At 40.0% G+C, this 72,089-nt stretch overlaps 4 protein-coding genes and 1 non-coding gene across 6 annotated transcripts; 1 reads left to right on the top strand and 4 right to left on the bottom strand.

The window, feature by feature from the left end:
• Positions 1–37,036: 37,036 nt before the first annotated feature.
• On the bottom strand, positions 37,037–37,164 carry LOC147861233 (U6atac minor spliceosomal RNA). Its single transcript, XR_015530192.1, has one exon. It is a non-coding gene; the product is annotated as a U6atac minor spliceosomal RNA (small nuclear RNA).
• A 5,159-nt stretch (positions 37,165–42,323) lies between these two features.
• LOC147861232 (uncharacterized) lies at positions 42,324–44,079 on the bottom strand. The gene has a single exon (XM_087323912.1). The coding sequence runs from the start codon at positions 43,732–43,734 to the stop codon at positions 42,775–42,777; it is 960 nt and encodes a 319-aa protein (XP_087180038.1). The 5' UTR covers positions 43,735–44,079; the 3' UTR covers positions 42,324–42,774.
• Positions 44,080–51,485: 7,406 nt separating this feature from the next.
• Positions 51,486–54,233, bottom strand: LOC147861231 (thylakoid lumenal P17.1 protein). The gene is made up of 4 exons (XM_087323255.1): positions 53,880–54,233; positions 53,053–53,089; positions 51,917–52,000; positions 51,486–51,810 (listed from the first exon to the last, which is right to left on the bottom strand). Exons 1-4 carry the CDS (start codon positions 54,153–54,155, stop codon positions 51,758–51,760), a joined length of 450 nt encoding a protein of 149 aa, XP_087179381.1. The 5' UTR covers positions 54,156–54,233; the 3' UTR covers positions 51,486–51,757.
• A 1,516-nt stretch (positions 54,234–55,749) lies between these two features.
• On the bottom strand, positions 55,750–59,738 carry LOC147861230 (uncharacterized). Of its 2 annotated transcripts, none has more exons than XM_087323990.1 (7): positions 59,600–59,738; positions 58,477–58,582; positions 57,779–58,286; positions 57,532–57,609; positions 57,053–57,232; positions 56,736–56,941; positions 55,750–56,269 (listed from the first exon to the last, which is right to left on the bottom strand). In XM_087323990.1, the coding sequence occupies exons 1-7, from the start codon at positions 59,643–59,645 to the stop codon at positions 56,050–56,052; spliced, it is 1,344 nt and encodes a 447-aa protein (XP_087180116.1). In that variant the 5' UTR covers positions 59,646–59,738; the 3' UTR covers positions 55,750–56,049. The 2 variants fall into 2 exon arrangements, with proteins under 2 accessions (XP_087180116.1, XP_087180117.1); XM_087323991.1 differs by having other exon boundaries at positions 58,477–58,689; positions 59,600–59,688.
• Positions 59,739–66,818: 7,080 nt separating this feature from the next.
• LOC147861229 (uncharacterized) lies at positions 66,819–68,516 on the top strand. Its single transcript, XM_087324020.1, has one exon. The coding sequence runs from the start codon at positions 66,860–66,862 to the stop codon at positions 68,348–68,350; it is 1,491 nt and encodes a 496-aa protein (XP_087180146.1). The 5' UTR covers positions 66,819–66,859; the 3' UTR covers positions 68,351–68,516.
• Positions 68,517–72,089: the final 3,573 nt, after the last annotated feature.

Genomic DNA, 72,089 nt, shown 5'->3' with positions numbered 1-72,089 from the left:
CAGCTTCGGACTATGCCGAGATGTGCTTTCATCGCTCAGCGGCTATGATGGCCCACTCAGCCGTGTCGTAATTGGGTTGTCTTCTAACATCTGTGTGAGCCGATCCTCGGCTTCTATTTCTGTTTCATTGTCATCTGCGTCGAGCAGGGTTGGAGTCGAAGTATCCACTTGTGCGTACTAGGATACATATTCGTCGAAGACTACGTCTCAACTTATTCGAACCTTATGGGTAGATGGGTTATAGCATTTGTACCCCTTCTGTTCGCGTGAGTATCCTACCAGGATACATTTCTCAGACTTTGGGTCAAGCTTTTGCCGCATATCGTCGGGAATATGTACATAGGCGATAGAATCGAAAATGCGGAAATGTGACCTCTTTTCGAAGAATTTCTCATGCGGAGTTATATCGTGTACTCCCGAGGTTGTACATATGTTCATGAGATATACGGCCGTATTTGCCGCTTCTGCCCAATATGATTTCGGCAGGTTCTTCTCATTCATCATGGCGATTTTTACACTCTGCTACGCCGTTTTGCTGAGGCGTGTGTCGACACGAGACCTCTCGTCAGATTCCTTCTTTTCGGAGATATGCTGAAAATTCATCCGAAAAATATTCTTTGCCTCCATCTGATCGAAGACAACGTATATGCCGACCCATAGTTTTATCGACTTCGGCCTTGAATGTCTGGAAGTGCCTGAACACTTCAGTCTTCGGCTTCATCGGATATATCCAGGTGTTCCTGGAGAAGTCGTCGATGAACGTGACATAGTATCGGCATCCACCGAATGTTGTTGTCTGGGGTGGTCCCCACGCATCTGAATGTACGACATCCAGGATCCCTTTGCTCACATTCCACTCATTAGGGAATGGGTGACGGTGTTTCTTTCCGAACTGACATGCTTCGTATACGCCTGTAATCTCCTTTGCCGGAATGTTCGGGAGTCCGATTACGACTCCTTTCGATTGCACATTTTGTAGCTTCTGGAGATTAATGTGACCGATTCTCTTGTGCCACAGTTTTAAGTCGGTTTCGACTTTCTGGCCCTTTGTGTACATGGCCGACTTTACCTCGCTCGATTCGAGGATGAACATACGGCCTTCTCGTCGGCCATGAGCGACAACTTGATCGCCTTTTTCGATGAAGCATCTGTCATTATTGAAGCGTACTTGCATTCCTTGTTCGACAATCTAGCCGACTGAGACCAGGTTTTTCGTGATGGTGGGGACATGCACCACATTCTTGAGGTAGGTCTGTTTGTCGTCGTTTCTGAATGGGACGTTCCCGATATGCTGTATGGGGTGAGTCGTGTCATCTCCTGTTTCGACATATCCGGGACATTCGGGCTTCCGAAGTTCCCGAAACCAATCTTCATGGGATGTCATGCGATTTGATGCTCCTGAACTGACAAACCATACGTTGTTCAGAGTGGAAGCTGTAGTTGACACAAGTGTGCACATGGAGTGCGCTTCGTGCTTCATTATGAACATTCCGCAGCGGTTGCCATAGTCGGAGTTCTTGATGTAATTTGTTAGTTGTTGGCCTTGCTCACGCTTCTTCTTCCGACACTCCTCTTTGTAGTGGCCAGGTTTTCCGCAGTACTCGCACTCAACTGGGTTCCCATGGTTTCTTGGTCTGGCGTGATGACCGAACTATCTGGGGCCGTTTCTGTCCGCTTGCCATTGGTGGGAGTTACGATGTTGATTGTGTCGACCTTGGCCATATTGGCCTCTCCTGCCGTGACCGTTTCCTCTTCCTCCATCGAAGTTTGAATATAGCATCTATCCTTCGTGTGATTTGTTCCTTTGACGCACGTGGTTCTCGTTGACCAACAATAACGATTGGAGATCAAAAAAGAAGGGAGGATTCTCTCTCGTGAGAACGACCGATCTTATTGCGCCAAATCGTGGTGCTAAGCCACCGAGGCATATCTGCACCATTTCTTCATCGTCAATGCTAACATTGATCGATCCAAGGGCATCACACAAATCATTAATCTTTAAGGTGTAGTTGCTGATTGACATGTCCCTTTCTTGAAGATTGTTCAGCTCCTGTCGAAGTTGGAGCTTTCGTGTTGTCGTATTGGCTGCGAAAATCTTCTTGAGGTTTTCCCACGCCTGCTTCGGCGTTTTTGCCTGTCGAATGTAGCCAAGCATATGATCATGAACGCATGATGCAAGGCAATACAACACACAGCTTGCGGCCTACTCCCAAACGGGATAGTCGGCGTGTGTTGGGTTGGGGTGTGATTCGTGAGCTCCTTCGATGTAGCTCCAGTAGCCTTGTCCGACAAGATATTGATGCATCTTGTATTCCCAAGATGCAAAGTTTGTTCTGTTGATCGTCTCGGTAGGAAGGGCACTTCCCATTTGAGTATTCATCGGTGATTTCTTCTCTGTCGATGGGCCAGTTTTGTTGATTGTCCGCATGCAGCACAACACAGTCGAAAATGCTTGATCAGGCAACCACTCGCTCTGATAATATGTAAAGAAATGAGGAGGCAAGAGTGGTTGCAATGCAGCGGAAGATGAGTGTGTGTGTGTGTGTCTCAAGACAGAGTGAGAGAGAGTGAGAGAGCGAGAGCTCTTAAGAAAGAGATAGAAAAATTGTATATTGACCAAAATTACATCTGAAAGCATAAGACATCCAACAACAACTAAGCTGAAAGGGGTTGGTTTAAATACCAACTGAACTAGGGCAAAGGCCCTTTCTACTATTTACAAAACTAGCCTGATATGTCCATGAGCTAGTGTGAAACCTATCTATGGGAAGTTGAGTTTGATTCTCAACAACATGGTATTAGAGCGCAAGGGTTGAAGTCCTTTGTAGCCGACAGAAAAGCTTGTGACAGAGACATAGTTGAGTTGGTATTCTTGGCTTTCGGGAAAGGTAAGACAACAACATGGACAGAGGAATGGGAAGCTCGCTACCGACTAAGAAGCTCAACATGAGCAACTACGCATCTTGGTCGTACAAGATGCACTAGTACCTGCTTGGTCATGGCTATTGGAGTTATGTTGAAGGAGATAATGATACAACACCCGAATCGACACACATGGATTTTTCGTCTTGGGAACAGGCGGCAAGTAGAGTTCTCTACTGCTTTGCGTCCTGTGCGAGCGACTAGCTATTGAGCCATATTCGGGATGCCAAGACACCAAAGGACGCATGGGCGAATATCAAAAAGACTTTTGCCGTTAGCACCACAGCCAGGAAGCTTCAACTCAAGTAGGAGTTGAGCAATGTTTGACAACAAGATATGTCGGTGGCGGATTACACCTCCAAGATCAAAGAAATATGAGACTCTCTCGCCTCCGTCAACGTGAACGTCGAGGAAGATGACATGGTGCAGGTTTGTCTTGGTGGGTTAGCGTCAAAGTTCGGAGCGTTCCTTACGGCGGTCTGTACGAGGGAGAATACGCCTACGTTCTTTGAGCTTCAGTCAATGTTGCTCGTGGAGGAAAATCACGCGGGTGCATCGACGAGTACGCACGCTGATGGAAAGATGTTGTTCACGGAGGGAGATAGGCCCCGTGGTCGTGGTGGATGAGGCGGATCAACGCATAATGGAGGAGGCCGAAAAGAGCTGAATGGACGACATAATCGAAATGTCGAGAACAATTCCGAACTCTCAGGAAGCAAGGGGAGTCATGGCGGCACCAGAATCCAGCAAGATAAGGCCGCAACAGAATGCTGGTAGTGTGGGAAGAAAGGCCACAGGGATAGCGAGTGCTGGAAGAAACAAGCCGATTCAGACAAAGCCAGACCAAATAGGAGAGACGCAGGAAGGCGTCAAAAGTCACACTACGCTGAGGACTCCGAACAAGCTGGAAATGGATCGCGCCCTGCCTTCGTAATGAAGCACAAGGCCAATTCAATGGCCCTGAACACCTCGAAATCGAGCGACGTGTGGTATGTTGATTCTGAAGCGTCAAATCATATGACAAGTCACGAGGAATGGTTCTCATACTTGGAGAAGTCGAAAAAGCAAGGGGTAGTCGAAACGGGAGATGACACCCCGCATACCATCGAACATGTCGGTGAAGTTCCCCTCAGCCATGTCGGACAGAAAGGGAAACTTTTGAATGTGCTACACGTCCCGACAATAATGAAAAACCTAGTGTTGGTCAGACTGATCCTTGACCAAGGGATGCAGGTTCGATTCACACATCTAGGGTGCTTCATAGAAGAGGAAGGCAAAGTAATCGCACAAGGGCGCCGTGAAGGGAGGATGTTTATCCTCGAAACCAACAATGTGGGCACCACTATGTTTGTGAAAGGGTAGAAGGTCGAGTTGGACATCAACCTGTGGCATAAGCAGTTCGGCCATATTAACTTCCCGTGGGTTCGTGAAATGTGGACAAAGAACATTGTGTTCGGCTTGCTGAAAGTTCGAGGCCAGAATGGCCAAGTCTGTGAAGCTTGCCAAATGGGAAAACAACACCAACTTCCATTCCCCAATGAGCGTAATCGTAGTCAAAATCCGCTAGATTTGATCCATTCGGATGTGTGGGTCCGGCACAGAACGTGAGTCTCGGTGGAAGTCATTACTTTGCAAACTTTATCGACGACTTCAAGAGTTCGGTGGAAGTCGAAAGCGCAATGGAAGCATTCCAAGAGTTCGAGCGTCGTTTTGCTCAACTCTTGGAGTGGGATCGGAGATCAGTGGGGGCAAACAAAGTCCTCCTATTTTTTAAGATGGTCCATCGGGAGGAAAGGATGGACATTTTATTCGAGCTCGAAGATGATCATGAAGCACACGGCCTCACCGACGATTGGTGAGGGCGAATTCATCGAAATTTGCAAGTACTTAAGCTCTCTTACAAAGGATGAATCATGGTCAAAAGAAGACTTCAACCGAATTAGGAAGAAGGCCTACAAGTTCTTCCTCAAAGAAGGACATCTATAGAAGTTTCCAAAGAGGGAGAATGGAACTCCACTATGAGTGATGTGCAAGAAACAAGATCAACAAACACTAATTGTTGAATTTCATGATAGTGTGTAGGCAGGTCATCGAGGTATATGGGCAACTTTTGCAAAGCTCAAGGACAAGTATTGGTGGCCGGGTGTTTACAAAGATGTAGCAAGCTATGTTGAAAAATCTGTGCAATGCCAATTATACTCGAATGTTCAAAAGAGGGATGAACTTCATGTGACATAACCATTATTTATGCACTATAAGTATGCCAATGGGATTGTGGCAAATGAGATACCTCGTGCTAGCAAGAGAGGATCTCACCAACCAAGTAGAAGGTCGGGCACTAAGGAATAAAACAACTTTGGCGGTTTGCAAGTTTCTCCTTGAAGATGTTATTTGTTGATATGGATGTGTCGGCAAAATAGTAGCCGATAGAGGAGAATTCGATTTAAATGAAGCTAAAGAGTTTTTCTAAAGGATAGGCGTCAAATTATCACTCACCATGGCATACAACCCGGAGGCAAATGGAAAGGTGGAGTGGGGACATAGCCTGATTATAAAAGCTCTAGCAAAGGCTTGCGATGGGAAGAAGATGGACTGGCCACGATTATAACCATATGCATTGTGGGCCAATAGAACTACACATAGCACGACTGCTAGATATATGCAGGCCGAGCTCATATTAGGGCAAAAACCAATAATGCCTATCAAGTAAAGTATTACCTCATGGACTACTTTGCCATGGCAAGAGGAGATGAGTCGAGAAGACTTGCTAGCTACAACGATCCAACAATTAGAACCGCAGAAGCACGATGTGGACTATGACGAGACCTTCACGCCTGTCCCGAAGATGACTACCATGTGTGTTCTACTAGCTGTAGTTGCGGCAAAGGGGTGGCACTTACATCAGATGGATGTAAAGAACGCGTTCCTACAAGGTGATCTTGAGGAACAGGTGTACATGGTACAACCCCCCGGATTTCTATCCGAACGAAACACTTCGGCAGTTTGCCGACTGAAGAAGTCACTCTATGGACTTAAGCAAGCCCTGCGAGCCTGGAATGCGAAGATTACGCAACAGTTGCATAGGATGGGGTTTACGACGTCAAAATCGGACTCTTCACTATTTGTTCAGCAAGGTCAATATGGACCGGTTAGCCTTCTACTATATGTTCATGATTTAGTCATCGTCGGTGCCGACCTGGACGAAATCCGTCGTGTAAAGTCTCAGCTTGCGACAACATTAGAAATGAAGGATCTTGGAGACCTTCATTACTTCCTCGGGATCGAAGTGATGCGCGCCCCCGAAGGCATATTGATCAGTCAGCATCATTATGCGCTGAATATGCTCTTCAATCGATTCTTTTGGTCGAAGAAAATCACATTCAACAAAGGAACAATGTGTCTGATGGTCAGATGCTCTATTCCAGATCAAATGAGGGAAGAGGATTCGGTCGTGGAAATAGAGGTCGACTCGGACAAGGCCGACACAGTCGACTGACGCAAGAGCGCAACTCCCACCAATGGCAAGATGATAGGAACAATTCCAAGGACTTTGGTAGAAGGGGGAGTCATCCTACTAGACCAAGCAATCGTAACAACCCAATCGAATGCAGGCACTGTGGAAAACTCGGCCACTACGAAGAGGGGTGCCGAAAGAAGAAACGAGACTCGGCTTCGACCAGCCGGCAACTCACGAATTACGCTACGAATTCTGATTATGATGGCCCTAGCGGAATGTTCGTAATGAGACATGAAGCATGTTTGATGACGGCATAGGCTCTGACTAGCACCTCTTCTTCAGACAGTGTATGGTTTGTCGACTCGGGAGCATCCAATCATATGACGTCCCATGAAGATTGGTTTCGAGAATTACGAAAGCCTGATCGGCCCAGTTTCGGGAACGATGGCAACCAAACCTACCTCAAATAATTCTTGCATGTTCCAACCATCACGAAAAATCTGGTCTCGGTCAGCCAGATTGTAGAACAAGGCATGTAAGTGCGGTTTAACAATGAAGGGTGCTTCATTGAAAAAGACGCTCGACCTATAACCCATGGTCGTCGAGAAGGCCGAATGTTCATCCCAGAATCAAAAGAGGTGAAATCGGCTATGTTCGCAAAAGGCCTCAAAGTTGAAAAAGACTTGAAACTATGGCACAAGAGAATCAGCCCAGTACATGGTACAACCCCCCGGATTTCTATCTGAACGAAACACTTCGGCAATTTGCCGACTGAAGAAGTCACTCTATGGCCTTAAGCAAACCCCGCGAGCCTGGAACTCGAAGATTACGCAACAGTTGCGTAGGTCAATATGGACCGGTTAGCCTTCTACTGTATGTTCATGATTTAGTTATCATTGGTGCCGACCTGGACGAAATCCGCCGTGTAAAGTCTCAGCTTGCGGCATCATTCGAAATGAAGGATCTTGGTGACCTTCATTACTTCCTCGAGATCGAAGTGATCCGCGCCCCCGAAGGCATATTGATCAACCAGCGTCATTACGCGTTGAATATGCTCTTCATGTTCGGGATGGCCAACTATAAGCCCATCTCGACCCCTCTGGCTAGAAACGCAAAGCTTCGCCGAGATTCAGGAAAGCCATGCAACGTCACCTCGACATGCCGAACTTCAGGGGGAGACAGGAACAAGAGAGTGAAAGGAACAAAGGTGATCATCGCGGTGGAAGTGATCGTGAGTCAAAGTCAAATGAAGAATTCAATTTCGGGCCGGCTGAAGAAGTCGATGAAGAGAGCAAGGGCCGTAATCGTAGGGAAGAGTCGAGGATAGCCGAATCAGTGGGAGGTAAGGCCAAGACCAAGACGTGGTCTGACATTGTCAAAGGCCTAAAGACTAAAGACGAATTGGAGACAACCAATTCGGATGTAAGTGGAATTGAATCGGAAGAGAACACCTTTGCATTCACAAGTGGAAGGATTGCGCATTCCACTTATAGATTCCTTTTATAATCTTGCGATTTTAGACAATTTCCAAAAACTTGATACACCAGTATCACATGTTTTAAATAGCATGTAAATTTTGCTAATTTTTTGAGATTTAACAAATTTCAAAATGATAATTTCTAAAATTGAATAGTTTAGGGATAAATGTTTAAATGTTGATGGTTTGCAGATATGAAATGTAGTTAACTTAAAGAAAATCACAATTATGGTCAACTCAAGGCACAAGTTAAGATTAATGGTTTCACCATCTTGAGAAGATTAAGGTTACATCTATTGTTAGACTTGAAAATGTTTTAAGTATAAAAGGTAATATTGCAATCCTTAATGTCATCATCTATAAATTAGTGCTCATTAACATCCATAAATTCACAACTCAAGAAATGTAGACAATATTCATAAACAATTTTGATAAATCCACAACTCCTAAAATGTAGACGATATTCATAAACTGTCAAACTTTAGATGTGAACATTAATATATCAATTTGAACATAACACATAGTTATCAGGGTATCTACAATGTTATAATCTCCTTCCTTATAAGAATTCCCCTTCAAATTTTGTGAAGTAAATGGCATTTGCAAAGTTCAATTACCATCAACACAATTATTAATGGTTTTCTTCTAATAAATGAAGCACACATTTACCATAAGGTATCTTGTTGTGCAACATACATCTTTAAAAAACCTCTTTTATTTGAAAAACAACAAGAGTTTTAAACATGAACACGATATGTTGTATTGAAGTAAAAAATAGAGTTTTCATCATAACTCTATACAATATATTGAATTCATGTTCAAAGTTTTTTTACCAGATTTAAATAATAATAATAATAATAAATTAAGATTGAGTTCATAGAAAAACCAGATTTTTCATCACAATTCAATACAATGTATCGAGTTCATGTTTAAAGTAATTTTTTCTAATTTTTAAAAAAACATTTTCAATTTGTTTCAATTTTTTTTAATTTTTTTTAATTTTTTTTGTTTTTTTCAATTTTTTTTATTTTTTTATATTTTTTATGGAAAAATTAATAATTTTAAACATGAACTCGATACATTGTATCGACTTGTGATAAAAACTCTGGTTTTTTCATCACTTATTAAAGCTCAAAAACAAATTTCTAACACAAAGATGAAATTAGTACTAAGAGAGAAATATTAGTACTAAGAAGAATTTAAGGTGTAGAACACTTGAGAAAAGAAGAGAGAGAGAGAGTGAGACAGAGAGAGGGACTGAGAGGAAATGATGATGACAGCGATATACTGTGTGACAAGAATATACAAGGAACGCTCGATATAATAAAAATGAAAATAATATTCTATATATTACAATGTATGGTCTAATGGTCAAGAGCTCGACCCATGTAGCATAAGGTCATGGGTTCGAGTTCCCATGTTTCGGTGAGGCCACTCTCGGTAGTCGTGTCCTCTAGAAGCACTCCAAGATCCTTCCGGTCCCGGACGTCTACGGCTCATAAGAACATGATAACTTTGTCCGGTACGAGGATAGCTTGATCTCTCGCAGAAAACCTCCCGAACCGACTTTCAAATGCCGAAAACACATCGAGGACCTTCATCCCCTTGTCCGGTGTTTCTACCCAATCCTCTCCGCGTTACCTTGGAGGAGTCCTCGATAGCGAACGTGGTCTTTAGCGCCTCTTCAAACGCTTCCCACGTCGGATTTTGTTGTCGTAGCCCGTGGATACTTGCTTGAAGCCCGTCGGTAGCTACCCGGTTGAAGGATGTCACTTGCAGTCCTTCCAAAATCCCGCATCGTATCATTTCCGCCTTGTAGTCCGGAAGATAGTGCGATACCTCCTTTCCGTTGAATTTCCTGATCCGTTGCACGAGCCGCTCTACTGCCGCCGCTATCTCCGACATCGCGCGTTGTTCTTGAAGCATCCGCTCAAACATCATCCTCATGTTGTTAGCCTCCGGTTGATTTTCCATCTCCTTGCCACCCGTGTTCACGTCGGGTTCACCACTTGTGTCGTGCCTTTCGGCTCCGGATCGTTGCGTGAGTCGGGTGGGAACCGCTGGGATTTTGGACTAGGAGGAAAGAAAATTCTAAGGCAATTAAGAATATGAAATATATTCTAAGAAAGAAAGATATGAAAAACTCGTGAATCCTACGAGTATAGTGTATTAGTGAGTACACAAATTAAGAGAGAAAAATAGTTAGCAAACTCGTGGATCCCACGATTATATTATATTAATCAACCCTTGTAAAATAATCAACAACCTCTATACATCTCTCTCTTCCTTATATAGTGTTGGAAGAGTCTAAGTTTATCACATGCAAGCATCATGCTTTTCCTATCTTTAGTTTTCATGCACACTGCATGTGCATGATTAGCTTTCTATCTCATCTTTTCTTTTTAACTCGAGTGTCTATGCATGAATAACTTTTTGTACCATGCATGTCTAGAAATTTTACATGGGATAAAGTTTAGTATAACTTTAAAATTCATAATACGCTAGTATAATGATAAGGCTTAACATTATTAACATGAAGGTGCAAGGTTCAAATCTTGCCCTATGCATGTAATATATAATTTTATACTTTCTTCTATTCACAAATATGTCTCTTCATCTGGTGAGAGACTCTCGACGGCCTTCTTCATCCGGCTCTTTCCGGTTCTGCTTCATCCGGTTCTCGCCGGTTTTCTTTATCCGGTTCTTACCGGATCCTCCTTACCGGCCCTCTTCGTCCGTTTCTCACCAACTCTCACCGGCCTTCTTCATCCGGCTCTTGCCGGTCTCTTTACCGGTATCGGTCCTCACCGGTTCTTCCTTCCAGTTCTCACTGGGTACTCCATATCCTATCCGGAGAAACCAAAAATGTAATTTTTCATGTAGTGTGCGAATTACACTACGACAACGTTAAATACGTTTTCTTAATATGTTAAATACTTATAAAATACATATTTTACGTATAGTACGTTAAATACTTCTAGAATTTGAAAATTATTTACCTTTCTAAAAAATATCTATAATATTGTAAAAAACATCTATGTTTACACAATTTTGTGATGTACAATATAGTTCTACATCCTAAAATGCATATAAGACATTTGAACATTTCACATCCTAAAATACTTGTAGTAATATGGATGTCGACATTCCCTTATTCTATAAATCAGTGTAAGTGTGTATCATGATGTTCTACTTCAAATTGTAATTATTTACAATTATGGCTTCATAGATTGAGGAATCGTCTACGATTTTCACACTTATGATAGGTTTCTCTTTTCTTCGTTTTCTTCTTCTTCTTCTTCTATCTTTTGCGATTATCACACTCAAGACAGGTTTATGTCTTCTTTTCTCTCTTCTTCATCTTCTTCATCGTCGTCTCCTCTGTTCTTCTTTCTTCCTTCCTTTGGCCTCTTTTTCATTAAAATCTTTTTTTTCTTTTGCTTTTTGTTAGGGTTTTACTTACATTTTCTTTATAAATACGTATTATACCTATTTTTTTATAAATACGTTAAATACCGTATTGGACAAACGTACATGATATTTGACTGAAAAACATTGAGGTATAGTATGTACTATACAAATGATGAGGTACTATACGTATTTAAACGTTAAATACGAGTACGTAAACAACCATGGTCAGACCTTCTTGATGAAACATCCTTCGTTTTTGAAACGAACTTGCATGCCTTACTCAAAGATTTGGCCGACCGAGACCAAATTCTTTGTTATTATTGGCACATGCAAGACATTCTTGATGCAATTGTTTCGGTCGTCATTGTCGAATGGAACATTGTCGATGTGTTGAATGGGATGTGTGGTGTCGTCTCCCATCTCTATGACGCCAGGTTGATCCGGCGTTCTTAAGTCATGAAACCACTCTTGGTGTGACGTCATATGATGTGAGGCACCAGAGTTGACGAACCACACGTCTTCCGAGTTAGAGGTGTTTATGGAGTGAGGGGTTGTCATAGAGTTCGCTCTATGTCTTATTACGAATAGCCCACCATAGTCATAGTATTCAGAGTAGATGGCATAACTTGTCAATTGTCAACTTGTCGAAGCCGACTCACTTCTCTTCTTTCGACTCTCCTCTTCGCAGTGGCCGATTTTGCGGCAATAGTTGCAAGTAGCGAGCCATTTGCCGACCTTGTTCGGCATGGAAGCTCCCCCTTTTTCCGAAGGTTCCTCGATGGCTTCCATCTTGTTGTCCAACGTTTGAGTTCCCTTCGTGAGATGGGTCGAATCAACCTCTTCTACTGCCTCAACCTCATCCTCGGCCACCATCCGAATTCGAGAAGAACATTTAACATGTTCACGTTCACAAGTTGAAGGATCGTGCATTCCACTTATAGATTCCTTATATAATCTTGCGATTTTAGGCAATTTTTAGAAACTTGATACACTAGTATCACATGTTTTAAATAACATGTAAAATTTTTGCTATTTTTTTGAGATTTAACAAGTTTCAAAATGATCATTTCTAAAATTGATATTTTTTTCAATAAATGTTTAAACATTAATGGTGTGCAGATATGAAATGTAGTGAACTTAAAGAAATCACAATGGTTAACTCAAGGCACAAGTTAAGATTAATGGTTTCACCATCTTGAGGAGATGTAGGTTCCAGAAGTGGAAGTTACATCTATTGTTAAACTTGAAATTTTTTTAAGTATAAGAGGTAACATTGTAATCCTTAATGCAATTATCTATCAATTTAGTGCTCATTAACATCCATAAATTCACAAGTCAAGAAATGTATACAATATTCATAAACAATTTTGATAAATCCATAACTCCTAAAATGTAAACGATATTCATAAACTGTCAAAACTGCCAAACTTAGATGTAAACATTAATATATCAATTTGAACATATCACATAGTTATCAAGGTATCCACAATGCTCTCCTCTTCTTCATTTTGAAAACTCCCCTACAAAATTTGTGAAATAATGGCATTTGCAAGGTTCAATTACCATCAACACAATTATTAATGGGTTTTTGTTAATCAAGGAAGCACATGTTCACTATAAGGTATCTTGTTGTGCAACATACTCCTTTACAGTATCGATATGCATCTTTTATTCTTGTAAAAACAAAGATTTTAGTACAATTCGAGTTCATGTAAACCCTAAACCTCATTTATTTGAAAAGAAAGTAGATTTCTAAACATCAACTCGATATATTGTATCGAGTTGATGTAAAAAATAGAGTTTTCATCACAATTCCATACAATGTATGAAATTCATGTTCAAAGTTTTTTTCCCGAATTTAAAAAAATAAAAAACGAGCTTGCGTTGATTAAAAAAACCAGTTTTCGAGTTCATGTTTAAAGTTTTTTTTTTCAATTTTTTTTTGTTTTTTTTTTTATTTTTTTAATTATTTTATTTTATATATATATATATTGGAAAAAATAAATTTTAAACATGAATTCGATATATTGTATCGACCTGTAATAAAAACTCTAGTTTTTTTATTACTTCAAGTTCAAAAAAAGATTCACAGAAAAAAACAAAAAAAACCAAAATAAATAGAAAATAAATCTTTTTTTTATTAAAACCCCCAAAAAAACTTTAAACATAAACTTGATACATTGTATGAGGTTCATGTCAAAAAGTCAGCTTTTTGACATGAACTCAATATAATGTATCGAGTTGGTCTTGAAAACTCTGTTTTTCAACAAGAACTCAATACAATGTATTGAGTTTGTGTCAAAAGGTTGACTTTTTAACATGAATTCAATACAATGTATCGAGTTCGTGTTAGAAAATAGAGTATTCAACACGAACTCGATACAATGTTTGTGTTGAAAACATTTCAACACAAACACGATACATTGTATGGAGTTCATGTTGAAAAGTCAACTTTTCAACACGAACTCGGTCGTATTGAAAAACAAAGTTTTCAAGACCAACTCGATATATTGTATCAAGTTCGTGTCATAAAGCTCACTTTTTGGCATGAACTGGATATCATGTATGGAGTTCATGTTTAAAGTTTTTTTCAGAGTTTTTTTTTTTTAATAGATTTTTTTTCTAGTTTTTTATGAATTTTTGAATTTTTTTTTGAGCTTGAAGTGATGAAAAAACTAGAGTTTTCATCACAAGTCAATACAATGTATCGAATTCCTATTTAAATTTTCCTATTCCAAAAACATCAAAAAAATTTGAAAACAAATTTGACAAAAATAAAAACAAATTACCTTAAACATGAACTCGATATGTTGCATTGAATTGTGATGAAAAGTCTCGTTTTTTCATCAACTCAAGCTCAATTTTTGTGTTTTTTTATTTTTTAAACCTAGGAAAAAAAACTTTGAACATGAATTTCATACATTGTATGGAATTGTGATGAAAACTCTGTTTTTTACATCAACTCAATACAATATATCGAGTCCATGTTTTGAAATCTTCTTTATTTTCAAATAAAAGAGATTTAGGGTTTACATGAACTCGAATTGTTCTAAAATCTCTGTTTTACAAGAGTAAATGATGCATCTCGATAATGTAAAGAAGTATGTTGCACAACAAGATACTTTATGGTGAACATGTGCTTCCTTGATTAACAAAAAACCATTAATAATTGTGTTGATGGTAATTGAACCTTGCAAATGCCATTTACTTCACAAATTTTGAAGGGGAGTCCTCAAAATGAAGAAGAGGAGAACATTGTGGATACCTTGATAACTATGTGATATGTTCAAATTGATATATTAATGTTTACATCTAAGTTTGGCAGTTTTGACAGTCTATGAATATCGTCTACATTTTAGGAGTTATGGATTTATCAAAATTGTTTATGAATATTGTATACATTTCTTGACTTGTGAATGTATGAATGTTAATGAGCACTAAATTTATAGATAATGTTACCTCTTATACTTAAAATATTTTCAAGTCTAACAATAGTGTAACTTCCACTTCTTATACTTAAAACATTTTCAAGTCTAACAATAGTGTAACTTCCACTTCTGGAACCTATATCTTCTCAAGATAGTGAAACCATTAATCTTAACTTGTGCCTTGAGTTAACCATTGTGATTTCCTTTAAGTTAATTACATTTCATATTTGCACACCATCAACGTTTAAACATTTATTCAAAAACTATTCAATTTTAGAAATGATCATTTTGAAACTTGTTAAATCTCAAAAAAATAGCAAAAATTTTACATGTTATTTAAAACATGTGATACTAGTGTATCAAGTTTCTAAAAATTGCCTAAAATCGCAAGATTATAAAAGGAATCTATAAGTGGAATGTGCGATCCTTCCACTTGTGAACGCGAACGTGTTTACAAGCTCTACATTTGCAGTTCGAAGCCCAATTTTCTCATCTCTCTATTACACCCAATTTTCTCACCTCTCTATACTTCATACATATCTCTTAATTCACTAGATGCCACCGTGGAATGTAGGGGTTGAACCCATGACCTCCTAGTCTCGATTGGGGGTAACCTTACCAACTCAGTTAAACCCTAAACCCTAATTCTTAGTTGAATGTGGAAGACTCACTTGGCGGAGTTGTTGGTCTTGCTTGACCTCAAGAATGTCTTGAGTTCCATCAATCTCTTGAACATGTAAAAACCCAAACGTTGTTAAAAACCTGTTTAGTTGAGAAAGAGATAATAGTTGTGAGGGTTTGTGAAATGATAGAGCCCATAAATTGCACTTATCTCTAGATTTGGTGGGGGATAGATGTTTATCAAACATTTGTAACCTTTGTATCAGGTTATTTTTTGCTCATACATCGTAGGAGGTGAGCACCAATAATCTTTCATCTAGAAAATGAAGAAAACATGAATTAAGATTACTTTTCATTTTATGTTTTTACAAACTCAAACTCCAAACTAAATTTACACTTACAAAATGGGCCTTAAAGCCTTTTATGCCGCCTCTTCCCAAATGGGAAGCATGGTCCATGCGTATATGAACCGTGACAGCTTCATATTTTATAACACAAATTCATAATTTGACTTAGTGATACAATATACTAACATATAATATAAAAGAGACTCACACAACTAACATAATAAATATTTGAGGAGACATACCTTTTGTTGTGGGGATTGTACATTTAACCACACCTCTTTACAAAAATTGTGCCTAAATGACCTTGCCCATAGACAATGGCCTCGTGATGTTTGGTCCCAATTTTGAAACCCTCCTGTTAGAAAAGTGAAACTTATGTTAGATTGACCCTAATTAATTTTTTTATATTATGCAAAATACATATTCGAATTTAAGATATCGAACATCATCTCCACCTCCTCATATATTGCCATTGATCGTCATGGTGCATGTCCCCTTACCGAGGATGGACGCATCACATTCGAGCCCTTGAGATCAAATGCAAGATCCCCTATTGACTTAGGTGTAGCAAAATCAAAATTGTACTATAGAGGCCTAAAGATATCAACCTAGGTAGAGAGTGAATGAACAATATGGGAAATGTCACTTTAAATGTGACTCTAATTGTTTTGGCCAAAAGTTGGTACATCATAGATTGCCTTCACCCTTCCGTCAATGGTCTATCGAGCATGTGGGAAGTGTAGTGAAGTCTCTTGTTGTTTAAGGAGAAATTTTTGTCTTTTGCATGAGATTCCATGGTAGATTGTGTTTAGAGTTTGTTTCAGTAGTTAATTTAAGCATTAGTAGCTCGAAAATGATTTACACTCACTGTTTCTTGTCTTGCCCACAAAAGGGTAAACACTAGTACATCCCCACACATCAATCCCAAGATGGTTTGTAAGAACACCCAAGTAAGAAGAAAGATTCCAGTACGGATACTGTTGAGCGACAAGCTCAACCGGATTCGGATCGGCTGAATAAACCTGAGTTGGATCACCATCCAGAAGGATGAGCCGGATCGGTGACCCGGCGAGCAAGTGAGCCGGTGAGCTGGGGAGCCGGTTGGCCAGATCCATCAGTAACCAGAAGCCTAGTAGCAACTAGACTACTACGGAGTTAATAGTCTCGTAGTTAGTGCCAGACGCTCGAGTGAGCATTGAAGTACGTGGTACTTCTGTCAGTCCTCTCAGGACTTGTATAAATAGTGATGTTGATCACGTTTCATGTATAGAGAACTATTATTGTTTTGTAAGAGATTTGAACATTCTGCTCTCTCTCTCTCTCTCTCCCTCTCTCTCTCCCGAGTACTCTCTATATTCTGTGTACTATTCTCTCTCTCTCTCTCTCTCTACTGCTACGCAGCCAAGCTATTGTCTTACGCTTCCGCTCATACGCTTTCACATGGTATCAGAGCACGAGGGTTGAAGACCTCTACAGATGGCATTTGCTTTCGCAAGACAAACCCTCTAGGTTGTGAGAACAAAACAATAGACAAAAAGAAAAAATATGGACAGAGGTATGGCGAGTTCACTTCCTATAAAGAAGCTCGACCGGAGCAACTACACATCCTGGTCATACAAAATGCACCAGTACCTATTGGGGCATGGGTATTGGAGTTTCATGGAAGGAACGAATGAGGTAGCACCAGAGCTTGGACACAAGGACTTCTCGGTATGGGAGCAAGGAGCGAGCCAAGTATTATACTGCCTCGCGTCCTGTGTGCATGACCAGATGCTCGACTACATCTGGGATGCAAAGACGCCGAAGGAGGCCTGGGAAAACCTGCGTAAGATTATTGCCACAAGTACCACAGCCCGTAAGTTGCAACTCCGGCAAGAGCTGAACAACATCCGACAAAAAGATATGTCGGTTACGGACTACACCACCAAAATAAAGGAGATTTGTGATGCGCTTGGGTCCATCAACGTGACGGTGGACGAAGATGAAATGGTACAAATCTGCCTTGGTGGTCTAGCGCAAAGGTACGGGCCAATCCAGACAGCAATCTACACCAGGGAGAAACCACCGAACTTCTTTGACTTGCAATCGATGCTGATGGTCAAAGAAAACCACGCGAGTGGGTCCAGGACCACTCAATCGGACAGTCGGATGTTGTACACGGAGGCAGATAGGCCCCATGGGCATAGGGGACGAGGTGGGTCGGCACGCACTGGAGGCGGCAAGCAAGAGCAAGAAAGAAGGCATAGAGAATGGGCTGACAACAGTTCCAAGACTTCCACAAGCAGGGGGAGTCAAGGCGGTGCCGGAGGCCGGCAAGACAAATCCACCACGGAATGCTAGTACTATGGCAAAAAGGGCCACAGAGAAAGTGAGTGCTAGAAGAAGCGTGCCGATTCAAAAAGATCTGCATCCGGCAAAACCGGTCGGGAGAACCGACAAAGCTCGCACTACACACAAGGATCGAAAGGATCCGGAACCGGGAAGACCGGTAAGGGGCTAGCCTTGGTGATGAAGCACGAGGAAAATTCGATGAAGAAGACCACTTCCAAATCGGAGGAAGTATGGTATGTTGATTCCGGTGCGTCAAATCACATGACGAGCCACAAAGAGTGGTTCTCCTTCCTGGAGAAACCGGAACAACCAAGAGTTGTCGAAACCGGAGACGACACTCCTCACCCAATCGTGCATATCGGAGAAGTCCCTTTGAGCCACGTCGGACAGAGGGGGAAGCTGATGAACGTATTACACATTCCGACTATCATGAAGAACCTGGTGTCGGTTGGACAGATTGTCGACCAGGGGATGCAGGTACGGTTTACGCACCTCAGGTGCTTCATCGAGGAAGAAGGCCAAATCATTGCGTAAGGGTGCAGAGATGGGAGGATGTTCATCCTCAACACCAATGACATCGGCACCGCGTTGTTCACCAAAGGACAGAAGATTGAATCGGATATTGATCTCTGGCACAAGCGGATCGGCCACGTCAATTACCGGCGGCTTCAAGACTTGCAAACGAAACAAGTTGTTTTCGGTTTGCCGAAGTTTAGTGGCCGGAAGGCCCATGTATGTGAAGTCTGCCAGCTCAGGAAGCAACAATGGCTTCCATTCCCCACCGAACGAAACCGTGTCCGTAACAAGCTCGACCTTATTCATTCAGAAGTATGGGGACTAGCACAGAACGTGAGTCTTGGTGGGAGTCGATATTTCGTCTCCTTCATCGATGACTACAGCCGACACACATGGATCTACCTCATTGAGCAGAAGAGCGAAGTCTTCGAGTGTTTCTAGAACCTGCAAAGCTTGGTTGAACGGGAAACGAAGAGGAAGATCAAGTGCCTGCGGTCGGATGGCGGAAAAGAATATTTTTCCGGCCAATTCAACAGTTATCTGCAGCAAACAGGAATTCGGTGAGAGTTCAGCTGCAGATACACACCAGAACAGAACAGTGTAGCCAAGAGGAAGAACCGGTCGCTTATCGACGCGGCAAGGGCGATGCTGGAGGAGAAGAGCAATGCCCAAATTCTACTGGGCGGAGGCAGTCCGGACGGTCGTCTATATCCAAAACCGGATCAATGACAAGGTGTTCGCACATGAGCTGTATTTCGGGCACAAGCCGAATTTGCGACACCTTCAGATATTCGGCAGCATAGCATATATGCATGTGTCGGATGAGAGCAGAGGAAGTTGGATGCAAAGTCGGAGAAATGCATCCTAGTCGGTTACTCACATGAGCAAAAGGGGTATAAATGTTATAACCCCCGGACGAAGCAGGTCCAAGTTAGCCAGGATGTTGAGTTTGATGAGACGGCATCATGGTATGCCTTACCGGCTCTAACTTCCGACCCCGACCCAATACCAGAGGATGAGGCTAGTGAGCCTGAACCGGTCCAATTAGAAGATGAAGACGTTAGCACTCTAGAAGAGAGTCTAATCTCATTTCGGTTAAGTGGACCGAATGAGCGGTTGAGTCAAGATGACCAGTCGGATGAGGAACCGACAAGTAATGGAGACTTTGTCGTGCTCTCCCCGTGCAAGGAACCGAGGAGACAGTTCACATGCAAGGAGAAGGGGAAGGAGAAGATGTCGGAATATGAAACCGGCAAAGCTAAGTCGGATCGGTGCGAATCCGGCTCCGGAAAAGATGAAGGCGGATCTTCGGGAACGAAGTCCGACCTGACCAAGAAGGGCCCCAAACTAGGTAATACTAAGTTATGTCGGTCTTCCCGCCACAAGAACCCCGTGACGCGGTACAAGTACAATGAGTACATGGCGCATCACTATGCGTACATGACCAAGGTGGCGGAAGTGCGTGAGCCGGAGAGCTACGCAGAAGAGGCAAAGGACACACATTCACATGCCGCTATGGAGGAAGAGATGCGGGCACTTGATGCCAACCACACATGGGACCTAGTTGACCTTCCCCAACGCTATAAACCGATCGGATGTAAATGGGTGTACAAGATAAAGTACAATGTCGACGGTTCGGTTAACCGGTACAAGGCCCGACTAGTGGCAAACGGATACGCACAGACCCACAGAATCGACTACGACGAGACCTTCGCTCCAATAGCAAAGATGATGACGGTTCATGTGGTGCTAGCGGTTGTTGCGGCAAGGGGGTGGCATCTTCACCAAATGGACATAAAGAATGCATTTCTTCAAGGAGATCTTGAAGAAGAGGTCTTGATGACCCAACCCCCCCGATTTTCAGTCGGAGATGAACAAGTCGGCGGTATGCCGGCTGAAGAAGTCACTTTATGGCCTGAAGCAAGCCCCTCAAGCTTGGAATGTGAATATTACGCACCGGTTGCGTAAGATGGGGTTTGCAGCCTCCAAGTCCGACTCTTCATTGTTCATCCAGCAAGGTCCAGACGGTCCGGTTTGCATCTTGTTGTATGTTGATGATCTAGTCATCACCGGACCCGGACTCGATGAAATCAGTCGAGTCAAGTCCTAGCTGTCGGACGCATTTGAGATGAAGGACCTAGGGGACCTTCACTATTTCCTTGGGATCGAGGTGATCCGAACCCCCGACGGCATATTGCTCTAACAAAGACACTATGTGTTGAATATGTTGTACAAGTCCGGCATGACAGAATGCCAACCTGTCTCAACACCCCTGGACCGGAACCAGAAGCTCTGTCCCAACTCCGGACCAGCCTGCGATGAGAAACGGTTTTGACAAATTGTCAGAAGCCTTAAATATTTGACCATCACCCGACCCCACATCAACTATCCGGTCGGTGTGATTAGGCAATTCATGCAGAAGCCAACCGTAGAGCATCTTCAGTGCGCGCACTGAATACTGCGGTATGTGAGCGGCACGAAGGACCGGGGATTGTTATACCGGCGAAGTATAACCGAAGACCTAGTAGGTTACACGGATGTCGACTGGGCTGGCGATGCATCAGATCGCCAATCAACTTCCGGTTACATGTTTTCCCTAGGTAGCACGACTATTGCGTGGAGCAACAAAAAGCAGCCAACAGTGGCTCTGTCAAGCACTGAGGCTGAGTATCGAGGCGCTACTGTCGCCACTTGTGAAGCCATTTGGCTTCGGCGACTGTTGCAAGACCTACGGATCGAGGTACCAACCCCGATCCTGATCTACTACGACAATATGAGCAGCATGCAACTCGTCAAGAACCCCGTATTCCATGCTCGCACAAAGCACATAGAAGTGCACTACCACTTCGTGCGTGAGCGTGTCCTGAGCGGTGAAGTCGAACTTCGGTATGTTCATACGGATCGTCAAGTTGCCGACATCTTCACCAAACCGCTCGGATCGGACAAGTTGCAACACTTCACCGAAATGCTTGGTGTTCAGCATCTCGACATGCCACTCTTGAGGGGGAGAACGGGCAAAGGCAAAGAGACTGCCGATTGCGCCAGTGAGGGAAGAACTGAGAAAGGGGGAGACAAGAAGAAGAAAGGACTTGAGTCGACAAAGGAAGTTGACACATCCGAACAAGTCGGAACAAGCGGCGACGGAGGCAAAGTCAAGAAGGACAGAGCCGACTGTTAACTCTTCGGGCCGGACAATGGCCTAACACAGGGTGTCTACGGGAGACACTTCACCAAAGGGTGTTACGGCAACCGGATTAGACTTCAACGCATAATCCGACTTAATTAAGTTACTTATTAGGATCGTCTTTCATAACACGTGTAAGATATAACAATTAAGACAGAACGGCAATTAACACAGAGAGATAACAACGCTTAAGCTTTCATTAATTAACCGCTAACTATTACATTGTATCCGGGCCTTTAAATAGGTTTCCGATCTGTATTACAAAACGGTGCCATCTGCACCTGTTCGGGATCGGTCCGGATCCGGAACGGCATACCGTTTCCGGTCCGTTCGTCCACACTCATAGCTTAATTACAACCACATTCCTACTACTTAATTAGCTCTCCGTTTCCCACTCTGGACTCCTTTGCCGGCCGGTAACACATGGCACGCCCGTGGGACAGTACCTTGTACGTCGAATCTACAACCGACCCTTGCTATTCTTAGTCCAAAATGTCCAGAATGCTTTGTTCGAGAGGCTCCAATGGTTCATCTGGAAGTGGTTGTTGTTGTTGTTGTTGTTGTTGCTTTGTTGCAGTCTACTGCGGCGGGTCCGTTGGTGGTTGTTGCGGCTGCTCCTCCGATTGTGGCTCCGACACCGGCGTCTCCATCGTTGCTCCCTGCGTCGTAGTGGTCTCCGGTTGACTGGTTCCCGGCTGGCCCTCAGCCGGCGACGGTTCCTCATCACTAAGGTTAACCGTTGCCGCTTCCCGTGCTTTTTCTTCCCGTACCCAGGACCACTCGTAGCTTTCAAACTGGATTTGATCGTCTAGCCTATCATCGTCCAGCTGAGCTACGAGCTGCCTGACCTGCGCCAGCTGTTCATCTGCCAGGACTTGGAAGTCGTCGGCCAGCTCATCCCGTATGGCGGTGAAGCCCTCGGAAGTCAACGTATAACAGTCATCTCCTTCCTTCCGCCGGTTTGCCACATCCTCCCGTAGCAACTGGAGTTCCGTCGCGTTTTGTGCCCACTTTGTCCACCATTTTACGGAGCTTTCATCAATCAAGTGTTTTGTCTGATTCAGCCATGCCCGGAGGATGGACTGAATCCGGCTCGTTCCCAATTGCGATTTGGTTTCCGCCGCTTGTCGTTCCTCCTTCAGTTGTTTGATGATTTTGACGTTGTCCTCCGCCTGCGCCAATTGCCTTTGATATGTGCTTTGTAATTTCTACAATACTGTTGACGCTCTCTCTTTGTCTTCCTGCTGCTGCCTCTGGAGTTCCATCCGGACCTTCTCCGCCTCGTCCAAGCGTCTTGTATTTTCCGCCCGTTCGTCGGCGATCGCCGTCGCGGCCCGGTCAACTGCCAGCTGGAGCTCAGCCATCCGTTCTTTATGCTTCGTTTCCAACCGTTTGTAGTTCCGGTGCAGGTGCTCAAAATCATCCGTCTTTTGCTTGAACCGTGCGTTGATCTAACGACGGGCCCGGTCCTCGCGGTCCTTCTGTTGGCGGAGCTCTTCCTTTAGCCGTTCAATCTCTGTTTCCGCCGTTTTCCGCAGCTTGTCCTTTTCCTGCAGCTCTTTGTCTTTCTCCTCCTTTAGCCGGTCGTACGCTTGATGGCCTTTCCGGAGGCTCTCCTCTGCCCGGCGGAGGTTCTCAGCAGTCTTCTTTAATTCGGCTTCGGCCGCCATCTTCAATTCTCGTTCACGGCTCCTTAGCGCTTCTTGTGCGGCAAGTTCCTCTCTCAATTCCGCAAGCTCCTGAGCTTGCGCCGCATCTCTCGCCGGAATGGTTTCCGTTGCCGGGGTCTTATTGCTATGTACAGGTCGTTCCGTTTCTTTATTCTATACACTTACCGGAGTCACCGGTGATTGGATCCGTATTTTGGCCATCTCTGTCGTGACCTGATCCAAGTCTTTTTCAAGGCACCGGATTCTGGACCGGGCCGTCTCTAGTTGTTCGGTTGTGACGAGCAACCGTTCGCTTTGCACTCTTTCTTCCGCCTCTATATACCCCACTGCTCCGGCTATCTGTTCGCCTATCCACCGGAGCCACAGGCTACCGGTGCCTTGTTGTGCTTGCACGGAGGTTTGACAGATGGGCTCACTTGTAGAGGGGTGGTCCCTCCTGGTTGCGTCGAGTTGCAGTTCCGTTTCTACCCATGGACCATCCTTTTGTCCTAGTTCCCCTTGCGCTCCTTCTTGGCTGACCGAGGGCTGCATTGACCTTTCCGGCTCTGGTGGGATGGGACTCGCCGGTGTTGCCGGTGGTGCCGGGGCTTTTGTTTCCGGTTCCGGTTCCTTCCTTGGCGTGGGAGTCTCAGTATGGGGAGTCGGTGTTCCCTCCGTCTGAGGGTCCGAACGTTTCCCGGCTGTCTCAACGGTCCTTGCCGACGATTGTCGCGGGAGGTGCTCCGTAGGCTCCTCCTCTATTTCCTCCTCCTGAGCTCCGGCATTGAGTTTTGCCGCCAAGGGGTCCGCTTCTCGATTCACCGGTCAGCGGAGTGTACCTTTACGGGCCGTGCCGGTGGTTCCTCCTGCGCCTCCGTTGGGCGCTTCCGGCTGCCGCTTCCTGCTGCCGCCTGTTCTACATCCGCCGCCTTTCCCTTAGTGGCCTTAAAGGCCAACAGTTGTTGCCGTTTGGAAGCCGTCCTTGGGGTGCCGTCCGGCACTCTTCCTCGCTTCTTGGGTTGGATGGTCTGAATGGGTGGCACCAGCAAGGTGAGCCACTGCGTTACGGCGTGCCATATCCTTCGTCCGTCTCGGCCTTCTTTGCCGTCTTTGCCTCTGACGATCTCGATCGCCTCACACAACCCGTCTGCCATCAATACCGGCCAATCCACCTTGATCCCTTCATAGGTGGCGATGATCATCCCTGCCCGGTTCTGCGGCATGACATGGGGTCTAGGGTACACGTGGCCGTATTCATGGAGCACACGAGCAATTTCGCGGAACAGCATATCTTCGCCGCCCTGTGTCCGGTAGCCCTTGCTGGCTAGAGAGTACTCACCAAAATACCTGATGAGTTGCTCCGGGGTTGGTTTGTCGATCGTGAGTATGCCTCCCTCCGGAAGGCCTGTTAACGCTCGAATCGCCTCTGTCGTTATGACCTCTGTATCGATTTCCTTGATCACTTTGTCGGTTTCTTTGTGTGGCGGTACTTCCATCATCATCAAGAAGCCCTCGAGCCCGTGTTGCTTCAGCCATGTCTTGGCGGCTTCTGACAGCATTTGCAGGTCCATCTCTACGTCGGGGTCAGATTGCGGTGGCGAGGATGGATGGTGATGAGAGTGGGGTTGAGAAAGAGAGAGTTCAGAAGGCGGGGGTTCTCTGTGCGCAGGTTCTTGTCTGATGATCTTGCAACGTCTTGGTGTTTCTGTGCTCCTGGGTTCGCGAAAGTAGAGGGTCTCTACGCGCAATGGTTTTTGTCTGTGCATTCTGGCGCCTTTTTCGAGTTTGTGCATGTCGCGTACTTAAAATAGCATTATGTCCTGTGGTGGCGCTTTAAATGCCCACTACGTACCTTTTCGCTCCATGCTCTTTCATTCATTCATTTCTCGCTTTTGCATGATTGCTTTTTTTTTTTTTTTTTTAGTTATTATTATTATTAGTGTGACGTCACTTGTCCGTTGGTCCTCTCGGACCCTTACCGGCCTCATTCTCTCCGGTTCCCGGCTTGCCGTCTCTGCCGTCTTGGTGATTGCCATCGGTCCTTTGCTCAAACGGGTTCTTAGGCATCGGTCCTCTATATGCCTTTAACTGGAATCCGTTGACCCATTTGCCTAGCACTTCGCCGGCAAGTGTCCCTAACTGGTAGGACCCATTATACTCCCGTGTTAGCCAATACGGTCCGGTCCATCTAAACCTTAGTTTACCCGGCATCTTGCCCATCCGGGTTTGGAATACTAACACCGGTTTGCCGATTGCGAACATTTTTTCGTTACCTTTCCTGTGCCGGTCGACGAATCCTTTCCGTCGCCGTTGCTCCAATTCTAAATGTAGGATGCTGGCCAACCGTTGTTCCTCGAGCTCAAACAGCGTTGTCAACCTTATTGTCTCCGACTCCTTCTCGTTCAGCCGTTCTCATAGCTGGATCCGTAAGCTAGGTACTTGGAATTCTACCAGCATGACCGCCTCGAGTCCGAACGCCAACCGGAACGGTGTTGTTCGGATGCTCGTTTTGTATGTTGTCCGGTATGCCCAAAGCGCGCTATGTAGATTTGTGTCCCAATCCGTCCGGTTCTCGTTGACGATCTTCCGAAGGATATTCTGGAGCGTCTTGTTTGTTGATTCCGCTAATCCGTTCGCCTGTGGATAGTAAGGTGTGCTTCGTTTGTGGACCACGGCATAGAAGGTCGTTAGGCTTTCCACTACTTGTCCGAGAAAGTGCCCCCCTTGGTCACTTATCAATTCAATGGGGCATCCGTAATGGCACCAGATGTACTCATATAGAAACTTTGCCGTTGACGCAGCGGTGTTATCCTATAAAGCTTTGGCCTCCACCCATTTCGTGCAGTAATCCGTAGCAACGATAACGTACCGATTACCCGTTCTCATTGCCAGTGGCTTGAACAGTCCTACAAAGTCCAGCCCCCACTTTTGGAATGGCTCGAGTGGTAGTACCGGCTGGTGTGGCATACGAGCCTGCTCCGTTGGCTAGCCCATTCTCTGGCATAGGTCACATTCTTTTGCGTACCGTACCGCATCTCTTAATGTCGTTGGCCACCATAGGCCACTTTGCCATATTTTTCTGGCCGGCGCATCTCCGGCATAGTGACCTCCGGCAACTCCGCAGTGGGCTTCCCTCAGTATCAGTTCCTTTTCATCGTTGCGCACCGCCCGTCTCCATATGCCGTCCGCGCCCTTGTGGTACAGTGTGTCTTGCAGTAAGCAGAAATGTCGGCTTTGCATCGCCAGGCGTTTCCATTCGTCCCGGTTCAGCTCTTCCGGAGGCAGTCTTGTGCTCAGAAATTGGTGCATATTTGTGAGCCACTTGTCTTCCTGGGCCACCGTCTCATCTGTTGCCGTCTCCGTAGTGACTCGAAACAGCTCCGCATCCGGAAACTCATCCAGTACTCCGTCACCCGTCTCTCCAGACTCCAATCGGCTTAAGTAATCCGCTACGGCATGCTGTATACCGGGTCGGTGGAATATTTCAAACTCAAACTCCTGTAACAATAAGGTCCACCGGGCCAATTTGCCGGTGAGTGACGCCTTGGACACCAAGTAAAGGAGTGTCGAATGATCTACATGGAAGGAAAACTTCCTTCCCAATAAATAGTGCCGAAACTTTGTCACACTGTAGATCATCCCTAGAGCTTCCCGTTCCGTGGTAGAGTAGTTTCGTTCTGCTTGGGATAGCTTTCGGCTGGCATAGTACACTGGCCGGTACCACTTTGGCTCCGTAAGCTGCATAAGTACGCTTCCGATTGCGATGTCGGAGGCATCCACGAACACATGAAATTTTTTACTCCAATCCGGAGGTTGTACTACCGGTGCCTGCGACAATAGTACCTTGAGGGCCTTATATGCCCTATCCTCAGTGTCGGTCCACTGGAATGGTGTCTGATGTACGGCGGCATGCAACGGTGTAGCCAGGTCAGCCAAGTATCGGAGCATCCGGCTGTGCCACCGGATCTGGCCTAAGAACCGGCTTAATGCCTTTGCCGTTGCCGGCGCCGGTGCTTCTAATATGGCTTTCACTTTGTCCGGGTCGATTGCAATACCTTCCTGGCTCACAATATGTCCTAATAAAGTTCCACTGGAAACGCCAAATACACACTTTGCCGGATTCAAGCTTAGCCGGTACGCTCTACACTTTTCTAGACAAAGACGGAGGTGCTGAAAATGGTCCTCCTCCCGGCTATAAACGGCGAAATCATCAAGGAAAACCTGCATAAAAGCCGGTATATATTCACCAAAGATTTCCATGATGATTCGTTGAAATGTTGCCGGTGCCGTTTTGAGTCCGAACATCATTACCACGGCCACAAAGACCCCCCATTCGGTGACGAATGTCGTTTTCTCTTGGTCGTCGGGGTGCATCCGGATCTGATTATACCCGCTGAATCTGTCTAAGAAGCTATAGACCTCATGGCCGGCGACGGCATCCAACACTCCATCTGTGAACGGAAGTGGAAACGCATCCGTTACCGTAGCCGCATTGAGTTTCCGGTAGTCCACGCAAACTCGAATTTTCCCATTCTTCTTCGGTACGACTACGATCGGGCTCAGCCATGTCGCTTTCTTTACCGGACGGATAAAGCCAACTCTTAGCAGTTTGTCGATTTCTTCCTTGACCTTGGCGGCATAATTGGGATTCATCTGGTACCGTCTTTGTGCCACAGGTTTTGCGTCCTTGCTCAAGTGCACTTGATGTTGGTATAACTAAGGGTCGAGTCCTCGCATGTCTTCGTATGACCAGGCGAATACGTCGCGAAATTCCGTGAGAAGTGTTATCATCGCCGTTTTGTCTCCGGACTTCATCTCCTTGGCGATGTGCACCGGTTTTGCTTCGTCCGTGGTGCCTAAATTCACCTCTTCCAGTTGCGATGCTTTTACGCGTTGTGAAACGGCCATTTCCCGTTCCAACGCTTCCTGCGCTTGCTGTAACTCCCGGATTGCGTCTTTATCCGGTTCTGCTTCCGCCTCTTCCGGTTGCGGTAAGTATGGTGCTACGGCTTCGGCAATGTCAATTTCGAAGAGGGGTATGATCTTCGGGTTTTCCTGCAGGTATTGAGCTTCTTCTTCGTTCGCTAACCCTTCTAGCATGTTGACGCATTCCGCATACAACGGTGTACATTCCTTGCCAGTGCTCGTCCTTGGCTGTGTTGGTACCCGTACCTTGGCTTTTCCTCGCCGGAAGGTAATTATATTTTTTCGCCAATTCTGTTTGATATGTGCCGTTTTCAACCATGGCCGCCCCAGCAATAGCAGGTATGCACCTTGTGCCTGTAATTGTAGCACTACGGCCGAGATGTGAAATGTATGCCCACCGACGGTGACTTCTAATTTCCGTATTAATCCTGTCGGCCGCACTGAGCTTGTATCGGCCATCCACAACCAAAACGGACACGGCTCCCACTCGTGGATTCCTAGGTCATCACACGTCCGGAGGCTTATTACATTTACCCCAGAGCCTCCGTCTATAACTGTGTTGGGGAGTTCTTTCCCTTTTACAATGGCAGTGATTACCGGACTGTTGGTGTCTACCACTGTTGGTCCCTCCTCCGGATTCGAGAAGAGTACCGGTGCCGGTGATGGTTCTCCTGTCATCATGGCCGTCTTCAGTCCTTCCGTGAATCTTGGCACGAGTTGTAGGAGTCTTCCTAGTGGTAATGTAATCTGGCATTCTTGCAACGCCTGCCATGTCTCGTTCTCGGAGTGACTGCCGTCAGCAAGCCCTGCGGTGTTCTCCTTTTGCTGTTGTAAGTCTGTGACATTCTGCTCGTTTGCTTTCTTTACCCATTCCGTTGCTTGTTTCCGGATGGTCTCCTGTGTCTCCCATTCTTTGGCCATGCCCTTCGACCTTGTGGTCACCTGTTGCAGGTCTGCCACCTCAGGGACTACCATATTTACCGCCGGTCGTTTTTCATAGCTCTTCACCGGGCATTGGTTACTATAATGGCCTTCCTATCGGCAGTAGTAGCAGTAGGCCTTCCGGGTATTGCTAGATTCGGCATTGTCTGTTGTACCCGGGGCAGGTCCTACGGTACGCGCGGGGTTTTGTTCCGGTTGGCTACTTGGAGCTCCTTGTTCTGGATCCCAGGGGTAGCCGCCTTTTTTAAAATGCCATTTTTTGTTATAGCTCTTCTTATTACGGTACTCTTGACAGGGTTGCCCGTTATATCTGCCGTATTCCTCCCGTTGTTGACGATATCCGGGGGAGTGCTCCCGGTCTTACTGTTCGTATCGTCTATTGTAATCCTGGTACCGATCATGCCGGTCATAGTTATCCCTCCGATCACCGTATCGGACATCATTTTCCCGTCGATCGCCATACCGGACATCATTTTCCCGTCGCTCGCCATACCGGACATCCTGTGCCGGTCGGTCACGGTCCATTCGCCGCCAGCGTTCGTCTTCTTCATCCCGGCTGCTGCGTGGCTCAATTTGTCGGACGGGCGGTGCTTGCCGATTCAACAGATTATACTCGCACCTATCCGTCGTATGGCTCTTGGATTGACAGATTACACATTGCGTCCTCATAGTGCATTCTAGAGCCGAGTGTCCGGAATTCAAGCAGGTTGTGCACTGTATTGCTTGCCGAAACCAGAGGTCTTCATCGGACGGTAACGCCCGTTGAAGTGCGCCCAGTGTGAGCCAGGAGCTTGTCTTTTCCATCTCTCTCACCCGGTCAATGACCTGGTCGATGGTACTTGTGCGGAAGTCGATTACCGTGCAAACCGTGCGTAGGGGTTCCCGAAGCGCGTTTAGGAATATCGTCCGTAATTCCTCCTCCGGGGGTGCGCGCGCAAGCTGACTATGCATCCGTTGAAACCGGATGACAAATTGGGGAATGCTCTCCCCTGCCTCTTGCCGGATGGTATAAAATAAGCCTACCATTACGGTCTGGTCCACCTCCTTTTGAAAAAAATGCAAGAATTTAGCTTTTAAATCTGCAAAGGTGTTGATGGTAGACGGGTCCTGCGTCCGGCGCCATCTTGCTGTCGGTCCCTCCAATGTGACGCCAAATTCCGCTATCTTAGAGCGTTCTTCTTCCTCCGGGGTCAATCGCTGGGACACATGGTTGGCTTCCCATGTCTGTTCAAAGGCGTGCACATGAGCTTCCGCGTCCGGATCATCTCTATACTTGGAGTACTGGAACGGCATGTCGTCGTCCGGTATCGGTGCGCGGGCTGGTAGTGTTGGTGCTCGTTCTGGAATTTTCTCCGGTGTCGGTGGTTTTTCCCGATTTGATTCCGGTGTCGGTTGTTTCTCTTCCTTTGGTGACGGAGGCCTCTCCTCTTCGACTTCCGGTGTCGGAGGTCGTTCTTCCTCTGCTGGTTCTGGGGGTTCCAGCGTTAGCACTTCCGGTTCCGGTGTCGGTAAAGTATCCGATCCTTCGTCCTCAGGTCCGCCCGGGGTTTCGTTGCTGCTACGGTAGTTCATGTGCACGTTGTATTCCCCTTCAGAGTCCGATTCATATGCTGAAAAGGCTTTTGCTTCGCCTTCTCCGTTTGCCAACGCGTGGAGAAGGGATTCGGTTTCCCGGAGGCTGCTTAGGCTGCTGCCGTCATCCGGGTGCGATGTTTGCTGTAACCAGAGGGAGTCCTCCGCTACTCTCCGGATTACGTTGGAAAACAAGCGATCCGCTCTAATTTCCTACGCCGCTTGCTGGAAAGCCTCGCGTCTCCTTTGCCTTTCGGCAAGGCGTCGAGTTCGATCTGTAACCAGGTCGTGCGTTGATCTAGACATCCATCTGTGCCGTCGTTCGCTGCAAAAACAGGAATCGTGGTCGCCAAAAACTGTGTTAACTCTTCGGGCCGGACAATGGCCTAACACAGGGTGTCTACGGGAGACACTTCACCAAAGGGTGTTACGGCAACCGGATTAGACTTCAACGCTTAATCCGACTTAATTAAGTTACTTATTAGGATCGTCTTTCATAACACGTGTAAGATATAACAATTAAGATAGAACGGCAATTAACACAGAGAGATAACAACGCTTAAGCTTTCATTAATTAACCGCTAACTATTACATTGTATCCGGGCCTTTAAATAGGTTTCCGGTCTGTATTACAAAACGGTGCCATCCGCACCTGTTCGGGATCGGTCCGGATCCGGAACGGCATACCGTTTCCGGTCCATCCGTCCACACTCATAGCTTAATTACAACCACATTCCTACTACTTAATTAGCTCTCCGTTTCCCACTCTGGACTCCTTTGCCGGCCGGTAACACGATCGGAAGAAGAAGGCCAAGACCCGGACATGGTCCGATGTGGTGAAGGGCCTGGAACCAGAAGACGAATCGGGAGCGACCGATTCGGACAAGAACTGGAACGAATCGGAGACAGCCGATTCGGTTCTACAGAAGGATTCGGAAGAACCGGATCAATTCAAGGCCAAGAGGACGAGAAGGCAGTGAAAGTCGACGCCAACACAAAGGAATCGGCGAATCGGCAAGAGCCGAAGTCCCAGCAATGAGGGAGCTGAATTGGGTCTATTGAGTAGACAAGCCGACCGAGGAGGTCGAGGTGTGTAGGAACAGAAGGGCTGTGGCAAATAGGACCAGACAGGACGAGGAGCGCGAGCGAGGCGGAGTGACGCCAGAAGGAGCCAGGTGTAAGGATCGGCTACCATGGAGACTGACACTACGATCCGACCTCAAGTTGAGCTTGAGGGGGAGTGTTGTGCGGCAACCTCAACCGGATCCGGATCGGCTGAATAAGCCTGAGCCAGATCGGCATCCGGAAGGATGAGCCGGATCGGTGACTTGGTGAGCAAGTGAGCCGGTGAGCTGGGGAGCCGGTTAGCCGGATCCATCAATAACCGGAAGCCTAGTAGCAGCTAGACTACTAGGGAGTTAATAGTCTCGTAGTCAGTGCCAAACGCTCGAGTGAGCATTGAAGTACGCGGTACTTCTGTTAGTTCTCTCAGGACTTGTATAAATAGTGATGTTGAGCACATTTCATGTATAGAGAACTATTATTGTTTTGTAAGAGATTTGAACGTTCTGCTCTCTCTCTCTCTCTCTCCCGAGTACTCTCTGTATTCTGTGTACTATTCTCTATCTCTCTCTCTGCTGCTACGCAGCCAAGCTGTTGTCGTACGCTTCCGCACATACGCTTTCACAGTTGCCAAGAGACATTGCAAAGGGTGACAAACTTTACTTTCTACACCTATTGCTATTCTCTCTCTTTATGTATTGTAGATTGACATGTTGGACAAATGTCAATACCATCGAAAGGTGTGGGAGTGAATTGTGCAGTGGGTACTTAACACATTAAAGTCACTATCATAATTTTCCTTTGATGCCAAAGCTCTATGAATTTCTTTCCTCTTTTAGTTTCCAGCAATCAACATGGTCAATAGCATGACATATATAATCATCATTCATTGGAATATTAGCGATGAAGACTAACAAAGAATTAGAAGGAGTTTTTGTTTTTAATTCATGTATGCAAGCCTTGATCAAACCATTGCCAAGGTCATAAGACAATAGGTTAACACCTCTAGTGGTAATGGTCATGACATGTTGGGCTAATAATCGCTCTATTGACACTTGTAAGATATTCAAATACGAGTGGTTTGAAAATTAGAAAATGGTACTAGCCAAGTTAGCCAACGTCGAGTGAGGCCAATAGGTTATGGTTGAAAAAAGAGATGATTGTCCTAGACAAATTAGTTACAGTCAAGAAGTTTGAGAATCGCATAATGGTCCTAGCCAACATAGTTGAGATATTGTGGAATTTGCAAAGTGTCAAATTTCACTTGTATGCCTCCAATAGAAGGAAACTCCCTATAAAGGGGGGAACATAAGCTTCTAACTCACCTTTTGTACAATTATACAAAATTTGTGACTCATAGATTTGGACCCCCTTATCTTCATGGTAGTTAAACACATTGACAAAGTCGAAGAATGACACTTCTAAACTATTAAAAATATAAAGCAATAAGGATCATTTCGTTTTTTTACATTTATTAAGAAATTAGTTTATAGAGTATTCAATTTATCACCAATAGTAATCACAACAAGTCTCGTGTCGTATAATGCTCTAAGAGAGTGTGGATGTTAATTGGTTGGCTCCTAATTCATAGAATAGAACTAGTTGTAATCAATACAACATAAACATATCACTTTAAACTTCAACATTATGATAACTAAACAAAGATATGCATGCATACCATGGTGCACTATCTATTCTTTGTGGTAAATTATGAATTAAAATAATGTTTGATAAAAACTCAACTAATTTTACAACATTTTGCTTCTTTATAATAAAAAGTAAAGTCATACTTGGAGAAGGTCTTACAAATATGTTTCAAACCAAAATTTTCAAAACATAGAGTAATGCTTACTAAGAGATGCGTTGAGAATGCAACCATTTATAATTATTGCTTGACATAGGAGTATAATTGATTTTTATTTTATAATTTCATGATCTATTTTTACTCAACAACCATCTAATTATACATATCATTCATGTGGCTAGTGATGTTTTTTTATGTACATGACTATGAAAATATAATGAAACATATTTAAGCCTTCTATGTATAATCTTGTGATAGGTTGTAACATTGAGAACTTTTACTTTATACTTTTCTAGGAATAAATATCATGTGACTAAAGTTATGGTTTGCATTATACACGGCAAAAGGGAATGCCTTACTTTAATTGTGGCCCTAGTCTTTCCTCACTCCAACCGTTTGGGTTCAAAAACAAAGTAAACACATGGAGATCTTCATATAACGTGGGTGAAGATCACACTCAATGTATATCTCCTAGTATTTATCTATCCACAGAAAGACATGGGTTGAGTGACGGTTGAGAACCATATGTGTGCTAGACAAAGGTAGGTATAATGCATTTATTAACGTCTAAAACTTAAGACATTGAGGTATTGCTTGTTCATCTAGCATCCATGAGCTGATAGAAGTAGGAGGTTCGTATAAACAATGCAATTTGTATTCAAAACTACAAATTGCATCTAAAGTGTTGATTTTGTACTATAAAGCCATCGTGTTTCATTTCGTCATAATTTAACCATTTGTTTGTAAGAGAATGACTATAGAAAGAAGTCACTTTCAACTTTTTTTGTTTGAGATTATGTACACTAGCCTTGGCTCTTTAAAAATCCGCTTTGTGAATTTAGTTCCTCAACCAATTCGTTGAAAACAATAGCACTACTATAGAAGTAGAGTTATCGATGAGATTTATTTATTTATTTATTTATTTATTTATTTATTTATTTATTTATTTATTTATTTATTTATTTATTTATTTATTTATTTATTTATTTATTTATTTATTTATTTATTTATTTATTTATTTATTTATTTATTTATTTATTTATTTATTTATTTATTTATTTATTTATTTATTTATTTATTTATTTATTTATTTATTTATTTATTTATTTATTTATTTATTTATTTATTTATTTATTTATTTATTTATTTATTTATTTATTTATTTATTTATTTATTTATTTATTTATTTATTTATTTATTTATTTATTTATTTATTTATTTATTTATTTATTTATTTATTTATTTATTTATTTATTTATTTATTTATTTATTTATTTATTTATTTATTTATTTATTTATTTATTTATTTATTTATTTATTTATTTATTTATTTATTTATTTATTTATTTATTTATTTATTTATTTATTTATTTATTTATTTATTTATTTATTTATTTATTTATTTATTTATTTATTTATTTATTTATTTATTTATTTATTTATTTATTTATTTATTTATAGCATCCATAGAGAGGCCAATATTGACCCATGGGACTTCAGTATAAAAGTTATATTGATGTGTCTCTTTCCTAAGAAAGGATATTCATACTTTGAAGCACCAAATCTAGATGTGTGAATAAGGCATACACATATGAGCTCAACCTTTTAGGTGTTCATTTTAGTGTGACACTCAAGTCATCACTCACTCTTAATATATCATTATAGCTTTCACGAACTACACTATATGTAGAGCATGCAAAAAGCAAGTGATATTCATCCTCTACTAGCCCTTCCTTGCACACCTTACATGCATTTATATTTGGCTAATTTTGATTCCAGAATGCAACTTCAATACATAGATTGTGTGATCAAGTGCAAAGGAGTGTTAGAGCTCTACAAGAGTTAATACTCATGTTAGTAATGAGGTAAACTTGAATATGATCAATAGGCCTTCTTGAGAGAGAGAGAGAGAGAGAGAGAGAGAGAGAGAGAGAGAGAGATGGAACAAGATGGATAAGATGGGAATCACTTGGGTTGCATGGAATCATCTAGCAACCCCTAAGCGCTTGGGGGGGAGCTGGAATATTGAACTTATCTATGTATATGATGGCTCATAGATTTTCATTATTACAAGACATGTGTTCAAACTCACAACAATGGATATCGATTGTTCAATATTTCATTGAGAACAAGGGTTTAACACATGGGAGGACAACGATTAAGGCTTCATGGTGGCAATTACTAAATGGATATATTTCACTTAGGATTCCGGGCTCTTCATGTGTTCAACACTTGGTTACTTCGTGGCAAGAAGCACTTGTTATGTGTATGGAAACCATCATCTAGTAGAGAGCATTGTAATTCTTTGCAAAAGAGTTATTTGTGTCTTCTCGGTTATTATGTTGGCCAAGAAAGGAGAGATTGCGCTCTCAATTTAATCGTTTGTTTCGTTTGGGGGTCAAAGAGGTGGGAGATATAGTTGAGGCTCCATCTCAAAGAATTTTGGAGTTTGTTGACGCGCGACAATTATTATGCATCCGGCCTAATTATGGGTTTATTTGGCAACAACTACAAAATATTGCATTGATGCAAGGTCCCTTACCTCTACAAACAAGAGAACAACCATGGATTGATTGGTGTTTACAGGGTCAAACATCATTGTTACAAGTGACTACTAATATTTTGTATCATTGCTCTGTTGAGTCTCTTGGATGGCTATCATCTAAGGCTGAAGAAAGAATAGAAAATACACAAATTTGATCATGGGTGATGGCAGATCTTACAACGTAGTTGGCATTCTAAATTGCCACTTGTAACAAAGGTATTCATTTGGAGAGTTTTGATTGGAGGATTTCCTTTGGGATTAGCTCTAAAGCGTCATGGACTAGCAACGGGTAATTGCTTTTTTTGCACTGTTCAAATGGAAGATAGTACTCATCGATTTATATAATGTCTGATTGCTTGTTAGATTTGGAGTTACATTTCTCAAATTTGGCAAGTTTTATCACAGTGTTATTTGACACCTAGATAGTGGGTGTTTGCACAATTTACACAGGTTGACCCAAAATCAAAGATGGAGATCATTTTTCTATTTCTGAGATATTGGGGATTGTGTCATAATTGGAACATGCGCAATGCTTTTGTATTCGATGGTAGACATAGAGTGAAAGCATATCTACGAAAGTTGGAGTACTAATGTAGAAATTTTCTTTATTTGAGCAAGTGGAAATTCTTTCCTCAGTGGAGTGTTCGTCTTGCCTATTGGCAATTCAACATGTTCCACTACCCATGTAGTGTAGTTAGTGGGTGACCATACTCCAATGTCACACCCACTATAAGTAGTGTTTTTTACACATATTTATTAATATAATTGTGTGTTTTTACCGAGAGAGAGAGAGAGAGAGAGAGAGAGAGAGAGAGAGAGAGAGAGAGAGAGAGAGAGAGAGAGAGAGATTGGATTAAGATCCTACCTTCAGAAGGGTAAGGATACCCTTAACGTGTTGAATTGGAAAGCTTGAGAGCTTTTCTTGCCCTTATTTAGGGAGATGCTAACTTGCTCTCCTTCCATTAGACACGTCTTTTCTCACAGACATGATGTATAATATGGGGTTTGGTCCTCATATGTGTCGACTTATCTTTTTGCTAGGGCAAAATGCAACATATCATGTGATGCTTAATGGAGTTACTTTGAAATTTTTTCTTACTAGATCCTTGCGACAAGGATGTCCACTAAGTCCATTGTTATTTGCTATTGTTACACATCCTTTGTTAGTAATGTTGTCAATTCCTACAACCAGTGGTGATATTGTGGGTTTGTATCATCCTTTTGGTGGACAATTGGTGTCACAAGCATTGGCTTATGATTCTTTTATGTTTTTACAAGCTTCAAAAGAAAATCTTGAAAGGAGTATGCAAGTTTGGGATCAATTTGCCTTGGCATTAAGGTTGCATATAGTTTGGGATGGTGAGGGTCAGTGATTACACGAGGATCAGTTTATTGGAATTTGGGGTATCCATTGGGTGTTAATGTTGCAAATGTTCAACTAATTGACTAGATTGGTAGTAAATTGAACGACAAATTAATGTATTGGAAGTCTCAATTATGGCCCTTTTATGTATGTCTTAAAGTGGTGGAATGTATCTTGATACCCATGGTATTATATTTTTTATCATTACTTCCTTGGACTAAGAAGGCATTACAAATATTATTCGAACCTCTTCGGTTCATGTTGTGGTTGAAGAGAGAAACAATGGGAGTTACATGGATTTCATGGGACCATTTGGCTACTCCTAAATGATTAGGTGGTCACGTGCAACAATATTGGATTTGGAAATGCATTTAATGGCTCGTAGATCTTCATTATTACGAGATATGTGTCAACAAGATCAACCATGGATATCTATGATGTAATATTTTATTGAGCACGATGGATTGGTACATGGGGAAACAAAGATTAAAGCATCGTGGTGGCCATTACTCAATGGATGTATTCCTCTAAAGCTTCAACATTCTATATGTGGACAACAATTGGTAAGATCATGGCAAGATGCATTATCTTTTTTTGAGTGGGCACCATCAAGTGATTGAGAATTTTGTAATTTGTTACAAAATGAATTGCTTGTTTCTAATCGTGTGTTGTTTTGGCATGGAAAAGAGAAATTGAGATCTCAATTCAATCGTTTATTTTGATTGGGGGTTGTACATTTGGGAGATATGGTTGATAATGAATCTCAAAGGTTGTCGGAATTTGAAGATGCCAAAAGATGGTTATGTATTCCTCCAAATTACAAATTTATTTGGGAGAAATTACAAGATATACCATTGTTGCATGGATCGTTGCCATTGAAAACAAATGTTGCACCTTGGGTGGATTGGCAGTTACAAGATGGTACACCCTTGTTACAGGTCACTACAAATACATTGTATCATCATGCGATGGCATCACTAGCTTGGTTATCTCCTACAACAGACAAGGTATGGAATGTACGTAAGTCGAATGCAAGGTGGTGGCAAATATTACAACATAGTTGGTATTCCCATTTGCCATTTCGTGCAAAGGTATTCATATGAATAGTCATGATTGGTGAGCTCCCATTAGGTTCAGCCTTAAAGAGACGAAGACTAGGGTCAAACACTTGTTTCTTTTGCAACATTCCGTTGGAGGACAATACACAAATGTTGCAACATGGATGGATTAGTGATTACAGAATGGTACACGCTTGTTATAGGTCACGAAAAATATATTGTATCATCATGCAATGGCATCACTAGCTTGGCTATCTCCTAGAACAAAAAATGTATGGAATGTAAGTCAAACGCAAGGTGGTGCCAAATATTACAACATGGTTGGAATTCCCATTTTCCATTTCGTGCAAAGGTATTCATATGGAGAGTCATGATTGGTGGCTCCCATCATGTTCAACCTTAAAGAGACAAGGACTAGGGTTAGGCACTTGTTCTTTTACACCATTTCGTTGGAGGATAATACACATAGGTTCATTAAATGTCCTATAGTATGTATCATTTGAAATTACTGATAAGATGTTTGGCAAGTTTTAACCCGTTGTTATTTGAGACCTCAACAATGGGTTTTACAACGTTCAAAATGGTCCAATTGACGAGATGGAGATATTGTTCCAATTTTTACAATATTGGGAACTACAGCACAATTGGAATATGCACAATGCTTTCATGTTTGATGGTAGACATGGGGTGAAATCCTATATGAAAAATTTGAAAGGTATTCTTATGTGGAATTTTTGGATGCTAAAGCATGTGAGCATCATTGCGTCAAATGCATATTCAAGTTTTCTAGTGGCGTTACAGGACGTCTCTCTCCCTACATAGATAGGATAGATAGGTAGAGGAGACTAAGAAGTGTTGTAACAAGTGGATTCTACATATAATTAATATAATTGTGTGCTTCTACCCCAAAAAAAGAGAGAGATTAGTAATGACATCATGCTTTGTATGCTAGCATAACGTTTGGATATAATACTTTAATGAAGAGAACATTGGGTTTCCCCCTTCAATAGGTGTATGCTTGCTTTATTTTAGGATCGTAATAAAGTTAACGATTGGGTTGAGAATAAAAGTAAGTGAGTTCCTTTTCCCATGTATATCCATGACCGTACTTAATTGTGCGAACTTACTTCCAAAATGCTATAAAGCGTCTACGACCCTACAATTCTGATTTATAAAATTCATAGAATGATTATATGGCATGTATCATGATCCAACTAATTTTGGAGGATAACTAATTCATTAGTAAAGAATATGCCACATAATTATATTGAACTAACTCCATTATTTCTACATTGCACTTTGCATTTCATCATGACTATTGTACTCCATGTTCGACATCATTTTGCTCATCACCAAGAAAAGGATAATTACTAAACATCATACACAACTTTTGGTGATCCCATTAGGGCTAACCTCGGGTCAACACATTTTTATTAAAATGGTCAATATATAGAGGAGCATACACACTTAATCAAGTGCAAATAACCAATGGATTTACTCACAAGACATTTACTCAATCGCAACCAATAAAGCTAGTATTATGTGAGTTCTACTAACTTAGACATTTACTCAATCGTAACCTATCCCAATTTAGAGATTCTTAATGTCCTCAACGTTAGATCCTTAATACGTTATATTCGCCTTATTAAAAGTACATTGACAGATGTAAATACTACATATACATGCACTAATATTATTTCTATAAGGGAGAAAATACATGTGCTCAAGATGAAGTTTCAAGACAATGGGGCCTAACATAGCTTGCATATACAATCTCAAATTCTCATGTTTGAGAGCTACCTTGGACTAACATCATTGAGTTTAGAAATCACACAACTAGAGAAAGCACTACTTAGGCAAAGGTTCCTTTGCAATGACATGTCGCTTTGAGATACATATAGAAAATGTGTCTCTTGGGTCATTTTTCTTCCTCATGGGCTCATCAAGTATTCTATCTACATCAAACATGGAACATGTACACAAAACTCATAGCAAAGTGCATACTAAAGGTTCCCTTAAAAGTCCTTTCACTTGCACATTAGCTACATGGTTTTTGTATGCTCTTTATGGCTCCATGATCATATTTGCATGAAGGTCTTCATAATGATGAAACCCGCTACATTGGAATGACATTTTCTCATTGACAACAAGAATGATAACAAATTGACAAGGCAATATCAAAGTTGTTGTCTAAAAATGAAGGTTGTGATTACTATACATAAATCCCTTCAAGATTGTTGTGTGAATTTATTGTGTGAAAATAAAACGGAAGTATGGATGTTGATTGTAACTAACAAACTTCGCCTATATCATTGAACAATACAATGCAAAATAACCATGATGGTCATGTATTAAACATTTATGCGTAGCACTTAAAGGGAATCTTGGCCCTATTCAAGTAATTTAACGATAAGTCCATGTAGCTACTAGCAATGTAAAGGTCATATTGAAGCCAAAGAGGAACATGTGCGTCAAATCATTGAAAGTAACCAACATAGAGGAGATTTTCAATATTAGAGAGTGCAAAGTTATATCCTAATGAGATAAAATAAAACTAAATCAATACTCCGATTTTGATGCAAAGAAAAGGCAATAATTGTACTTCTCAACCATGGCAAACAAATTATTGCTAGTGCTTATAAAGAAGAAATGAAAATTCTACATAACTTGGTTGTCCTTACATCATACAAAGATTTGATCCATTTGATGGGGATCTCCACTCTTATGAATATGCAACACCACAATGAAAAAAGCTATGGAAAAAACAACAATTGGGCAAGTTGCAGAGACTTCGAAGGATATTACAATAAACCATATCATGATAGTTGGCATGTACACATTGGACAAAGTAGAGTTCAAGGTCACTTGCTATACTCTTGCATACCGATCTCAAAATACATTTGGCACGAATTCCCATTATATCTCATGGATAAGAATGACAAGTATAGATGCCCACTCACAATGGCAACAAAATAGTTAGATGCTTTTTAGCTCAAAACGGCCTACAACTCTTCTGCCACATGCTTAAGTACAATTACAAGTCAAACAAGGATTCGATTTCACAAGCATTATTTGGCCTATGCGTAGAAGTTCTCCTCTAAAGACCCAATTTTCTTTACTAGTCTAAAGTAGGAGGATGGGGTTTCTTCCACGCAATGCAAATATTAAAGACTTGTTGAGATGCATCATGCTACTACAATCATGGCGGTGCTTAAAATATCACGAATAAATGTTTATGCTTAAGATAAATGTGAGGTTACATGACTTTAACTAGAATTTCCAGTATAAATGCCACATCTACGAAGCATCACCTCAAGTTTCGTTAGCATGAACAAGATACTCTAGATCCGTAGGTAGTTACGAAAGTAATGATGCACCGAAAAACAAAAAACAATGGCATTCAAAACTTGCATTGTACACACACTTTGTAGGCAAGTTATATGAGTCAAGCCAAAAGATGAAGCATTTTAAAACCAACATGGAATGAGATAGAAATACAAATATACATGAACCAATGGGGCAAAAAGCACACCAAAACATTGCTTATTGCAATGGGAAGGAGGCCAAGCACACTAAAATATTGCTCATTGCAATGGAAGGAGGCCAACTTAGGCCATGACAACATTCCATTGCGATGTAACTATTGTTAATGACTTTTCCACAAGACATCGTATGTACCAATGCACTCCTTTGTATAGTGACTCGGGCTTTAGCAAACATGAGTTATATATATATATATTAATATTCCTTAACTCCAACATGTCCTAATTAAACACATTAGAGTTGGGAATGAAAGAATCAAACGATATTGTACATTTTGACTTGGTTGAGGAATGCATAGGTTGGCTTCCTATATTCCCCCCACACCCCCCCAACCACCGCATCAAGAGAGAAATTATAAGAGGGGATAAAATGGAGGTTATTGGGAAAAAAATGAAGAGAGTCCCAAAAGATTAGGGATATGATCCAAATGAATGGTGGATAGATAGGGATTCATACTCTTTAACTCACAACCCAAAAATAATAGTGCCCATTGGCGCAAAACATGTGCCTTCATGGTGTAATTCACATAATGATTGATTATACTTTGGGTGTATACCAAAGGCTACTACAACTACTAGTGTGTGTAGTGGATTTATCTATACACAATACATGTAAATTACTGGGTTCTCCAAGCATGGATCATAAGCGAGGTGTGGAGGTCACCAAGAAGCTCTCGTGAAGTTCTCAAGCTCCTCGCATTGGGTAGTTTCATAAGGGAGATGCTACCATTGAGGCCTCCGCACAAATTCGCAGCGGAAGCGGCCCGATCGAACTTGTTCTTATCAGACGAGGCCCCGGCCTTTTGGAAAATGAAGATCGCGCTTCCGATCCCTGTAGGAGAGGAATTGCAAAAGAGCCAATTGTGCACATCCCAGAAGACTTCTATCGAAACCCCGTCCACGACCACTGTTTGATTGCCTCGGAACTTCCATTCGAGGTTCTTCACGTGTATGACCTGTTGCTTCTCGATCTCGATTGACAACCCGGGGGTCCCCCCTTCCGGAAGGTTCTCCTCGGACAATTCACACTCGATCACAATGTCATAGGTCTTGTCGGTCTCATCGATCCGACCCTTGGTGCAAAATGCCTTCTTACCGAAGATGTGTTCTTTCCGGGATAGCAAAGTGGCATCATTGACCGGCGGACGCGCCCGAGTTCTCTTGTATGCCTCCTTGTTCTTATCACCCAATAGAAGGACCATCTCATCATTACACACTATACCCACGAAGTATCCGCCTTGCGGCTCCGGACCATTAAACACATATTTAGGATGGGAGAAGTCCCAATAAATGTCCACCCTAGTAGTGCTCCTAGGATTAGTACCCACCTCAAAGCTCCTCATACCTTGCTTGTTCCAAAAGCTTTTCCATGAATTCATCTTCACTTTGCATGCATATTGGCATGATGGATCATCAACCCCTACATGAAGGCTATGCCCATTAAGTGTCTTAACCCAAGCAATGGTGAGATGCCTCCATAATCCTCCAAGCTTGGTCTCATATGAATAGATGACCACATTTTGGGTTGTTCTCTTGAGGAGGGGAAGTTGGCCAATTGGGCTAAAGGCCTCTGGCATGGTCAATTGTGATGATATTGGCTTATGATTAAGCACTCTAGAGAAGACTTAACAAGCTTAAAATTTGATAGATGATGGGAGGATCAACAAGAGGGGGGGAGGGAGACATAGAGAGAATCACACAAAAGCACATGAAAAAGAGAAAGGCTTTCGGTTTTTTTTAAGTAGAGCTTTAGAAAAACCAACAACACATAAGGAATGAAAAGAAAGCTCTTTCATCAGTTTGTTGTTAAGCCCAAATTAATGTAAGAGAAGAGATAGAGCCTTTGATATGAGTTGTTGCCAAGTCTAAGAAGACTAAAGTGTTGGAGAAGAAATGAATGAAAAGGGCTTGTTGGTAAGTTGCTAAAGTCTAATATAAAGTGTATTGAAGGAAATAAAAAAAAGGAGTGTTTTGTGTGGAGTTGATTTTTGTAACCAACTTTTGTTCCTTTTTTTTTGACAGCTAAGAAAAGAAGAGATTCGTGGATGGGCACAACTTACCGCATCGTGTGCACGTCCTCGTCACGACTACTACTACTACTACCACATAGTCGTATCAATACTATTAACAATCGGCAACGGTTTGGTTTGAACCAAACCAATTGCGAAACCACGATGTCATGGTTTGACAGTCCGGTTCGGTTTAGGTTGAGGTTTTTGTAAAAGGTTCGGTTTCGGTTTGGTTTGGTTCGAACCTTTATCTGTTTAACGGTTCTCAATTTAAATGGTTTGAAACCATGGTTCAAACGGTTTAAAAATTTTTAATTTTGAAATATTGAAAAACTTTAAATTTTTAAAATTAAAATGTGAAATTTTGAATTTTGACCTAACTTGAAAAACAAAACCAAAACCAAACCGCAAAACCGCGGTTTTAACGATTTAATGGTTTAAAGGTTTCAAAGTCTCTAAAACTGTTTGGTTTGAGCTTGAACTTTTTGTAATGGTTAGATTTAAACGGTTTCATGGTTCGCTTCAATTCAGTTTAAGTTTCAAATTTTTAAAACGGTTTCATGGTTCGCTTCGATTCGGTTTAAGTTTCAATTTTTTTAAATGGTTTGAGTTTGACACTCCCGAACCATTGCCGATTGTTAAATACTAAACTACTATATGTGACCCCATCTCTCATTCTCTCTCCATCGAGCATTTCCTCTTCTTCTTCTTCTTTTTTAGTACTAGCACACATCTCTTGTTGGCTATGGGTTAATATAATACATAACCCCCCTTGCTATTTTGCATTAATATCATAAGTTTATATGTATATATTATTGATCATATTAGAATAAACGAGAGCATTATTTATAATGCTTTCGCACTACGTAGAAAGAGAGGAGGGTTGCGAAGAGGCACACGTGTATGCTATTTGTGCCAAAGCCATGGGTTGCACTTGTAATAGCTTTTTGACACAATGTTTGTTTTTTTTTTTTTCGTGTCTATGTGTTGTTTGGGGGGTGGGAGGGGGAGTGGGGGGTGGAGTTATATTTGTTTAGTCATTCCTTGAATAGCATATGCACATCATTTGGCTTTTTATTGATCGCCCAAGATTCCTTTTCATGTTTGAAACAACAAATTATTGAATATACTAGATGGGCCATACAAGCATGTTAGCAAGTTGCCAATGTTATTTGCAATACTATGGTTGCACATACACAATACTAAGTGTTTGGGAGATTTCTTGTTTCTAATCAAATCCGTTTTCATACATGAAATTACACAAGAAGCTATCGTGTGTGGGAAGCACCATACAAGCATTCAAGATGTTACGCTTGTATTCCTTAACTATTATTTAACTAGACCAGTTTATGCATCTTTAGTAGAAATATTCTTTATAATTAACACATGCATAAGAATGTGTGTGAATATGTACATTCATACATAGTCCCAATATGAACTTAAGATATCAATTGTAGTTTTTTTTTTTATCCATGAAATAATATGATTATAAATGAAAACACAAATCCTATCATATGCAAGTGAGTTTGCCATTCTTACAAAAATGTTGAATCCACCACACCGTTAGTTTAGTTATTGGTAAATATATCTTGAAACACATCACAACTTCTCATTGATTTGGCACATCGAACTAGATCTCCATCCTAAAACATCCACCATCAAGCTAAAACATGAGATCAAGCAACTCCACTTAAATAGAGGTTCGAAAGCATGCTGAGCAATTGCTTTTCAAGAATGTTTCAAAAAACTTCACCCAAGAAACTTTAGGAAATACTTTGCTTTTGGCCCACAACTATAGACTTATTTTAATAAAATAAAAAAGACGTTTTGTGAAGGTTATGACTTATTTATGCCTTATATATTTAGTCATAATGATCTGTATTATTCCATGAAGTTTGATTCTTTCAATTGGATTTTTTGTTGTGATATCGTATTTCCCAATAGTCAAACATATTTGATAGTTTCATTGCCCCATCTCTATCTCGCTCTCTCCCCATTAGAATGAAATATGTTAAATTAAAGACCAATTTGGACTTTATTCTCACAATAATACAAGCACACATTTAGCTTTGTTACTATGTCATGGGTCATACATATTAGGACGAATTTGAAATAGATACCCAATTGACGGAATTTTCCATGAAAACGAAGGGAGAATTTCTCTTTATTATTGGATGTGGTTGTTCGAAATATGCATGGATTTATTGTTGATTCTTCCCCACCTAGGATGGTAGTAACTACCTATGGGCCTAGTTTTAGCTCAACCGAACTGTTAAGCCATGGTTTAACGGTTTATCAATACCAAAATAATTAAACTGTTTGGTTTGGTTCAATTATTATTAAACAATTTGGTTTTAGTGTGGTTTGGTTCTAAAACTCAGCTTTATTTGTTTATGGGTTTAAGAGGTTCAGATTCATGGTTTAATTTTTTATTGGTTAATTTTTTTATTTCCTTAATGGTTTATTAATTCAATGGTTTGGTTAATGTTTTTTATTGATTTAATTAATTTAACTTAAATGCTTATCTAATTTAATATATTTTTATTTGTTAAATTTATTAACTAAATTAACTCAAATGCTTATATTTTTATTTGTTAAATTTATTAACTAAATTAACTCAAATGCTTATATTTTTATTTGTTAAATTTATTAACTAAATTAACTCAAATGCTTATATTTTTATTTATTTAAAATTTTAATTAATTTGACTTAAATGGCTAGGTTTTAATTTGTGATTAAATGGTCCGCTTTAATTTCATCTTTTCCCTAAACGGTTTGGTTACCTTTTCTTCAAAAGGTTTCATTTAAGTGGCTTGAGAGTACATTAAGGTTTGGTTTATGTTTTCTATAAATGACTTGGTTTGGTTTAAAGGCAAAGAAACCAAACCAAACCCATAGTTAGTAATAATGTCCCAAAGTTTCAATTGTTTACCCATTGACACACTAAATGAGTGGGGTTCATAACATTGTGAGACACACTGATCCATATCCAATGCAGTTGTTACATAAGTATGTGTGCATTTCATAACATTTTTTCCATCGCAAAAAAAGATTTACCTGTAGCATCATGCCCAATACATGTAGATCCCATATACTTCATTTCATTGTTTGAGCTACATAACCTTCACCTCCAATTGACAATTACAATGTGTTTCTTTAACTAGTCTAGCCTTGTTTGCAATCTTTCTTCATGAATTATATGATGGGATGGATATGGTTAGCCAATGTCTTTCACCTAACCAAATTTCAGTAATATTCCTATTCAAACACATGGATTGATAAAATTTTAAAATTTAAATCATACAATAGTTGGATGAGAGGAAAAGAAAAGTCAAATACTTCTATAGGGTTTTCTCCCCTTCAAAATTGTTTCCAACCAATAAGTGTATGATGGCATATTGTACATTAACATTGGCAATATATGAATTATATGTTGGGGGTGGACATGGTTAGCCAACATCTGTCAGTCAGCCAAATTTCACTATTATACCTAATCAAACAGGTGGAAAGCACAAAATAGTTTGATGAGAAAAAAATTCCGTTATGCCAACGAAATTTTGCTAATGGATCAAATTCATGTAAACAAATTGATTAATCAAAGCAGAGCATGATAATATTCGTCGAGAAATAAACACTTCTATCATTCATAAGAAACTTTAACACATTACATCCCAAGTAATCATATCATACAAAGTGGTATGACACCTTGTACCAAATCATCACACATTAAATTCCATTTATAGGAACATGTTTGGTTGAGATTTTGAAACCACTTAGTTAAGTGCCTTAGGCTTTTTGGAGCATTATTATGCCAATATTTATGAGTAGACAAAAGTAACCATCTTATCATTCTCTTAAATTAGATCAAGACATATCGAAGCACCAACAAAAATTAAATAACATACCACCTAACAAAAGAAAATATTTGGATGCAAGTTACAATGATTACCAATACTAACATGGCACGACTATTGCTGCACCAACCAAAAAATATAACACCAACACTAACATGACATTACTATTGCCAAACCACCAACAAATACAATACCGATGGGACAAAAGAAATATTTGTGTCAAAATGGCATCAATTACCATGCTTTCTAAGGCTAGCAACTAACAATTGCATCGTATAAGAAAGAGTTGACTGTGTATACATACAACCATTACAAATTAAACATATTTACAAAATGGGTATATGTAACACACTGGTAAGGTTAGGGTCTTTATTGCCTTAATTGAGATCATGTTACAACATAAAGCACTGGTTCTAACGGTAGTTCCTTGTAAAATGGTACTTCACAGAATTTTGTTTTGACCTAAAACTTTTATAAATTCATACTTCTTGAAAAATTAGCTTTCTAGATTCATTTGCCATGATCCAAATGCTAAAAACTATATCTTAGACAACACTAATGTCACATTAAATAAACTGGATTTTCAACAATTTGATAGCTTTTAGTAGATGTAGGCACCATAACATTATGAGATTTGGGCACAATGAATACCAAACCAAATTACTTTTGTCATAAATAATAACACTGTGGCGATTCCAACCATAATAGTTGAAAGCTTCTTAAAAACTATTGCAAAGATCAATCATTGTTGCTACAATAAATCACTCAACCCAATTCTATAGGAGAGAATAATGCGATTGTTTAAATACTTTTCTATAAAATTGCCTTAAGACAATGGCACTTCAAGATTTGCATTACGGTATTTACAGTAGTATGTCATTATTGTTTTAAATCCCATTCAAAATCACAATCAATAGATTGCTGATAATTTCTATAGTAAAATAGACATAGACAACACATTGATCTAGTCCCAATTATGGTTAGTATTAACAATCGACAACAATTCGGTTTAAACCGAACCGACCCGTGAAACCACGGCATAACACTTCAAGCGGTTCCGTTCAAGTTCAAGTTTTTTTAAACAATAATTTCGATTAGGTTCAGTTTAGGGAGTGAACGGTTCAATTTGGTTCAATTTTAATGGTTTGAAACCGCGATTTAAACAGTTTAACGATTTGATAGTTTTTAAAAAAATTTACTTTTCTTTAAAAAAATTTAAAAAAAATTTAAACAACCTTTTCATTTTGAATCCTAATTCTCACATTTTAGGAAACATCTTTAAAATTTTTAAAATTTAAAATTTAAAATAATGAAAATTTTTAAATTTTTAAATTTGAATTTGGACCTATGTTGAAAAAACCAAAATCGAACCACAAAGCCGTGGTTTTAGTAGTTTAATGGTTTAACATTTGGGATTATTACCTAACAATTTCGTGGTTCAATTCGATTCAGGTTTCAAAATTTATAAACGGGTCAGTTTAGACCATGGTTATTTACGTACCCATATTTAACGTTTAAATACTTATAGTACCTCATAATTTGTATAGTACGTACTATACCTCAGTGTTGTTCAGTCAATTATCATGTACATTTGTCTAATATGGTATTTAACCTACATTTGAAAAACAGGTATAATACGTATTTATAAAAAACAAAAAGCAAAAAAGAAAGAAAGATTTTAGTGAAAAAGAAGGAAGAAAGAAGAACATAAAAGATAACGACAAAGAAGAAGAAAAAGAGAGAAAATAAAACAAAAACCTCTCCTGACTCTAAGTGTGATAATCATAGAAGATAGAAGAAGAAGAAAATGAAGAAGAGAGAGAAGAAAATAGAAACCTATCCTGAGTGTGATAATCATAGACAATTCCTCAATCTATGAAGGCATAATCGTAAATAATTACAATTTGAAGTAAAACATCGTGATACACACTTACATTAATTTATCGAATATGTGAATGTCGATATCCATATTATAAGTATTTTAAGATGTAAAATGTCCAAATGTCTTATATGCATTTTAGGATGTAGAACTATATAATGTACATCACAAAATTGTGTAAACATAGATGCTTTTCCCAATATTACAAATATTGTTTAAAAAGGTAAATAATTTTCAAAATTTAAAAGTATTAACATACATTTAACATATTTTTAAATTGGGAGGTACTATACGCGTATTAATACATTATATACGTATGGTATCCGTACCGTATCTAACGTACCTAACAACCTTGGTTTGGACACTCTCAAACCAAACCGTTACCAATTTTTAGTTAGTATTATACGTTTAAAATTCGTAAGCACACCAATCAATGTAGATGGAGACAATCCATAGATGTGTGAAGAAGACTCAGGAGACATCAAAAAGCATAAAGACAACATATGAATGAATATTTTAAGTGGAGAATCCATAGATGTGTGAAGAAGACTCGAGAGATATCAAAAAGCAAGAAGACAGCATATGAATGAACATTATAAGTTCATGGGAATTGGCAAATCATATGATAAAAGGATCAAATCAATTAATTTTTAATCAAGAAGGTACATATATTATTAGGCTTGGATCATGATAACCTTGTACAAAATCAAACTCTTGTAACGATTTGGAAATGCAAAAAAGAATGGCACTAGAAAGAGAGCACATGGTTTATTTAAGAGACTAAAGGAGCCAAAAAGATTGAAAAAAATAGACATAACACAATTGAATGAACCAAAGGAAAGAGTATAGCTAGGAAATTAATCATTAGATTACAGATTGCATTCAGTTTGACAAAGGTGATAAGAGGATGATAAGAGCGACAGAGGATGTAGAGACATTTGGTTATCAGGTGACGAATTATGAGGCAAAGGAGTTGGTCAATCCGGTTTTAACTCAAGACTGGTGATTGTTCTAAAAAGCAACTCCTAATGTTTCCTCACATAATATGTTGAGACTCCTCTCAATTTGTTCTTGAGAGACAAGAGTTACCATGCTTGTTCAACACTAGCCAAATCGTGCAATGTTGACATTTTCATTGAGAATATTTACTAAATGCATCCCTGTTCCTCTACAATTAACAATTGGCAACGGTTCGGTTTGGTTAACCGTGAAACCAGGGCTTAATAATTTAAACGGTTCGATTCGATTTGGTTTGGTTTCTACAATCAAAAACCACGGTTTTAACAGTTTTTTGTTTTTATTTATTTTTTGAAATTTTTAAAAGAATTTTTAAAAAATTTTAAATTTGTTTTTAAACAATCTTTTCAGTTTTAGACTTTATTCTCAGATTAACGGAACATCATTAAAAAAATTTAATTTTTAAAAAATTAAATATTTTAAATTTTACAAATTTTAAAATTTAAAATTTAAAATTTGACCTAAGTTGAAAACCGAAACCTAACCACGAAACCACAGTTTTAACAGTTTAATGGTTTGAAGAAAAAAAAAAACAGTTCGATTTACCGGTTTCGTGGTTCGATCTAGTATATATGAAATTATCTTTTGATTGATATTTCACTTGCCTTTTGAATGTTACATAACAATGAATAAATTATTACATTCTTCAGGGGGTGGGGCTGTGCATCTCAATCAATTCTTTAAATGGAAAGATGACATTAGAATTCCGGATGCTCAAGGCTTAATAATGCATCATCAATAAATGAATCATCTTCAGAACTTCTATAATTACATTTGTATGTTGCGATTCAATTCAACGAAAATGCACCTGGTTAAATATAAAAATCCAGATCTCCCCTTATTAAAGACGCCTTGAATATCCTGAGCCACTACATTTTCTACAGAGAATCAAACCTGAAAAAATCATGAGAAAAATAAAAAAGTGTTGAAAGTTTTTAAGGATTTGACTTTACACCAATCAACTGGAAAAACCCAATTTGAAAACTTTAGTTAATCCTACCTGCTCCTCTGCAAACATAGCAATCAGTCAGACCTGACTCTCCCTTCATCTTTCCATCAGTGCAAAAAACACACTTTGTGCCTCCTGATCCCATGCGATTGTTCATTGATTGTAGTATATCACAAAGTAGAGATTAAAAAAAAAAAATTGAATTAGATGCAGAGTCAATACACCTACTAGATGCTTTTGACTATTGTTGCCATGCTTTTACATTCAGATGAAACAGCCCAAAGATGAGGGTTTTGGGTTTCATAATCTTAAGAATGATGCCATTAACCAGGAGCTTGTTCAATAAACAGTCTATAGATTCAATGTTTAAGCATTATTGTTGCCATGCTTTTACATTCAGATGAAACAGCCCAAAGATGAGGGTTTTGGGTTTCATAATCTTAAGAATGATGCCATTAACCAGGAGCTTGTTCAATAAACAGTCTATAGATTCAATGTTTAAGCATTCGTAGATAATGAGTCAGGTGTTTCAGGAAGAGATGCCATCAGTAAAGCAGAATTCAGTAATCATGCATGAGAGAGAAAGAAAGAAAGAAAGAAAGATATATTAACGTCTTCTTAAGGCCAAAATTGGCCCATGAGACAGTTGGTTTACAACAAATTTGGTATTTATCCAATCATCAGAACTAAAATAAAATAAAGTAAAAATAGAACTTAAACTAAAAGAGAGAATTTCAATCACTTTTAACAAATAATATTAAGTTGGGGTTACTGAATACCATCCAACCAAACTAGCCACAATCCAGTTGAGATTATATCAACCAGAAAATATTCAATCCGTTGAGGCGTTATGAAGTCATACTCAACATGATCCAACAAGATTAGCCTCCATCCATCAAAACTTTATGAAGGAATGCTCAAAATCCTCAAACAAAACTTTACACTATCAAATCACAGTAGTCTCAATCACTGGAAATCCTATTAAATGAAACTCAGTATCATCTAACCAATTCATAGCCTAGCCTTCATCAGTTGAAACTTTATGAATTTAAGTAACTAGACCCTTATAGCCTCTGAAATAAATCACCGACCATAGTTCTGCAGAATGGGAGAACCTCAAAAAACATGGTGCATCAAACAATTAAGGAAATTTAAAACTCAAGGAAGAAATCGGGCAGAATTCATACCATTTCCACCACATTTTCCACATGGGACCGGATCACCCTACAAAAAAATGCATCCATACATGAGATGTATAGATGTCAAAAACTAGAAAAGGACCCAAAAACACACACAAACAAACAAACAAAAACAATCTTATTACATAAACTAAGCTTGAGATCACTAAATAGAGAAAATCGACAGAAACACACACAGAACATGATCATATTACATATACTAACCTTGAGACCAAAGAAAAGAAAGAGAAGAAACAAACAAAACATAATCAGCACATACTACCCTTGAGATGAAAAGAAGAAGAAGAAGAGAGAAGCAACACGCACACAAGCATGATCATATTACATACATACATGCATACATATACATATACATACATACATACATACATACATACATACATACATAGAGAGAAGCAACATGCACACAAACATGATCATATTGCATACATATACATATACATACATACATATACATAAATAGAGAGAAGCAACACACACAAACATGATCATATTACATACATGCATACATACAAATAAGCAACATGCACACAAACATGATCATATTACATACATACATGCATACATATACACATACATACATACATATACATAAATAGAGAGAAGCAACACACACACAAACATGATCATATTACATACATACATACATACATATAAATAAATAGAGAGAAGCAACACGCACACAAACATGATCATATTACATACATACATACATATATACATGTGTGTACACATATGTATATACATAGATACTACACACACACAAACCTTGAGACCAAAGGAAGAGCACAAAACATGATCACATATACACTAACCTTGAGACCGAAATAGAGAGAAGCAACGGTGGCAGAGATGACACTTGCGCCAAGGATTAGGGTTTGAACATCTGGACCAGAGGCATTATTACATCGGGTATTCCTCCTCCTGCGATGGGAAGGTGTGATGAAGATTAGGGATGGATGGGAGCAAGGCAGCATGTGGTGGTCATGCTCAGCACCATCATGAAGTGCAGAGGGAGGAGATGATGATGATGATGATGATGATGCAGTGGAGGCGATGAAGGGAAACGCGGGGGAACAGGAGCCTAACATTCTTCACAGAATCCCTCCATAATCCTTTCTATTTCTCTCTCTCTCTCTTCACAATCGCCCAACATACAAATCGCCCACAACAACATATCCATAGCCTTCCAAAACCCACCATTTTTGTGGGGCCTTAGACCAAACACAAAACTCACACTACTATTAAGTTTTCCCGGAAAATGGCTCACACTACTACTAAGTTCTGCCAGAGAACAAGCTTTTTTATCTCAACTCTTAATAGTAGACCTTTGTAGAGCCGGAAAATGCTCGAACATTTCGACTTGTAGACCCAGAAAGTACTACTAAGTTTTGCCAGAGAAGAAGCTTTTTCTCCGACTCTATAATAGTAGACCTTTGTAGAGCCTGAAAATGCTCGAACATTTCGACTTGTAGACCCAGAATGAAAACCTATGACATTAGAGCATGATGGCATTCAGGGATCTCGAACAGCTTTTTCTGTAACTCTATAATAGTAGACCTTTGTAGAGCCTGAAAATGCTCGAACATTTCGACTTGTAGACCCAGAATGAAAAACTATGACACTAGAGCATGCATGGCATTCAGGGATCTCGAATGGCTGGGTTTGACAACTTCTTGTCTTAACCTCAATGGAAGTTCCATAAACTTTGGGGATTGTCAATCAAAAGAATCTCCTTGCCTACACAATGTGCATTTAGTTACCTAAAGGCAACCACCTTTTGTTTTGTGTTTAGGACATGCATAGTGTAAAGTAATTTGTAAAGCCATATTTTAGAGCAAATTTTTAGCCTGCATGCTCACAAACTAGGAATATGAGGATTATATATGGTATTGTCAATCCAAGCTTCTCTATTTTTGTCATCATTTTGTGTAATGATCTAAAAATTGAGCCTTAAGCCCGCAACCTCAAAGTGGAGATGTATAGGCATTACCACCATATTTCTTTACGTATCTAGAACCAAGGAGCTTTTCCATGGAACCCTCAATGTTAAATTATTAGATCTAATTAGTGAGGATCTCTAATTGCCTCATGTAAAGAGAAAGCCTAGTTTAAAAACCTTTAAGAGTAGGTAGCTAGTTTAATTAATATTTCATGTTTTTAATTCTAATTAGTGGTCATTTTCACAATTTTCTCTTTATGGAGCTAGTTTCTAGGGCTTGATTTATTGATTTGTATATTCCACATATCAATGCAATGCATCTCATGTGGTTTTCACATGGTGCATTCCTTATATAGGCATACAAAACAATAATAAGAAAATGGCTACACTCAAGCACAAATGTCCATAGGCCAAAAGATGACAACAATGTTACCATTCATGAGAGACTAGATTGATCTAGGAGACGATTCACGAGATCCAACTTGGTTATGTCAAATTTATGATTTTAACACTACAATATAAACCAACAAGCTAATAGGCAAAGAGGCAGAGAGATTAATATCACTATTTTTATTCTCTTAGTGTACACAAAGTTGAGAGAGAGCTAGAAGAGTTTTACAAAAGCTTGGAAGGAAATATTGGTAGAATATTGTCATCCTAGAGCCCATAATCAATGGCCATAGCCAAATTCATCCACATTTTGTTTCCATTAAAAAAACTTTTATGATACCATATCCTAAACAGCCATCAATTCAATTTTATTTGATGAGGAACTAGAATTTGATACATACAAATCCATTTTTTTGGCATGTCAGATAAAGATATGATCCGAAAACTCTAAACCCTGCTATATAAGAAGACCTTAATTCTCAAACACCTTAAAGCATGAACACAACATCATGATGTTTTTGTGATCTTTGCTAAAAGACAAAATGCAGGATTGAATTGGCAATATACTCAAAACCATCCATTCCTTCCCAGTTAAAGAAACTTGATAAAAAAGAGAGAAATTTTGGGGCTAATTTTCAACAATGCCAGATTCTTCAAATGTCTCGTTTCATGGCCATGAGCTCACGATAATCTTGTACTCGAGCATAAAGCTGTCTAAAGCATTGCTCAAAATTGTTGAGGGCAGTATCTCTAATGTACTTCAACTTATTGGCATCATGAGGTTTTAGCTGCTTATCGGCACTTTTCCCACAATAGAATCTAGGTGCAATAAATGCTTTTAAATTCCGCTTCTCGAGCGTGGCACTCCTAAGCCTGAAAAACATCAAGAAATTTAATCTCAGTCCTATAGCATGCAGAACAAGAGTGAAATGGTTGTCCTAGGAAGAGCTTTAGAATTTGTAGCTTAACTGTTTATATAGACTGATGCTTTCTCAATAACATAAAAACATATCCTTGAATTTCCAAGAGTAGACAAACATGTTTGCATTATAAAGTCTCCCGACTTCTAACAATCAATTCTACTTGCAAGTAGCATATTCAGAAATCCATCCTTCAGCACAGCATCCGAAGAACTTGGGACAAGCACCGAAAGACCATAGACATTATTAAGGAATCCATAGCACACATTTACTCTTCATCAGCATGTGAAGAATACATTTACATATGCACCAAGTTCCAGTGCATTTTCCTTACCGAACCACATGCAACATTCAAGTTAAACAGTGCAACAACGAAACTGCAGAGACCCTTGAAGAATTGCAAATGAGTGAATGAATACCTGTCCAGTACAGCTCTTGCTTCTGAGTCATTTCTGATGTTGAATTGAACATCCACTGTGCCCTTTTTCCGAACCTCCAAGTCATGAACGCTTGCAATAGTTTCACAAAGCGCCCTAACACTTTCTTCTGAAGCTTGCAAGGGTAAATTTGAAATACGGAAGACAGTTGCAAGCCTGTTTGAATCTGTTACATCTCCCAATCCAAGCTACATAACAAAAGAATATTTATAAATTGCATAATTTGACTTGCATTCTGTATTGCTTACAACATCATACAGAAATCATTTGATGGATTGTGGGCCTTGTGCACAATATACCTTTGAGCCAGATGCACCAATCACAGCATTCGAGCCAGACAAATTGCCATTCACTGCTTCATGACTCTTCACTTTAGTGACTTGAGATTTCGTATTTACATCCACAGCTTCAATTTTCTTCGTTTTGGCAGGTTCAGATTTGACACTTTTTGATTTCATCACACTTTGACAGTTTATAACCTATTAAAAAATGCACATCAGCAAACTAACAGGATTCAATAGATCTAATGATTCAATACATTCTTCTAATTGAAATTGTCTCATGTTCTATTGCTACAAATCAGGAAAGGAAATAAGCAGTCATTACTCAACGAAGACAGTAAACCTTTAATTAACCATTTTAATCATCAAACTAAATAGATTCAATTCCTAATGACAAAAATAATGATTAATGAATACTACGATAGCTTTTTAATCAAGTCTAGCAAGAAATTCCACAGAATTAAACTACTTGGATGATTTTGTTGCCAAAGTATGACCTGCTCTGATAGGTTCCCTTTGTGGCTGTACTCAGGTGCAGCAACATCTGAATCATCATCTTCTTTGTCACTATCAATCTGCACAGAAAGATACATTTAAAAGCAATGAATTAATGTTTGATGTTGATTTTTGGTTGGCAGATGTATACCACTAGTTTCCTACATAACTCAGTTTGTCACTGTTTAGTGCTACAGAAAGATGATGTAATTTTCTCATATTAATTCAACAGAAAGAAGATGGTCATACCACAGCATGCCGTGAGGTGGCTTTGGCAAATGAAACTGATTGAACTACTCCACCTATTGGAAGATTTACAGATTTCTTATGCTGGTTCATAGCTTTTTTCTCTGATGCATTTGGAATCGACTTCTTCCTGATTGAGGAAGACAATTTTCCCATATTTCCAACATCTTTTAATCCTCTATTCTGATGTACTTGTGAATGTCCTGAAATTAAATTTGATCCATCTTGTGGATTCTTTTCTTTCGCTTTATTTGAGTTCAATACTTTCTCCTGAGGTGTATCCTTTTCCTTTGCTACATTCACACTCGGATTCTTTTCAGTTGGCGTTTTTATGGCTAAACTAGGTACTTCTTCCTTGTTTTTGGCCTTTCTAGTATCTGATGCCACAGTATATGAAGGATCATCTTTTTGAATAGATTCCATAATCTTTTTAAGGTCATCATAGCTACCACCAATCTCTTTTCTCACTGCAGTTATCCCGGGCAGCTTTCCATCATTTGAAGCCTTAAATCTAAACCAACAAAAACGTAACCATGAAATGGGTACCAACAATAATATCACAAATATGCATATGTACTGTGCAATGCAGTAAAAGAAAGACACCATTAATAGCAGAGTTTTGTAGTTTCCTAAATGCATTCCTAGTACTAAAATCTACCAAGTAATGATATCAAATCAATTCTAATGCATAAGTTTCATACCTTTCAACAAACTTCAATGTGAGGCCATATTTTTCGTCTTTAGACCTCCTGGTCTTGGAACTTGATGTTTGTGTGCTTAAACCTCTTAAGGAACTTCTGCTAGGACCTATGCATAGATTTAAGTAAACAATTGGGCAAGGAATCAAATGAGAAATTACTATATCCTGTGAAATCTTATGTCTCCTGGAGCAAGCACAACATTACATGAAAGAACTGTATAGAAAGTTAGAACATAAAACGCTTGCATTTTAATTTTCTGCACATGAATAGAAATGTCAACGCATTATGTGAGATTCTGTGGACTTCTAGTGAAAACTTGATTATTTATCTCTATCTGAAGCATGTTCAACACTAAATAGAATAATTGATTAGGAATTCAGACCATGAATATTGATGAAATGCAATTGTGAATGCATATGCTCTCTTTTTTCCAATCATAAGATCTGAAATAATGAATCAAAGAATTGTTTTATTCACGCACAAGAATCAAGACACCAGATAAGAAATTACAAACCAAAATCCCAATCAGAATGTTCATTTTCCACGCATAAGAAACAGAATGCTAAGTTGAAAGTCATTTTCCAACACAAGCTACTGAAAATGCCGAATTCGACACTCTTTCTTAATTCACAAGAATTGAAATGCTATATTAAAGAGTAGTATTTTTCATACATAGAATCAAAACACCAAATCAAGAGAACAACATACATAGAATCAAAACAACAAATCAAGAGAACAATGAATATGGGTACTCATTTTTCTATGCACAAGAATTGAAACGCTGAAACACAACAAATATTACAGTAGATTATTAGGTTCATACTGATTATCACAATACACATCAAAAGGTTGAAGAAATGAATCTGAAGCACCAAGTATATACATCAGTATATATCAAACGGCATTGTATCAATGTTAACTCGTATAACAGATAGTGCTATCAAAACGTACACTAGGAAATAATGCAAGTAGCAAAAATCTAAGCTTTTCCTTCTACTTATGTCCAACAGTGATGAAGACATAAATTGTACAGCGAAGCAAAAACTTGGATATAATCTTAAACGAAGTAAAAGAAAACCAACAAATGCGCAAGGCAAAGCAAAGATGGGTACAGAGAGCATACCTGATAAATGAAGAACGCGCCGAGAAGAATGGCGTAGAGATTGCATCTTCGCCTTCCGCCTCCTTTCTTCTACTTTCTGCAGCTTCTCCTCCTGCTTCTGTCTGAGTTTCTAGGGTTTAAGGAATAATAATAATAATATTATTATTATTATTATTATTATTATTATTATTATTGTTGTTGTTGTTGTTGTTATTGTTATTGTTATTGTTATTGTTATTGTTATTGTTATATGGGGTTTAAGGGTTCTATTGTTATTGTTAATATAATTATTCATTACTATTGTATCTGGGGTTCTCGGGTCTAAGGAATAATAGAATTATTCATTTATCATTATTACTATTAGTATTAATATTATTATATCTAAAGTTCTAAGGTTTAAGGAATAATAGAATGATTAGTTATTATTATTATTATTACTACTACTACTAACAGGAATCAGAAATTTCATAAGTTCATCATCTTTGTGTGTCACTACCATACATGTTTGTGACAAAACGTTCGTTCGTGTTGATCTTCTATTTTCCAGGTGTCAGCCCATTGTGGCCTTCGAAACTCATAAGAGTCTGGGTAGGACAAAGCCCACAACGATCTCCCCGAGGACAATCTCCCAATGGGAGAGGTTGGGGACAATGATCGACCAACAGAATCAAATCGCATGGGTGGTTGTTGCCATGATGTGTTATTTTGTCATATGAAGGAAGACATTTGACACCTCACCATACATTTCTTCAAGATTGTTATCCTCTCCTTTGCTCTCTCTCTCTCTCTCATTTTGGTCTTAGAAGATGTTAATATATCTTTCTTTCTTTCTCTCTTGATTCTTCCTTGCCTTTAGAGAACCTCACTGCTGAACACACACATCCTTCACTTAGCAACAATTAGTAGCTTCCCATACACGAAACACTCCAATCAAACTAGAATATGGTCTATGCCACGGAATAGGTGGTATGATGAGGATTGTAGAGACTTGTATAGACAACTTAAAGTATCGCGACTTAGCGGTACTACTTCCTTAGTACAGGCTCGCAAAGAGATGCGCAAGATGACATGTCGTAAAAGACGAGCTTGGGAAGCATCTCAATATTGGGAACTCTATCGCATGCTCATGTGTAGGGATTGTGTGCTTGCATGGAAGAGACTACGGGAATTGAGACCACAAACACCCATCGAGGATCCCAACACTTGGCACACATATATAGAGAGACTCTACCACGTCTCGAATCAACCACCCATTCCCATGCCTTCCACACCTCGACCTACCATGGGGACACTTTTAACGACCTCTAGGGTCAACATAGGAAGTCCATGGACCACACAGGATTGCGAGCCGAACACATCATATATGCTCGAGAGTGCCTAGCTCCTTTTCTCACACTAATCTTCAACCGCGCCCTCGCTGAGGGTTTTCCACCATAATGGACCATGAACACAGTGGCCCCTATACATAAAGGAGGGGAGCCAATGGACCCAAATACATATAGGACCATTATGATAGGTCATACGCTCACTAAAATATAGGGTGCGGTAATGAAGGCAAAGCTCAGCGATTATATGAAAACCTTAATAAGTCTTCGAGCACCTGAGCAGGTTGCCTTTAGCTGAGCCTTCTCCACTATTGACCATATCTTCACACTTAGATGCTTAATTGACCAGACGAAAGCTCGCAAGAAGAAACTATATTGTTGCTTTGTAGACTTTCGCAAAGCCTTTGACACAGTTCCTAGGGAGCGGTTGTTTGATAGGTTTTAAAGCATGGGGATACCAAATGACATTATATGGGCCATCTATGCTCTATATGAGCAAGTCTCTGGGTGCGTAAGATGCCCAGGTGGCCTATCCAATTGTTTCACCCGCACTATTGGTGTAAAACAAGGTTTCCCCCTATCACCGACTCTTTTTGGAATCTACATTGATGAGATCACTGATTTATTGCTCATAAGGGAGGCAACAGAGTAGTCATTGGGGGTACACAAGTTAGTCTCTTACTCTATGCAGATGACGTAGTTTTGCTCTTGGAGTCTGAACACGACTTACAAAAGCACCTTGATGCCCTATATGAATTTTGCACACAACGAGGATTGGTAGTGAATCTAGTGAAAACTAAAGTCCTTGTCTTTTATACATCGTCTCATACTAGAAGAAAAAGGAAATCGAGTCGATTGAAGAAGTTGACACATCCAAGAAAGTCGAAACAAGCGGCGACGGCAACAGAGTCAAGAAGGATAGAGCCGACCGGAAGAAGAAGGCCAAGACCCGGACGTGGTCTGATATGATAAAGGGCCTGAAGACTGATGACGAATTGGAGATAGCCAATTCGGATAAGAGTTGGAATGAATCAGAGGCACCCGATTCGGAAGAGGTGTTTGATTCGGAGGAGCCGGATCAACTGAAGGCCAAACGAACAAGGTGGTAGCGGAAGTCAACACTGTGACGGAGGAACTGATGGGTCAAGAAGCGTCGAAGTCGCGACAACAAAGGAGCTGAGATGGGCCTCATGAGTAGACAAGGCGACCGAGAAGGTCGAGGTGCGCAAAATTGGACGGGTCAAGGAGCATGAGCCAGGCAGGAGGACGCCAAGGAGAGCCAGAGGAGAGGACCGACTACCATAAATACTGACACCATGATCCGATCTCAAGTTGAGCTTGAGGGGACAAGCTAAACCGGATCCGGATCGGCTGAATAAACCAGAGCCGAATCAACGTCCAAAACAGAGAACCAGATCAGTGTCTAGATGGTATCTGAAACCAAGAGCCGGATCATATTGTAACCGGTAGGTCGTTAGAGGCCTATGGATCTAGCCTAGTACAATAGGCGTATCTTTTGGGAGTTAGTGTCAGTCGCTTGTATGAGCAGTGAAGTACTTGTCAGTCCTTTATGGGCTTGTATTAAAAGTCCTCACTGAGCACATTGTATGTACACAGTGTTATTATTTTGAATCGAGTTTATGCTTTTCTCTCTCTCTGTCTCTCTTGTGTATTCTTTGTTCTTAAGCTTCCATTAAACCTTCATTCTCTTTTTATTGTTGTAATCCGGCTGAGCCGGTTTGTCTACAAGGTTCCACACGCTATTCTTTTCAATTCTCTCATCTGATTGGGTTGTTGACATAAGGAAATGGTTTAGAAGATGGGGTGTGGATGATCTTTTAGAGCTTTCGGGCAATGCTATGCAATATGTAATGATTGAGGAAAGGTTGGTGGAATCATTAAGGATAAAGTGGGAAGATGCTAAGAGGACAAAGCTAGAATACTACGTTGCAAATGTCAACCTTGAATATTGGTCTCAATATAAAGCAAGAATGCCTATTGATCGTATCCAACCTTATCTCATTACCAATATGAGTAGTAATGCTCATAGAGCCCTTACACTACTTTGCATTCGATCTCACAAGTTAGGTATTGAAGTTGCATCATGGTATCAAAATGTAACTAACTTGAAGACATGCAAAGTATGCAATGAAGGCATGGTAGAGGATGAATGCCACTTGGTCTTCACATGCTCGACATATAGTGCAATTCGTTCAAGATATGTTGTCATACTAAGAGGGAGTGATAACTTAAGTGTCATACTTAAGACACCACCGAGAAGGTTGAGCTCATATGTGTATGCTTTATTCACACATAGAGACTTTGTGCTTCAATGTATGAATACCCCTTTTTAGGAAAGAGACACATATCAAGAACACATGTATACTCTGGTCCCATAGGTCAAATTTGGCCTCTTTATGGACAATAAAAATTCTAATTCTAATTCTAATATTCTCTCTCTCTCTCTCTCTCTCTCTCTCTCTCTCTCTCTCTCTCTCCAATGAGCACCTTCAAACTATATAATTGGGAAAAAAATAGAAGTAGTTTGTAAAATTACTAAATGTCAATCAATTTATTAGTTAGACCCTCATAATCGTCTTTTAAATTCGTTGATATTTCCCTAAATGTGTAACTACACATGTCTACAAAATACTATGTTATTTTTTATTCCTAATTATCATACTAGGATTAACAATACTTTATTTAGCCCACCGTTACTACCATAAGAATAACATATACTATTGTGCCTTGAATACAAATCTTACCATCTACTAAGGACATCCTTCTGATGTTTCCAGTTTAATGCCATTGTCCAGCTATTAGGACTAACTACCCAACAAGTTGAGTGTGGTTATTCGTGATGCAAACATTACATTTCCTTTGTAGATGTTGCACACAATATGTGTCTCAGTCATTGATCAAGTTCCAATGAATAACAAACCTTAACCCTATGGACAAATGGGCAATGCACATCTCCCTCACGATTAGAGCCCTTCTTGTCATTGCCCATGATATATTGCTACATGATTTATAATTCTATCTTTCTCCAAACATATTCTCAACTTTCACTTGCCCTTTATTCATGGCAACATGAGTAAATAATACATTAAGTTCCATTCTCTCTATCTTTATCAATGTATATCATTAGAATAACAATCAATAAAGCACCTCACTTAATTGGCATGTTTTTGTTAAGCGGTCTCTTGTTTGTTTGATTAGATGTATCATACTCATATGGACAATGTAGATTATATCATTGGAGTAGTTCAACACTTCTATTCATTTACCACTCGATTGAAATTACAAAGATAACCAAGGTGTTTTTCAAGTTGCCAAATTTAGCGAATTTCTCACAAATGACATTTTTTTTATATCCTAGTTTTCAATACTTCACTAGTTAGAAGTTATGTCTTTAGTATTGTTATACATTTAGTATTGTTTGATTTGACAACAACTTTGTGTGCAAGTGACCATGTTTGTGAGCGAATGCCCACATGATGGAAGGACCAACTCGTTGATTGAACTCCAAGTCATGTTTTGTTTTGGGTTGATTGATTCCATCTCCTTCTACTCTCTCAAAAATGCGCGTGAGTTGTATTTTAACCAACTTAAAAACGTGAAAAACTCAAAGTCCACAAACATTTGCACTTATCTGTATCAACTAACAATCGGCAACGGTTTGAGTTGAACTGAACCGAACCACAAAACTACGACTTAATGGCTTAATGGTTTCAATGGTTCGGTTTTTAAAAAATGTTTGGTTTGGTTTCAATAGTCAGAAACCGCGGTTTAAACGGTTTTTTATTTCTTATTTCAATTATTTTTTTAAAAAAAATTAAAAAAATTGTTTTTAAACAATCTTTTCATTTTTAGACCTTATTCTCACATTTTAGGAACGTCTTTAAAATTTAAAAAATTTAAAACAATGAAATATTAAAAAATTAAAAAATTAAAAAATTAAAAAATTAAAAAATAAAATAAAATAGACGTAAGTTGAAAACCGAAACCGAATCACAAAACCACGGTTTTTAAGGTTTAATGGTTTAACGGTTTGAAAAATGTTTAACAATTTCGTGGTTTGGTTCAAGTTTCAAAAAATTTAAACGGTTCGGTTCCAAACCAGTTCGGTTTGAGAGGGCTCAAACCGAACTGGACCGTTGCCGATTGTTAGTATCAACAAAGAACCGTATGTTTGGTTGTACTCTAAACTCAAGTTGTATGATGAAATTGATGTGCAAATTGAAGAAATCTGGCAAATATGTATCTACACGAGGATAACTCTTATTAAGACTAGCCGTATCATGTGCACACTATGAATATATATATATATATATATATATATATATATATATATATAAATGAAAACTCATTTATATCCAATAACACAACGACAATGATATTGAAAGTGATTTTATAAACAACTTCTCGTGCAATTGGTAATACGGATAAGCCGGTTCACATTGAAAGTTCATATTATGAGATGACAAGATATTGGGAAAGATCTAGACCTGAGCCCTTTCAACCAAACGCATATTTTGGACGGTTGGACAAAAATTACTTTGAGAGACATACATATATGCATGCATGCACTCTATAGGCATATCATATAAACATGATTGTTGTGAAGGGGTTCCTTTTGACACAAAGAAAACACATACATATGTATATGATATACACATACACATACAAGATATAGATTCAGATATAGATATGTATAGATATAAATACAAGATATAGATACATATACATATACTTTTATACATATACATATACACATACTTTTATACATATACATATACATATACATATACATATACATATACATATACTTAAAGTATACATATACATATACATATATACACAATCCCATACACAATCACAATCACATTCACATACACATACACAATCCCATACACAATCACAATCACAATCACAATCACATACACATACACATACACATACACATACACATACACATACACATACACATACACATACACATACACATACACATACACATACACATACACATACACATACACATACACATACACATACACATACACATACACATACACATACACATACACATACACATACACATACACATACACATACACATACACATACACATACACATACACATACACATACATATACACATAACACATAACACATAACACATAACACATAACACATAACACAATCACATACACTCGATTCTCAAAAAGGGCCGTTGTGATTTTCATTCATAATAATAATAATGAATGGTTTTTACCTGTTTTTTAATTTTTTTTGCAGCCTTTTTGTTTTTTTTTCTTGTTTTTCTCGCTCTTTTTCAAAACTTCATTCATTTTTTCCCTCACAAACAAACATCCCATTCATTTTGATCATACTTCTGATTGGGCTTCTTCTTCTTCTTCTTCTTCTTCTTCTTCTTCTTCTTCTTCTTTGTAGCATTTCTGAATATTAGGGTTTTGTTCGCATGGCAGAGATATGGGAGAAGAAGCTCTGCAGAGTGTGCATAGAATAGAAAGTACTATAGAAACAGAGCACATAGTCCCCCTCCTACTCATGAAGATTAAGGCCATCTGCTATGAATTCTGCCAACAACTGCCCATCTGCTATTTCTGCATCTAAGCCCCTTGCAAATCACTGATTCTGCCCAAAACAAAACAGCCAAAAATCTACTTGTTTTCAACTCCCCTGTATTAAGTGTTTATAAATATATACCGAATGAATCGTGGAAATCGTTTCGCTCTGACATAGCTCAAATCTGGAGAATTTTCATCGAGGTAAATCTTACATAGCTCAAGATTTGTTTTAAGTCGGCTATTTTATACGTTTCTCGTGTGCATCTATGCATATGTTATTCATTCGAGATCCGTTTGTATTTCCAATAACAGTGAATTCTTGGGCTGTAGATCACGGGAACCATCTTTAGTTTGGTTCAAGTATGGGCTGTATATCCTCCAAATTACTCAGGGAACAGGCATCAGTGGATGATGGATTGTGTATTTGTCCAGTTCAAATTTCACCAAAGATGAATTCTACCAATTCTTCTGTTCAGTACTACCATCGCCATTGCGTTTCTCTCACCTCAACTTCGTATGGTTTCATGAAAGTCGATTCACCAATCAAGAGCAGCATCATTTCACAGAAGAAGATGAATGAGAAAGGGGTGGAAACAGGGACATTGACAGAGATGTATGGTAAACTGAGTAATTTAGGAATGGATGAAGAAGCTATTCAAAAGAAGACACAGATGGATGCAGCCTATAAATCAAATGTTAGGATGAATTTGGGTTCACCAGAGTATGCAATTTCAGAGAGCATTAATGTGGGAGACATGATGATGGGTCTTGAAGAAGCTGCATCATCATCATCATCATTATCATCACAAATTCATGAAGAATCTATCCATGAATTGGCTTCTCAAACAACCTTCTCTACCTCAATGAAGCCGAAGCGGAGACAAATCAACAATCAGAGGCCTGATAAGAAAAAGCTAAGAATAGTTAAGAATGTGGGCGGGCTCGAATCGAATGAGATGGATAACAATGTTGAAGAAGAATTGGGTAAAGAGAATTCAATCCCAAACATTGCGAATACAGCATTAATGCCGACAAGAAGCCCTCTTCTTCTAAGAAAGGAAAGCATCGCAAGCAATCGGTTTCTTCTTCGCTCGATTGATCATGCCATTGTGCCCATGAAGGAGTTGTGTCCATCCAAACCACATGTGATGATGAAAAAGTATTCAATCCCATATACACCGCCTTCGGCAAAAATGAACCCATCGGGATTATCTTCGAGCAATCTAGTTTCAACTGAACCAAATAGCCCCTTGTTTGATCCCGACCTCGTTGCATCTTATGAAGAAGATCTACAATATCTCTCGGGAAGAGATTGGGATTTGCGGCACAAGAGCCCCATTAGAGGGCTGGACAGAAGAATCTACGATCCATTGGAGAGTTTCGAAGCAAAGTGTCCCCCTAGTGGTCACAACAAGGTTGTCATCTACACCACAACACTTCGTGGGATTCGCAAGACGTTCGAGGACTGCAATGTTGCGAGGGGCATTCTCCGGAACTTTGATGTGATCATGGATGAGCGTGATGTGTCGATGCATCTTGAGTTTCTGAATGAGCTACGAGAGCTCATGGGAAAGGTTGTTTCGGTGCCGAGGATCTTTATCAAGGGCCGATACATTGGAGGTATAGATGAGGTCGGGAAACTTCATGAAGATGGCAAACTGAGTGAGCTTTTGGAAGGCCTTCCTAAAGATGTGAACAAGGGGGATGTGTGTGATGGATGTGGTGGTGTCCGTTTCGTGCCTTGTTTAGAATGCAATGGAAGTCGTAAAGTGCGAATCGAAGGCAATCATCGTGTCTTGAGGTGCTCAGAATGTAATGAGAATGGATTGATTCAGTGTCCTATATGCACATAAAGGCATTTAATTCATCAAAAACAACATAAAAACCACTATATTATGGTGCCTGGATTTCATTTGTCTTAACATGGGTGAAGACAAGAATGTATGTATTAATTGTTTCTTTTGTCAAAAGTATGTATTAACGTTTATGTTTAAAATTTGTGACTCTTTTTATAGTCTATTGGTTTTTTTTTTTCGTGTGTATAGAATTTTAAATTTGGTAATGTGATGACATCCCTTTGCAAATACTTGAAAGTTTTGAAGGTAGATTTTCAAGAGGATGAATGAGGGTGGGGTCCTTTCTCATCTCTTCACTAACAAAAGTTCATGATGGGAAGGGACCCACAAATGCTTGTTCTTTTTAAAAAGGAGGCCAACTAAATTAAGCCTATGACTATATATAACTGGATTTAGAATTCATTTGGCTATATCTCCACTAAAGTGAGTGTTTTTTGTTTGGGGTGATGATAGATATGGGGCGCTGGACATTATATACTTGTTCGTGGGGGTTATATCCTTCATTCTGATGTGTTATGCTAAATGAAGGAGTTATAAGGCAATGCAATTTTCTTGCTGAATTTGATATAAGGTTGTCATTTGAATCCTCTTTTGGTGCAATTGCTACCTACACTATTATAATGGCCATCAATGGTTAGTATGATGTGGCGACAATATATGTAGAAACCTTTGGGTGACCTTGATTGGAAAGATATTGGTGATATCTTGTAGAACAATGCTCAAGCATTTTGGACTCCATGATCCAAATTGTCTCATTCTAGGTAGCTGTCATTGGTCCTTTGAACCAAAACTCGAGGATATCCCCTTAAAGTTCTACCCCCCTATATGAATTCTCTATCTTTTTTATCTATTCACATTTCAAGCCACTCCATGTAACAAAGTCGAGTCTTTACTCATTCTACCTACTCATTCATGAATTTCATGTTATTGGTAAATTTAAATTATATCTATACTCAAATGTTTCTTGTAAATCCTTTGTTCAAATGATTTACTACCGAATGAGGAATGTGCTAGACGTTTTGGCCTAGAATTCCAAGCTCGGGGCAAAGTTTGTGAATTTGGGTATTAATTTACAAAGAAGAAACTCGGATTGTTGTCTCAGAAAACTCCCATGCCTCGGAATCATAAACCAGAGATTATGACAAAAAAACTTCAATCATATAGAGGCACAAGTTGTAGTTGCTCTTCCATCATACTTTTTTAATGGAGTTATTGTCGATTCTATAATTCTGTCAACTTTGTTTTACATTCTAAAAGTTGTGACGTAAGATCCTTTTTCCAATCTGTGTCTTGTCTCACGCGAAGCTGAAAAACCTACAAAACTTTCTAGCACGTGAATATCCATTTCGTTGAAACGTTCTTGCAACATCTTGTAGTCCACCTTGAGTTTGCAATAAAGATATTGGAACATGAGATGATGCATTCTTTTTGCTAACGATAATGGTGAATGGTCAAGTGACATTGCTATTTACGATGTGATTGACGTTGTCGCCATTGATTCCGTCGTCTTGGCCTTTTTCAACCTCGTGATAAAATTATAAAAAATGTCGGTTGGTCGCTTGTCCCCACTTGCAACATGGGATGATGCAGCTTCGTCCCGTCATGTTGAAAGTGCAAGTGCACACAAAACTATCATTACCATTGTGTAATTATCTAGAGACTTGAAGCCTAACAGATATGGAGCTTTGGAAGTGACAATAACACTGATATTTGAGGGCTTTGAAGAATTAGGATAAGCTATGGTTGATGTTGTGGTACCATGGATTACCGAGGTGATAAAAAGTAATAGCAAGACAAAGAAGCCTTGTAATACGTTCTTCTCAGTCTCTGTTTACATTGATCGAGTCTGGAATGCCTTATAGTGCCTCTTTTAATATTTTCCCAATAGGAAAGAAGGGATAGATAACCGTAAGCTAGTTGGTGTAACTACCAACAATTCTTTTTCTCACGTTCCTCAATTATAATTATGTCTAAATTCTTGTTGTCAGCTTGCTAATCACGTGGGAACTCAAGGGAAGGCGTGTAACATGCATGTAAAAGGAACTAGGTGTTCGGTGATAATCAACTGCCACTAAAAATGGGATGGTAGGCAATTCACTATGATAAGCTCGTAAACGAAATCCATTGACCAACTTTGACATATATTTCCCTTGCAAAGTTCCTAATCGAAAAGTACCATCTGCACATGCTTTCAATCCAAAACGGGCCCATCCAATACAAATTTATTTTTCTGAGCATTAATCCTGAAGGAGATTGGAATACTAACACAACAACACCTGGTTTTAATTCCTTTTCGCATTTTTCACGATGTCAGTTAAACCCAACCAACTCATTTTGCTTGTTGGACCTCTCAGATGATCTCACTCTCTTGCCATTGCTCATCCAATTTGAGTAGGCCTCCCATATTGGCTTGTCTACTTGCATTTTCATCCAACCGTTCGCGCACTACAATGCGCAAACTAGGAACGACAACTTCCAGTGGGACAATGGTTTCCAACCCATACATAGTTGAAATGGTGAGCTGTTCGGGCTGCCCAAAGTACAGATTGCAATCCTAGGTGCAGTCCGTTTGATGGTCATTCACGATCTTTTTGGGAATTCTTTGTAGTGTTTTGTTGGTGGATTCCGCCAAGCCATTTGCATGAGGGTAATATACTATGAGTTTCTTTTGCACGATCTTTGCCAATAGTTGTCCGAATCTAAATCTAGATGAGATGATCGGAGAAGTCCTCATCGAGGACATTTGGCGAAAATCGATGGGACTTACCGTTGATGGGTCGACAGAACCCCACCACTCAACGAAGTCGATCGAGAGAACAAGTCGAAAGAATCGGTCGGAACACTAGTTGACCAAGAAAGAGGGGAGACCGACAATAGTCGAAGTTGAGGAATAGTTGATCATGTGATTTCTGCACCCACTGCAGAAAACCTGGTCACAATGTTTCTGATTGCTGGTCAATCAAGAGAAAGGAGAAACGTCGACGATTTGAGTGGAACTCAGGACGATCCGACTCGAACCATTCTCCAGATGACAACCAAATCAATGTTGCCGACTCTCGATTAGGAGAAATTCTCTCTCTAGAGGACTCGATTATTGGAGAAGTCCTATAAAGTGCACAAGACGCATAAACGTGGCTATTGGACTCTGGCGCAACCTTTCATGTGACCCCAAATATCGAATGGTTTTCAAACTGTTCGGCTAGAGCCAACGACACAGTCCAACTAGGCAACACGCAAGAGTGCGCAATCGCAGGGATCAGAGAGGTCCCCATCCAATTGCCAAATGGCAATACTATCACCCTGCACCAAGTCCAGCATGTACCCGCGCTGAAGAGGAGTCTGGTCTCCATCGGCATGCTAGCCGAAGCCAGGTACAAAACGACTCTCAATGAGTCATCATGGATGATCAGTCGAGGAAATATGAAGATAGGAAATGGATGCAAGTACAATAACTTGTATCCATTAATGGCAATCAGTCGAGAAGGGGTTGTGAACATAACTGAATCATGGGACAAACTTATGGCATGGCCAACTCGGCCATATGTCTCAAGCCGGATTTGATTGGTTGATGGCGATCAACTACATCCCGGAGCTCCAGACAAAGGTGAACTTCTACGAGCATTGTTGTTACGGGAAACAGACCCGAAGTCCACACTCCCCCACTAAGAGATGGTACATCAACCCCTAGAACTGGTTCACACAGATATATGTGGGCCGATGCCCGAAATATCACTAG

The sequence above is a fragment of the Azolla caroliniana genome, unplaced genomic scaffold, assembly GCF_043228905.1.
Source record: "Azolla caroliniana isolate FFs.n. ecotype wild unplaced genomic scaffold, voAzoCaro1.0.p SCAF_8, whole genome shotgun sequence".
In the NCBI taxonomy this organism is placed as follows: Eukaryota; Viridiplantae; Streptophyta; class Polypodiopsida; order Salviniales; family Salviniaceae; genus Azolla; species Azolla caroliniana.
Note: the sequence above shows the minus strand (reverse complement) of the source record. Positions and strands in the feature narration are given on the sequence as shown.

Excerpts from the sequence above, each read along its gene's own strand:
- LOC147861231 (XM_087323255.1), bottom strand. The coding sequence starts at position 54,155 with ATGTTAGGCTCCTGTTCCCCCGCGTTTCCCTTCATCGCCTCCACTGCA. Across the intron at positions 53,090-53,879 it reads CTCTCTATTTCGGTCTCAAG|GGTGATCCGGTCCCATGTGG; the intron begins GTTAGTGTATAT and ends ATTTTTTTGTAG. Across the intron at positions 52,001-53,052 it reads TGGAAAATGTGGTGGAAATG|GAGGCACAAAGTGTGTTTTT; the intron begins GTATGAATTCTG and ends GCATGGGATCAG.
- LOC147861232 (XM_087323912.1), bottom strand. The coding sequence starts at position 43,734 with ATGCCAGAGGCCTTTAGCCCAATTGGCCAACTTCCCCTCCTCAAGAGA.
- LOC147861229 (XM_087324020.1), top strand. The coding sequence starts at position 66,860 with ATGGGCTGTATATCCTCCAAATTACTCAGGGAACAGGCATCAGTGGAT.
- LOC147861230 (XM_087323990.1), bottom strand. The coding sequence starts at position 59,645 with ATGCAATCTCTACGCCATTCTTCTCGGCGCGTTCTTCATTTATCAG. Across the intron at positions 57,233-57,531 it reads AAGGGAACCTATCAGAGCAG|GTTATAAACTGTCAAAGTGT; the intron begins GTCATACTTTGG and ends ATTTTTTAATAG. Across the intron at positions 56,270-56,735 it reads GCAAGAGCTGTACTGGACAG|GCTTAGGAGTGCCACGCTCG; the intron begins GTATTCATTCAC and ends GATGTTTTTCAG.